Source organism: Gymnogyps californianus, chromosome 3, assembly GCF_018139145.2.
Source record: "Gymnogyps californianus isolate 813 chromosome 3, ASM1813914v2, whole genome shotgun sequence".
NCBI classification, from domain to species: domain Eukaryota; kingdom Metazoa; phylum Chordata; class Aves; order Accipitriformes; family Cathartidae; genus Gymnogyps; species Gymnogyps californianus.
In genome coordinates this window covers 26,990,595-27,062,683 of record NC_059473.1, presented here as the reverse complement: position 1 = coordinate 27,062,683, position 72,089 = coordinate 26,990,595, and the positions used below count along the sequence as shown (strand labels likewise).

The 72,089-nt window shown below is 45.1% G+C and overlaps 1 protein-coding gene across 1 annotated transcript; it reads right to left on the bottom strand.

Moving 5' to 3' along the window:
* Positions 1–30,657: 30,657 nt before the first annotated feature.
* PKDCC (protein kinase domain containing, cytoplasmic) lies at positions 30,658–68,062 on the bottom strand. The gene is given in 8 exon segments (XM_050894313.1): positions 30,658–31,151; positions 34,039–34,212; positions 43,818–43,925; positions 44,686–44,765; positions 48,461–48,732; positions 51,855–51,977; positions 67,365–67,630; positions 67,633–68,062. Coding segments are annotated over 8 exon segments (1,539 nt in total). The 3' UTR covers positions 30,658–31,065.
* Between the last annotated feature and the right edge of the window lie 4,027 nt (positions 68,063–72,089).

Below are 72,089 nucleotides of genomic sequence, written 5' to 3'. Positions count from 1 at the left end.
TTCGAAGAACTGTAATTGGCCTGATTCTTTTATTGGACACAGATATTGTAAATCAGGATTGCTGATTTACAGCAGCTTCAATGATATCCATGGAAACGGTTCAACATAAAATTTGTGGATGGAAGGACTACACCAATGCATGCAGCATGGGCAACAAACAGGAGGAGCTGGAAGCCATTGTGCAGCAGGAAAACTATGACATAGTTGCCATCAAGGAAACATGATGGGATGACTCACACAGCTGGAGTGCTGCAATGAATGGCTATAAACTCTTTAGAAGGGATAGGCAAGGAAGGAGACGTGGTGGGGTAGCCTTGTATGTTAGGGAGTGTTTTGATTGTCTAGAGCTTAATGATGGTGACAATAGGGTTGAGTGTTTATGGGTAAGAATCAGGAGGAAGGCCAACAAGGCAGATATCATGGTAGGAGTCTCTTATAGACCGCCCAACCAGGATGAAGAGGCAGACGAAATATTCTATAAGGAGCTGGGAGAAGTCTCACAATCACTAGCCCTTGTTCTTGTGAGGGACTTCAACTTACCAGATGTCTTCTGGAAATACAATACAGCAGAGAGGAAACAGTCTAGGAGGTTCCTGGAGTGTGTGGAAGATAACTTCCTGACACAGCTAGTGAGCGAGCCAACTAGGGAAGGCGCCCTGCTGGGCCTGTTGTTTGTGAACAGAGAAGGACTTGTGGGTGATGTGATGGTTGGAGGCTGTCTTGGGCATAGTGATCACGAAATGATAGAGTTTTCGATTCTTAGAGAAGGAGGGAGGTCAGCAGAACTGCTACCTTGGACTTCCAGAGGGCAGACTTTGGCCTGTTTAGAAGACTGGTTGACAGAGTACCTTGGGAGGCAGTCTTGAAGGGCAAAGCAGTCCAGGAAAGCTGGACGTTCCTCAAAAAGGAAATCTTGAAGGCACAGGAGCAGGCTGTCCCCATGTGCCAAAAGACAAGCAGGCGGGGAAGAAGACTGGCCTGGCTGAACAGAGAGCTTTGGCTGGAACTCAGGAAAAAAAGGAGAGTTTATGACCTTTCAAGGAAGGGGCAGGCAACTCAGGAGGACTACAAGGATGTTGTGAGGGAGAAAATTAGAAGGGCCAAAGCCCAGCTAGAACTTAATCTGGCTACTGCCATAAAAGACAATAAAAAATGTTTCTATAAATACATTAGCAACGAAAGGAGGGCTAAGGAGAATCTCCATCCTTTATTGGATGTGGGGGGAAACATAGTGACAAAGGATGAGGAAAAGGCTGGGGTACTTAATGCCTTCTTTGCCTCAGTCTTTAACAGTAAGATCAGTTGTTCTTCGGGTACCCAGCCCCCTGAGCTGGAAGACGGGGATGGGGAGCAGAATGAAACCCCCATAATCCAAGGGGAAATGGTTAGCGACCTGCTACACCACTTAGACATGCACAAGTCTATGGGGCCAGATGGGATCCCCCCAAGGGTACTGAGGGAGCTGGCGGAAGTGCTCACCAAGCTACTTTCAATCATTTGTCAGCAGTCCTGGCTAACTGGGGAGGTCCTGGTTGACTGGAAGTTAGCAAATGTGACGCTCATCTACAAGAAGGGCCGGAAGGAGGATCCGGGGAACTACAGGCCTGTCAGTCTGACCTCGGTGCTGGGGAAGATAATGGAGCAGATCATCTTGAGTGCCATCATGCAGCACGTACAGGACAACCAGGTGATCAGGCCCAGTCAGCATGGGTTTGTGAAAGACAGGTCCTGCTTGACTAACCTGATCTCCTTCTATGACAAGGTGACCCACTTAGTGGATAAGGGAAAGGCTGTGGATGTTGTCTACCTAGACTTTAGTAAAGCTTTTGACACCTTTTCCCACAGCATTCTTGTGGAGAAACTGGCTGCTTATGGCTTGGATGAGTGTACTCTTTGCTGGAGAAAAAACTGGCTAGATGGCCGAGCCCAAAGAGTTGCGGTAAATAGAGTTAAATCCAGTTGGCGGCTGGTCACAAGTGCTGTTCCTCAGGGCTCAGTATTGGGGCCAGTTCTGTTTAATATCTTTATCAATGATCTGGATGAGGGGATTGAGTGCACCCTCTGTAAGTTTGCAGATGATACCATGGGCGGGAGTGTTGATCTGCTTGAGGGTAGGAAGGCTCTACAGAGGGATCTGGACAGGCTGGATCGATGGGCTGAGGCCAGTTGTATGAAGTTCAACAAGGCTAAGTGCCAGGTCCTGCACTTGTGTCACAACAACCCCATGCAACACTACAGGCTTGGGCAAGAGTGGCTGGAAAGCTGCCCGGCGGAAAAGGACCTGGGGGTGTTGGTCGACAGCCGGCTGAGTATGAGCCAGCAGTGTGCCCAGGTGGCCAAGAAGGCCAATAGCATCCTGGCTTGTATCAGAAATAGTGTGGCCAGCAGGACTAGGGAAGTGATCATCCCCCTGTACTCGGCACTGGTGAGGCCACACCTTGAATACTGTGTTCAGTTTTGGGCCCCTCACTACAAGACAGACATTGAGGTGCTGGAGCGTGTCCAAAGAAGCACCACAAAGCTGGTGAAGGGTCTAGAGCGCAAGTCTTACGAGGACCGGCTGAGGGAACTGGGGTTGTTTAGCCTGGAGAAAAGGAGGCTCAGAGGAGACCTTATCACTCTCTACAACTACCTGAAAGGAAGTTGTGGCAAGGTGGGTGTTGGTCTCTTCCCCCAAGTAACAAGCGATAGGACAAGAGGAAACGGCCTCAAGTTGCACCAGGGGAGGTTTAGATTGGATATTAGGAAAAATTTCTTCAGCAAAAGGGTTGTCAAGCATTGGAACAGGCTGCCCAGGGAAGTGGTTGAGTCACTATCCCTGGGGGTATTTAAAAGACACGTAGATGTGGCACTTAGGGACATGGTTTAGCGGTGGACTTGGCAGCGCTAGGTTAATGGTTGGACTTGATGATCTTAAAGGTCTTTTCCAACCTAAACGATTCTATGATTCTGTGATTCTATGACTGGGTTGGGTCACCAGGTAGAGGGGGCTCTTCACCATTTTTCTCACCCAATAAGTTACACACATTGTCACCTGAGGAAGGAGAGGCTTCCCTGCTGTGCATCCCTCCTATTAAGAGCTCAGCTGGTAAAGCTGTTGAGCAATGAAAGAAGAGTCTGACCAAAACATTTTGTTGGCAAATGGGAAACATTTTGCTAATGAGCCTTCCAGTTCCTCGATGGGGTAAGACACACAATGATGAGTATGTCCCCTCTTGCTTGCTGATGACTGGTTTTTAGCCATTCAGATATAAAAAGGCATATTTTGAATTATCCTAATTTTCCTTCACTTTTTCTTTCATGTTTTCCATACCTTCCATTAGTTCTATAATTAGAATAATATTTAGTTAGCTAAAATGACACGGTTTAAGTGTGACTACTGTGTCTGGAGACAATGTGAGCAAACGTCAGCATAAAATTTATAGGTACAGAAACATAAATAATTCTTTAATGAGTCCTTTCAATCTTAACATAATCAGTGGGAAACTAAACCAGTTGGTCCCCCCGCCAACGATGGAAATATAAACTCACAGCTGGATTGGTTGATCGCTGAAAAACTTCATTTTGGATAAGAGCCATTTTTAAGCAAAGAGCTGTTTACTTAGCCAGGGAAGTTTGGCTGTAGTGAGTAGATATCAGAATTGTTTATTATTGGAACCCAGAAGCACATTAATTATGTGATTTGAGTGACTGGGTAGCATCAGCCCCACAGGTTTTGCACGTCAAATGCCCTCATCTCACATGGCGTAAACTGACCCCTGAAGTGCGCGTCTGTGCACTAGGGGTTAAAGGAGGACTCTCCTCCATCCCCACCCAGGGTCTGCCAGGGTGGCTGCACTGCAAATTTATGTTTTGGGGAGATCAGAGCGCTTTGATATACTGCACAAGGCAGCAGCATAGCTTCAGTTTCACTTACATGTTGTGATTTCCTATGAAAGATCATCTGTCATTGGGAGTTCTTGTAACACATTTGCAAATAAGGTCAAACAATTTGTTCAGAGGTGAACACGGTAAGTATAAACACATTGTAAATATTTGAGTATGAGTTTAATGGTGTTTGAGAGGCTCACACAAAAAACCTCACAAATAAAATCGCTATATTTAAAAACAAATTAGAAACTTGCACATTATTTTAGCCTTTGGTGGGCATTCATCATCATTACGGACACTTCTGTTTATTTGGGTTTGCATTGGGGAAAAGGGAACGTTTAGAAAGGCCCAGCGAGGGCGGTCAGCGTGGTATGGTGGTGCTGGCTGGGCCCTGCCATCCGGGCCCTGCAGCTCCAGCCAGCCTCTGCAATTAGCAGCTGCCTCTGCAGGCCCGTGCCCGCCGCCACGCGGAGGACCAACCATGCCCTCCCACACAAAAACCCATTAGGCTTGCCCAAAAAGTATTTTCGGAGAGCGATTATGGTGTACGGGAGCACCAGCTTGGGTTAGTGACGCTCTTGGAGGGGAACAGCCCAGCGATGGGCGGTGAAGGAACGGGCAGGCTCTGTGGTCAGCGCAGGCCTCACGGCGCTCCTTGGCTCTCTGGGTGGGGAATGAACGGTGTTTCTGTATGAAAAATAGTGCATGATCATCCATGCTGCATTTCATGGAGGCACTTCATGCTCTGGGGAAGAGAAAGTGAAGCTGACCCCACCAAAACTACCTTAGTACCGCTATTCTGAGGACTGGAGAAACCCCTGATTTACCTCAGACATATCGATCAAAGCACTAATGGGAATTTCTGGTAAATCCCACTCTGATGTGCCATCACCAGTTCTGCCACAATCTCTGTAGAGAAGGCTCCTTACAGAAACACTTATGGCCATATTCCAGCACACTCCTGCTGCGGAAATTTCTTTCACAAGGGCTTTCGGGTCCCCTTCATACCTCTGCATTTTGATATGGCTTTTGGAGACAAGAATTAAGATATTTCCAGAGTATCTCCCCCAAATTTACATCTCTGAGGAGTCTCCAAGCAAAGCTAGATTTGAAGAGTGTTAAACCTATTGATTTCTGATTCCAAAATGGTAAAAAAATGGCCTTGAAGTAAGTCTGAGAGTCATGATTTTCAGGTCTGCAATATCCATCCTCCAGTTGTTTGTACAGGGCCCAACCCTGCAAACAATTCCACACGTAAAGTGAGGAAAACCATACCTGAATGCAGACATTTCCAAGCTTATGTCTCCAGCTACTAAACTCTTTGAAACAGAGAACTGTGTGTACGTGGAACAGTATCTAAAGCATCTGGCACATTTGGGGGGCACTATAATAAATCATAATATTAATTGTGTATAAATATGCAAATTGCATTATATGAAAAATGTAAAAAACAGTGGATTAAAATATAAATATATAGGTGGGACTCCTAGCATCAAAAGCAACCTCTCTGTCCGGTGAAATACTATAAATGGTATAGGTAAAGAATTCCAGTTCATTAATCTTACTTTTGATCTTCTTGAGTGAATTTCACCCCAGGGTTTCATTTGGTCTCTCCTGAAGCCATACTATAAATCACATGATGTATAGCACACAAAGATAATTATTTTGCTAAGGTTTAGGCTAAATATTCCACTGCCATGTTGCCATTTTTAAGATTTCTTTTTTTTCCCTTCTGTGGCATTATAAATTGCAATGCTGGGATACACTTCATACCTGTTACAGGGTACTGTTAAAAAAAAAGGATTCTAGGTGCCAAAATAGCAGGGAGCACTGGCAGCTGCTTTGGGATCTCTGCATCAGTGAGCCTGCGTGTGGATAGCCCATTTCCTTCGTGGCTGGAGCTGGAGGATCGAGCGCCGCAGAGCCTTTCACGGCTCCTCGGGGAAGGGCGAGCTATTGCGTAGGGACTGACCTTCCTGTCAGCCTGTGAGACACCATAAACCAAAACTGGTGGAGGACTGGACTTAAACTGTTTCTTCTCAGCCAAGATCACACCCTTCTGGAGATTGCTTTGTCCCAGCACAGAAGTGTGAGTGGCTGCAATAATTCTGCCATGAATGAGAGCCTTTCTTTTGAGTCATATACTTTTGTTTCCAGTCTACGGTGTCTTGGCTTACTACTGTGCTGGGGATTATCCCTGCAAAAAGCCAGAGCCTGGAAAATGAGCCATTTTCAGCAGCTATGAAACTAGGTTTTTAAAAAGTGTTTCCCTCTCTCTATATATATAAAATTATATATAAAAAATTGGTTTCACAGTGAAACTAAGTAAATTATTGTAATAATAAAAATAATATAATAACATATTTTAGTACTATAATGTAATAGGAAAATGTAGTACCAATAATATTATCATTAATATTATCATTAGTAGTAGTAGCATAATACTCTTACAGTTAAAGCTTCATTTTTCTGGGTGCTGGTCAAACATAATGAATTAGCCTGTCTTTTTTCCAAGCAGCAAAAGCCCCAAACTTACAGGAAACTCCATGCAGACAAATCCCACATGAGCACAGAGGGGTCCTCAGCAGCTCGGGGAAATGACCCAGCAATGGCTGTAGCAGGACTGCGATCCAAGTAAGGGCCATAGGAGAACTGATGAGAAAGAAAAGGTGGGAACCATTACACATGTACGAGGAGACGTTTGTATCAACAGTCTGGATTCAGTTCTCCTCTCCTACCCTCAAAATCCCACCAAAACCACTGCAGGCAGCAGCAGAGTCATACGGGTACAATTCATGGCAGAATTTGGCACAGTGTGTTTCTCCATTCCACTGGGCTCGGGTCCCTCAAAAGTCTGATCGACTAATTCATAAATGCCTTGTGTAGTTATATTGTCCTGTATTAATGTAAGTGAGATAATATATTGTTACTACTTCATAAGATCTAATACAAAGTTAGTGAAAAAAAAATCCTTGGCACTGCAGAAGCTGTGAAAGTATACACACTTAAAAGAAAATACTGTAAGACAGAGCAGCTCTGAACTCTTTAATGTTTTTTAAAAATTCCTCCAGTCCTGGAGGGTCTCTGGAATTTCTTTCATACTGGAGCATTCCAAAACATTGCATGTCACGCACCGGAGATTAGGCTGAAATCATGTCCTTTGCTCATCTTTTTAATGCCTTACTTTTGAGACTCTTGTGGTTGTACTTTTTTCATCAGGCCCCCTAAAAGAGGATTGTCAATGGCACAAACAGTTCCTCTGACGACATCAAATGTTATGTTTCAGCCTTTCTTCATCAGAACCAGACACTTCAGGTTCTACATTAAAGCTTGAAACACTGTGCCCTGGCTTGTAGATATTAGCCCTCCCTCCTCCCCAGATGCCTTCTAGTAGCATCCTGAAGTGCATGTCAGGCTTGGGACTCTATTAATACTCATTTAACTCACTATTGGCTACAGAAATCCTTAAAAAGCCCCATTCTGCAAGAGTATGAAGTTTATACAGATGTATCAGACTGAGTGGGGCAACAGGGTTGAAGTGTGCCAGCAGAGAGAGCAGAGTTCACGTCCATGAAGAATTTGTTTTGCTTCCTTTCCCAGATTTGTTTCAAGGATATAGATACCTGGAGGGGTGACTCAGAAGAGATGAGTCAGGATATGCAATTTTAAAAAGGGAAAGAAGGGAAATCTTTATGGAAAAGCCAAATGGAAATAAGAAGGAAAGACGAACAGAGAAAGACCACAGGGCAGGGAGAGAGGCTGCAAGAAAGCCATGAGGAAACCTGAGGTTGGAAAGAGTGTGGAAGCAGGAAGAATGGCCACGCTGTAGTAGGCACAGGACAGTCAAACTAAACTTCTGGAGCTATTACTGCCCCAACTGTTTCCCCTGAAATGAGAGCCAGCTTAAACAATCTGGCCTGAAAAACTGCAGCAGGTCAGCAGCTGAGTCACAGACTGGTCTTTCTTGCTTCAGGAAGACGATTCATGACACAAAGGTGGAGTGATTGGTGTATCTTCATCCATCCAAATCCAATCTGATGCTGTAGAGTCAGCCCCAAATCTCATCTTACGGCTGCACTGAGGGACGATAAAAAAGATTCTGCCTTTTTCAGGATGAAAATGAATTTAGCGGAATTAGCTATCTCATGTGAAAAGAAACCCTGCTTGCCAGAGTCACATTATTTAAAGCTTTTGATTGACCTGAGAGACTTCCTAAACTTTCTTTCCTCTGCCTCCCACTCCCCACACTATAAGAGTCTATTTTATTTTTAGAGGTATCATGACAATAAATTTAAAACTCCTGGATCTCTCAGCTCACTCTTCCTAGTTGGCGCCTCATTTGAGTAATGGGTCATGAAGTTGACATTCCTCCAGTGATGTATTGCTTGCTAGAGTGGCACTGACCAGGAAAGGCAGGTCAAATAGTCTTTTAATTTAATCTTTTACAGCTAGAGATGAGAACACTATAAAAAATGCAAAAGAGGATATCCATGTGATACTCTCACTGGGGAGAGTATCCATGGGGGAGAGAGAGAGACAACATCAGGAGCCATGGAGAGCTATGTCTCAGGAAACATGGCTTATTTTGGGGACGAGCCAAAGACAAAATAACAAGTGAGAGGGAAATGACGGAGAGGTTCTGGGGAATTTTTCACTAGCTGACTACCTTCTGTTTAAAGGTTTGGCTCCAACTTCTTTTTAGGTAGCTTCCTCCAGAATACCCTTCACAGCAGAGGAAAACTGTTACTTCTGGGAAGTTAAAGCTGAGTACATTAAACTTGGTTTTCCGTCTGTGATTTTGATTAATAGTGTTTCTTAAAATATGTGTTGTTTCTGTTAGGCCATTACTCCTGATGGCACGATCCTGAAGTTTCTTAGATTGCTGCAATTTATTACACTGTTTCTTAAAGTTTAGTGTGTCCTCTTAACTTCATGAGGAACTGGAGTCCACACAAACAAGAACATAAAAAAAAAAAATAGTAGTGAACTGTTTAGCAAGCCATTACCACTTTGCATAGGATTATGAGGCTATGTTAACCATTAGAACAGCCAAATTCAGGGTGACATGATATGTTTTTATCAGTTTCCACTGCACTTGATGGAGTAAAGTTTGTCTGATGCAATTCTATTTGTTATACAATCTGAGTAGACGTTCCCCAAAACCAAAGAAGAGAAACTGCTCCTTTTCAAAGTTCTGAATCCCTTTTCCCATCATTGCTTTGCCATTTTATTGTTCCCCAGGCTGCATACAAGATATGTCCTTGTTTTTTAGCTCCTTCTAGCTTTTCAGTCTTTTTGTCTCTCTTTCACTGAAACACAAAGTTTTGTAAAACCATCATCAGGAAACCCATACACCAATGCTTGTCTTGAATGAGCAGAGACACATGTGCTTTTACTTGCTAAGGATACTGCTGTAGTTTCAGCAATCTGATTCCAGAAAGGAGATTAATAGTTCTGACAACTGTCATAGATGAAGGACCATGTTTCTGCTCAATCCATAATAGTACTTTTTGTTGTTGTTTCAGCCCCACATATTGTTTATGCTGATCCATCTCTTCATGCAGAAAACCAAATGTCTATATTTCATCTTTGCTGAAGTCACCCCATAGCATTTTAAACTGAGGAAGAAATTCTAACACCGCTATTCATTCATCACTGACACTGGAAAATTATGAGATATTATGAGAATGTCTCAAGAAAGAAAAATGTTTATATTTGACTTCTCGTTTCTTGACCCTCTGAGGTTATTTGCTTCATATTTTCAACTTTTATCCACATCCTGGAAGGCTAGCAAGTCACTCTGTTTAATGGAAGCTTAGATTCTCATGAACTTCCCTTATTGCAGCAGCTAGGGCACAGAAAAAAACAGGTATCACAAGACTTTGTGATAAAATTGAAAAACTTGGCAGCACTTTTGCCTCCTACTGATTAGCTCGTTACTCCATGAGTAATCTGATATAAACCAATGGAGTAAGTCACCAGTAGATAGTATTCACTGTGAGTAAAGCTGGCAGAAATATGTCCTGTTTGAAACAAAAGATGCTGAAGAAAGCTCCCAACCTGATAGTCTTGGTTATAGGATATACACTGTATAAAATGTATGCACATATATACACGCACATATATCTATATACACACACCCCCCTACACTGTTAAAAATACTGCACCAGGTTCCAAACTAAACAGAACTACTTGGGTTATGGTTCCAGTATGACCACACCTTGTTAAATAAAACACCGAGTGATTGTTTCTCTGTTAATCTTAAATCAAGTGAACTGCATCTGTATGAAAAGAAAGGAATTTGTTTATGGCTTGCCTCTTAAATGCCAAGCTGCCACAGAAGGAGCACAACTGTGTGGTCACAAGATGATACACAACATGAATTGACACACATATACCAGGTTGGCTAGAGGAAGCACTGCTTTCATCTTATAATTGCAAACCCCTGGTTTTTGGAGCATTTAGATTTCTTGGTTGTATAGATTCCTTGATGTATAATAAATACATGTGGCAGCCTCTCCTTTAGACAGGACACTTGAAAAACCTCTTTCTCTCTTCTACTTGATCACTGATTTTGACACTACTTGTAAGAACTTAATTGCCTTTTAAACTTCAGCTGCCTCTGTCGAATTTACTTGAAATCAGCTAATGCTGTAAAAAAGATTATTGTGGGGACACACAGTGTGACTGCAAACTGAGAAAAAAAAGGCATGTATTCAGCTAATAGAAGTAATTCTGGCGTATTTCTGTATTCTATCACAAATCCCCATGAGAAGCACTAGCTGGCATTTGTAAATGGCAGCTGCTGCCTACGAGCTAGCGCAATCAATCTTCATGCTACTGCAGCTATCCACATAAGAATAATCAGTGACTGTGAGTCAACAGGCTGAAGCATGTACCATTTATTCCTGTCCACTTAGAAGTATCAAAATAACAGCTCACCAAGGCAGAAAAGGCCGCAGTAGCTCCTTATTTTTATCTAATATGAATACAGTAGTTTAATACAGGGCATTTACAAAGTCTTACCTTACACATTCATCTCACTTTATTGGTTTGATATATTCAGAGACAAATGAAACCAACCCAATAGACAATAATACCTTAGTCATTCTGAACTTTGAGATCAACTGCACTCTGGAAAAATGGTGATTTATAAACTGATATTTGGTTCCAAACATATGATCTTATTTATCAGTAAAGATCGGAATATGAATTCCCCACAGCATTTATACTACTGACTATAGGACAAAGTTCTGCTAAATGATATTATGGAATTGCCATCACTGGTAACATATTTAAGGATAGGATTTTTACATGTATATAGATTTAGAGAAGATACCTTCTATTCGGGATAAAAAACAAAAATAAAGGAAAATAAAGAGATGGTAGAATCTTTACCAATCACAGGACTATAACATTTTGTCAGGAAAAATTGAGGAATTGTCCTAAAACTGAAAAGTTCCTATGTAGATTTGAAAAGCTGAATCAATCCAAACTTTTTTCTACTCAGGTACCACAGAGGACGCACATTCAATTTTGAATGTTACGTCAGTGTTCTGGCAGTTACATGTGCCAATGAATCACAAATTGACTAATATTAATACTAGATAAAGTAGTATTTCGTTTAATTTAAATGTCCTGAATGTACTGCATCTGAGTTCGATCAGATGTCTTGTTATGTTTATACAGTGGGGCAAAGAAGAAAGAAATGGATGGCTACTCTTCTCATTGACATTTATTATTTTGTGTTTGAAATCACATTTTAGTCTCACATAAGCCAGTCGTTTTCAGCTCACGGGCTGTGGATAGAGGGATTCATGGACTACTTTGTAAAAAGTCTGCAGAAGGTAACTGCGAAAAACAATGTCAATGGCTTTCATGAAAATAGGTTCCCATCTCTCATGCTGAAATGGACTGACCATGCAACTGGTAAGCATATTCTTCTTTCAAGCACGTAAGAAACCCACAAATTTGAATGTGGGCACTCCAAAGCTTAAATTTAAGAAAACGTGTTTTGCCTGATATTTTGTTAACCTTGTCTTTTGGATGTCAAATGCCCATAGTCGAAGTAATCATTCATGTGAATCTTCACATAATTTTGTCTGGTTTTGTCATTCTTCTCCAGATGCTTTCTATGCATAGCATATTCAAATTATATTGAGGCATCCAAAACTGAACTGTGGTGCAACTGGGAATGTATCATTCATAGTTTTCTATTAAATCATTATTACAGTGAAATATTACTTCTGTAAAGTATGTCTCTAATCCTTCTTTTTGCTAGTTTATTTTGGAAAGGCATATTCATTAAGCTGTAATACTCACAATGATTCATATCTGTTTCCTCAGGGAACTATGTTAGATCAAAGTCCATTACGATAATGAGAAGTTTATTATATTTTCTAACACATACTACTTTTCATTAGAGCTGCCAGAATGCTGATAGATGGATGGAAGAATGAATGCTTTGGACGAATACAAGTATTTCTAGCAGTGTCTAATGGTCCTCTTTAGTTGTTACTGATACAGCATGTTAACAAATTGCATTAAATCTCTTTTTCCAAAATAATTCAAATAATAAACAGCAGCCCAACATGTTTTCTCATTGCTGTTCTAATTTAAAATTGGCTATTTACTATGAATTCCAAGCATCCTATAGGTTGGCAACACGACTTGCTATTTATTTTATTTTAAAACCTCTCACAAAGGGTCCTGTCAGAAGCATTTTGAAATTCCATGTAAATTACGTTCGAAAGATACATTTCATCTCTTACTTTATGCACTTTTTCAAGGAATTCTTGAAAGATAGAGCAGCACAATTTGCCCTTACAGAAGCTGTGTCAGTTGGTGCTTATCGTATTATGCTTATCTTAATGTGTAATCTAGTCTTGAAGTAGATTCCATTTGAGGTCTTATCTTTCCCAACTAGAGCAGATTAAAGAGGAAAGTCTTTGTTCATTGAAGTGCTGTGACTTACTTGCTCTCAAATCCTTGGAATTCAGAGACAGAGCCCTGCAAGACCGCTGTCTAGCAAAAGGTTTTATGCACTTGCTTAACCCTGAGCACAAACAGTCTCACTGCAGCCAGCGGCCTTCTCTCCTGCTTAAAATTACGTGTGTGATTAAATACCTTCCAAGCTGTATTGAGCAAGTAAAAAACCTGCACCTCGGGTAAAGAAAAACAGCAGAATGCAACTGTTTCAGGCAATTAGCACTTTTTTGCCCCTTTCAATATAGTTTTCATAAATTGTATACAATGCTCAGATCATTCAGAAGCTTTCTCTTTTAAATACCCTATTTCATTGGTTCTAACTTCCTCAAACACAGTTTCTGTCATACCTAAGGAACTGCCAAATGTTTCCAAAAGAAGCACATGATGAGAACGTTTCTTGGTGAGAAAATGAAAAAAAAACATGTGCCTGACTTTTCCAAAGGCTGTTACGAGTTCTGTCTAAACTTCTGTTTTCCTCACATGTACAGCTTTGAAAAGAACCCTACACCTAACACCAAACTGACAGAATTCGCCTTTTTGACATTTTTCCAGTGGAAAATATGCCCCCTCTACTCTACCTTCTGCTATATCTCTTACTGTGAGGTTGTTTAGTTTCGCTGTGTTAGCGTCCAATGCAAGTCATTTTTTGCTGCGTGTAACTGGGTCTTTTAACTGTTGTAAACCCTTTGAAGTTTTCTCTTTCTGCAAAGAGGTCAACGCGGTCTTTCTTTTGCCCTTTCAAAAGGACCTTTCATTCATTCCTGTGTTTGGTCAAGTTGTTGTGGGTTCTGCTCTGGCCTGGCACCATGAGTCCCCCCTACACAAGCAATTGCTGCTTTCGTTGCTACTGCTGTTTGTACTCCTTATTGCTTCTTTCATTTATCTTCGTTGACACACCAAAGGAAAGAGGGGGCTGAAAGGGGAGAATTTGGCTGTAAGCTAAACTGATTGCATGTTATATTTCATGGAAGTCTGGCAGGAAGAGTTGAGTGATCTCAAGAGTTTCAGGAATATTTTCGTTCCTATTGTGCAAATCAATCAAAGCGCGGCTCAGCCCGGGCTGCCCGCCCCCCGGCAGCCCATAGCAGAGCTTGCTGCATTGGCAACAAAGGTTTGAATAGAACAAAAGTATCCCAAGTGGACACTGCATTCACTTGATGGGGTCACATATTACCCAACATTTAATAAAACTCACATGAATTTGAAAAGGATTCCCAGATAGATCAATGACTGGAAAAGCAGTAAATTTAGCCGGTAGAAGGGATGCCCTAAAATCAAGGTGATGCTGTTACATGTGGCAGTTGGTTACTCTTCTGTTTAGATATTAAATATCATGGGTGTCTTGGGACTATTGGAATGAATTCTTCCCAAATAAACATATCTGCCACTTTCCTGTGATGCTTCCACCCACCCTGGATCTGTCATGGAGGAATTCGTTTAGAGTGGGTGGCTTTTTCCCAAGCCTTCATCCGCAACACCAGCTGACCAGGCGGGTTTGGATCCTCCGCAACTTTACATTCTTCTCTGTGGCACAAGCATAAACCCGGCAGAGCTAGCAGCTTCAGAAATTGTGAGGCTCAAGCATCACCTAAACAATTGTCCCCCTAAGTGCTTGGGCAGAGATGTCTCCAGCAGATCACGCTCCCTCCCTTTGCACCAGAGCACTGTCTTAACCTTTTCTGAAAAACCGCTGCCCTGCCCTCCTCGTCCTGCCTTTTCCTTTTAAGCCCAGGAGATCCCCAGGCTCTCCTGAAAGTTATAGCCACTCTGCCAAGCTAGTCTTCCACCAGGCCCTGATAAAAAGGTGATCTTAGTAATCCTGATTGCTGCTAAAGTAACGAACTCTTAAATTCTGGCACAACGTGTGAGTTTTTCATTTCATGCCTGAAAACAGAGAGTGAGAAATAATGACTCTGCACTCATTCTTAGCAAATGCATGGCCTTAGACTATCTAAAGAACATAAGGCCGTATGATGTGTCACTGTTCAAAAATTCAAAAGGAATCCAAAGGAGTACTTTGTGCTTGTTCCTCCCACCTTATCTGGTTCACCACTAGCTTTGGCAATCACTGTCACAAGTGAGAGCTGAGGGAATGCTGAGTCTGGAGTCATCACTCAGCTAACAAGTTAGTGCTTCTGCAAGATACACGGCAACTTGCTGACTGCCAGCACCTTATTTTGGACACAAGTCAGCCTGGAAAGAGAGGACGGATGCAAGAGCTCACAAAAAACCATGGCTTTGGGCAGGCCTCCATTCAGCAAAAAACTTCATGTGCCCAGTTTGGGTTTGGAAGGGCAAAGCTTGTAATCCTATTTGCCAGAAGCTCCTGCATTTGGGGGTCATGTTAATCACCCCTCTCTGCAGCATGCCACATTATACCATTCATTTGGAGCGTTTGCTTTTTAGTAACTCATTTTCTCGGTACAAATATATGTCCAATTAACATATTTATGAGAGGAGGAATATGCAGGTACAATTTTAGATCAATATAAATATGGAATATGGGGAACATAAAGATCAGAAGAAAATCCCTGAAAAGGGACATATAGGGACATACTTTGAATATAAGAATTATTTTCATACTGCTTTCTTCTTTGTCTTTAAAGAGCAATCATTTATTTTTAGTAAAATATTCAGGATTAAGTTTTCCAGCTGGCTGCCCAAATTCTTTCCACCAATGCCATGTTTCTGCAGCCAGAAGAGCAATAGTGCACAAAATGTGCATAGGCTTGCCCTTTACCCGTTGTTATGCACAGTCACTCTGTAGAGTAATTTCATCCGGACGGTTCAGAAACCCAAATTTTGACTTTATTGGAAAAGCTGAGGTTTTCAGAGGAGTTTTGGGATTGACTCTTGCTAAATATAGGTGACAGTTATTGTCTGGCTGCAATAATCACTTCAAAAATCTCAGCCCGAAAAGCCCATGTGACAGCTACCACTTCAAGGATCTAGCAGAAAAATTGTATTCTTGCCGGGACTTTGCAGAGGCAGTCAGAAAACCGCAGTTAAGAAACATTTAAAAACAGAACAAAACTTTACCGTCTTGGAAGGTGAGTACTCTGATGCCCAGCCAGTATATTTCATAAACACTGAATGAAAACAAGATCTTTGAGCGGCATGCACTTTTCAAATATAAAGCCTGCCCACAGGGCAGCCCCCTGTTTGAAGCCACCCGATCCACCCCAGCTGTGAGCATTAACACTATAAAAGAAAACACTATTAGCTGGCACGCTTCTGCATTCCAGCAAGGATGCTAACTGTTGAATCCATGGATGCTAAGCTAAATGTTGTTACTAACCAAAAGTAAATAATCTGCCTAAAGTGCACAGCTGTTTTCAAGCTCTTGGATCTATAGGTAGAAGAATAGGTACATGGGATATACTTCTACTATTAACCTCAGAGTTAATTATTCAGTTCTCTGCTTGCACCATCAGTTATCAAACCAACTTTGTTGACTAGTACTGAATGAGCTGTTATGTACCAGAGTTCAAAACACAGGTATGCTGATAAGAAAAAATGTGTGCCTAAAACTCATCTGCTGTTGAAAAACTTCAGAGCATAAGGTAAATACTTCTTTCACTGTGTCTTAAAAGCAATTTACAAAAGAAATAATAAATAAATAATGAACAAATAATAATGAAAAAAAATATTGATATTGCCATCAATGCATTTTAAAATACTTAAGCGTGCTTCTCATTATCTTATGTGCTTTCCATTTGGCATTTACTGCTCCTGATTATCTTACATGCTTTCCATTTAGCATGTAACAAACCCTCTTGAGTCTGATTAAATGTAAGCTAAAATTAAATACTTCCTATTTCCACCAAATACTATTCTGATTTGCATTGTTTTGTTCCTTGGTTAGTTTGGTAAAGGAGGTTGGTGGATAGTTTTAAATCTGTTCTTACCACAAGCTGGCACACCCCACCAGGGGCAGGAGCAGGGTGAGGGAGCGCGGGAGGGGGGAACGGAGATGGAGGCAGGCGTGGGACGCACACCACATCCTGGAGTGCAAAACCCCGCTGGAAAAATTACCTTCATCCTCAGTCAGGGCTGCGGCAAGCCCGTAAGACCTTGTTTGATGAAATTTGCCTCTTTTCTCAATACATGCAAGACGATCACAACTCAGTCCACTTAATCAGATAGACACACTTTTAATTTTTGGCTGGCGTCACTGATAAGAGCGTTTGGGTTGTGCTGCTTAGAGGAGATTGACCAAAAGGTCTTGGACCGATTTGGCTCTGTTTCTGCACTGAATATGTGAACGAATACATCCGGAAGGAGTCATTTCATGTTTACGTTGAAATGTGTTTCCTCAAGTTTTCCAGTAATCCACTTTCTGCAAATATTTGAGTTGGTAAAGTCTGATCACACAAACATTATGGAAAGCAAACACCAAACAGCTGTGAGCCAAATAAATTAATTTAAAATCCGGGGAGGACATTTGCAGAATTCGATCGGTACCACTATCTATAGCTCCTGAGAAAAAGAGATCTCAGTTCCTCTTGCTGAATGCATGCTATTTGATGTAATTAACTAAGAAGTTGATGGATCAAGGATTTGAGCCCCAAGCCTGGGATATACTGTAAGGGGTGAGTAGTGAGGAATATTTCTGTCTGCTTAAGCTTGGGCTTAGCCTGCAGTGCAACTGTAGTCTCACAGGGCTTTTGTGTGTAGGCACTGTGCTGAATCTAGAACTGTGCAATTATAAAATATCATTATACAATCATTTAAATGTGGGTAATTTAAACTAGGCCTCCTGCATTTGGTGGTTCATACACTTTTCCCTTTCTTTTTTTTAACTTTATCAATTTGTTTATTTTCTATTCAAATTCTGGAATGTAATCAGCTGGAAAACCAGGCACGCGGAAAACAGTGTTGTGGGGCTTCCAGCCAGGTCCAGCACTGCCCCAGGAAACACTGGGGCACCTTGACTTTGCCTGGTATCAGGAGGCACTCAGCACCTAGCATGACTGGCCAACGTAAATGAATACTGGCAGGAGACTGATACACTGGGATTAAAGGTGATATATAATTAGTCCATATGACTTTTGTTGATAATAATTGCAGGTAACTGGCTGCATTCAGCTAATCCAAATGACCGTCACTGCGCTGAGGGCATATGTTATCTGCAAAGGTTTCATATTTCATTTCAAACAAGGAGTTATCCATTAATAAAACAGAAAGCGATTACATTAATGTGCTCTCTGCCAAGACTGCCTAGCAAAACACGTGCAGAGCTTTTTTGCCAGTGCTTCCCCGCTGAGCAGCACTGCCCCTGCGCCTCCCCTCTGCAGCACAGCCAGGCACGGGAGGGCTCCCAGGGAATGATAGAAACGCCCGAGTAATTCACTGCGGGGAAATGCAACAAGTAAATACTTGAACTGTGTTGTCCGGTGAAAAGGAAACAAGACCATCTTGCGGTGGGAGAAGGGGCATGAAAAGATGTTAATCGCATGAGCAGTAATCTCTTTGGCTGTTCAGTGTGCCACACTTGGGCTTTGTTTGCCTTGACTTATCGGGCTTACTTATCCCAATCTGTGTGATCGTGGAGGTGGTGGAGGGCCTCTTTAAGCGTGCACGAGATCAGCTACTGGAGGAGGGCAATGAAACGTTAAGGAGGAAAGGTGGTATCATAAAAAAAAGCAACCTTCAAGGCCACCTATCTAGACAAAAGGGCTCAGACAGGCAATAAAAGCAGAAAATCATTGAGACAGCAATGAATTATGAAGGCTATTAAAACCCACAACTGAATTTACAGAATCAACTTCCCCTGATGTATTATAAAAATGCTTTTCCCCAGGAACTGGAGATACCAAAATTTGTATTGCAGATTAATTACAGCTTTATTTAGCAGAACCGGGGAGGGGGAGTTCAGCTCGGTCAAAATAGCGTGGATATTAATAGTGTTAAACTTTCTGAATCTCAAATACTGCCAGGAAATCATTAACATTACATTTAACAATTTCAGGTACCTCTGGTTTTGAACTCCAATTTTATTATTTATGGAATCTTGATTGCAGAAAAAACATACCCAGCACTTGTATTTAGATTCTGTTTACAAAGGAGCTCTGTGTTCTCCCTGGAACTTGCATAAGAACAGAAAAGTAGATTATGTGGTTTCTTAATAGTTCTTCACAAAGAGTCTTCTGTTTCTGACAAATGGTTTATGCAAATGTATTCTCTGTACTGCTTCAAGCAGTACTCATGGAAAAATGACATTTTGCAATAGGGAACAATGAATATTCAATGCGTCATTTCTTAGGTGAGCTAATGGAGAGCTTGTATTCCATGGCCGCTGCCATTCTCTAATTTTGAAATTTTGACAGAGGGCAGGGAAGTATCAACCGGCAGTGGGAAATGAAAAGCACTCGCTTTCAGCCCTTCCAACAGTATTCCAAGAAAGGCAATTTGGGACTTTAAATTGCAGACTAGAAGAAAATTTTCAGTTTCTGCAATCTCAACTAAAGGGCTGTTTTACAAAGGGCAGTACGGATAAAAAAATCTAGCTGCATCCTTGAAGTCATAGCTACTGCTGGACTGTGGAAGGGCAAGAGGGTGAAGGTTTCACAAAAGCGTCCCACAGATATTAATCCCTGGTGTGAATGGCACAAAAAAGAGGCAATTTGGAATGTACAGGCTGTATCTTACAGGCCTTATTCATACAAGCAGGCACGCTGAAGTCAATGGCTTTGTTTGTATTGGGCTAGGACTCGCCTGAGAGCAAAGGCTGCATGAGGAGCCCTCCTTTTGCAGTCCAGTTCAGAAAGGATGGGTTGGCAGTGGGAATTTGACCTTTTCGTGAGAAAACCGACTTAAGCCATCTGTTCACGTACAACTGCTATATATAAATGAGAGTGTTAATTTGATAGAGAGCAAGAAACCAAAAGGAGTAAGAAAGGCAAGTTAAAGTAGCTATAATGTAAATGTTTTAAGCCTCCTTTGCTTCTCATGCACCTCACGTGACAGCAGTGAGCTTTTTGAGTTGAGTCCCATGAGTGAACATAACAGTTTAGGGCAAATAGGCAGGCTTCACTCTCTCCTCCTCTCTCTTCTGCACTCCTGCAGTTTTTCACAAACATTTTTCTGGTTTGGAGATAGGACGCGAGTTGTTCTCAAGAGTTGTTCTCAAGAGTAAGGGAATCTCAGCTTGTCCAATTCCTTAGCCATTTGTATCGTGTTCTTAGTAGTCTTCTACAGTTACCAGAAAGCTGGATAACTGTATCTTTGAAACTTAGACATTTGGAGATAAAGAATCGTTCATAAAATCTTCATGCAGATTGAAAAGAGGATCAGATCTCTTATGTTCACTTACAGCAAAGGTATTCAGTGTACAAAGCAGAGTAATTAATACCTTTGATCGCTGGTCTTTTCAGGTTTATTACATTAAGTGCAATTGGAGATTGGAAAACAATTTCATGCATATAAATGTCTTCTAGTAAGTACATTTGATTAACAGGTGACCTCAAAAGAGAGATTTTGGACATGCTTTAAAACTTGCATTCGAAACAGTGAAGTTAACAGCAATGTTGTAAAAAAAATAGACACATTAGATATTTAATTTCCACACAGTCACCTGACATTAATAGCCCCAATTCAGTGTTCAATTACCTCACCATAATTCCTGAATTAGTTCAACCTATAATCCATTTATTCAACACGGTAATTGTGGACCAGAACTCAGCAACTGAGATAGGAGATCCTGCACTACAGGATCAGGTAGCACTGAATCTGCCTCAGTTGTTTTTACAAACTATGTCCAGAAAAATCAGAAACGTATTGCTTAGTCCAGATCTATATAATAGTAATATATGTCAAAAAGATTGCAGTATTGCACTTTTTTTAGTTCCATCAGCAGAGGTGCTTTAAGAAACTTTCCTAAGTAACTGTTCAAGAGATGAGTAATAAAAAAATTCCAATCTACATGTAGCAATATCATCCACTGCTAGAGGCTTAAATTAATCTTCAAGGATGGTGAAAAGCCCTACCTTCTTTGTGGAAGCTGAGGTTTTGCTAAATATATGTTTTTAATGGCCTTGTGTGGACTGTATGTGCTAATATCAAGATTCTAAGCTGAGCACTGTTTCCAGCTTCCCTTGGACCACATTTCTGGCTGACGAACAAACAAATATTGAAAGTAATTCACAGAGGAAAAAAATTACTGAAAACACCAAAGACCTGTTCCATTTGTAGATTTAATTAAGATATCATGTCAATAGAAAAGCACTCAGTCACAGAATAACGATTTCCTGCTGCTGTGTATGCACCAAGCCAAAGCTGAGGAGTTTATTTTCAAAGTAGGAGATACTGGTCCTGCCACAGCTGCCAAGACAAGTGATATGACACTCTTGTAGATAATGACTGAAGTTAGTTTAATAATTTAACCTCATGGAAATCCTGAACTGCTGCTTGACAGAGAGGAGGAGAATGTCAGAAGAAAGGTCAGGTCTGTACTTACTCTTTCCCTCGGGGTCAGTTGCTGGCCACTGTCAAACACCGCAGCCGGGGTGACTGGCTTTTTGGTCAGACCCATCAGGGTCATTTTGGAGCAGATGAAAGTTGCCTGGGTGACAGACTCTCAGTGTCACCACAGCTTTGGATACCTAACTTCACGTGATCCTTTGAAAGCCAACAGGACCTTTCCAAATCTAATTGCTGCTTAGTGTGGGAGAAGATACTGGAATTTGTGTCATCTGCCCAGTTGGCTTACCTGGCACCATTCAGCAGAAGTCCAGCTTACCGCGAAACGTAATTCGTGTGGTGAAGCTGGGGCGTTCTCACAGTGTAAAACCATGGCCGAGAAGCTGCACTGTTCACTATGGGTCACAGCTGGGAAAGAGAAGGAAATTAGAGAGGATGGAGTAGGTGGAGCACTTCGACAGCTCCCCAGCAGGGCTATGGTCCTCTGAGACCTGTACAGAGCCTAAACAGGTAAGGAAAGCCTTTTGCAACATGTATCTAGGGCCAGAGTGAAAGAGAGATTTGGGATGCCAAATCCAGTCCCGATCACTCTTTCCCTCACTGGTGCATTCAGCTCAGGCTACGCACAGCAGAGGCTTTAGATCAGCTAACATATTTTTAGCAAGTAAAAGGCCAGCTAGGTTATTTTCAGCAAATAAAAATGAGTCGTTATTTTGATTGGCAATTTCCAGGGATTATTCCCTTCTGATGAATAAATAAATAGGTATGTATGCATCTTAAACAGTAAATGAAAGTCCTCAGTTTGCCCAAATTATTGCATGTCAAGTTGCAGCTAAAAAGACAGTATTCTCATCTCTCCATCAGGCTACTTCATTTGTTATAAATAAAACCTTGATGCAGACAAAGCCAGAAAACACTATGTCCCAATAACTTTCCCCAGACAGGCACAGATAGGTGCTATTATGTTTGCAAATCACGTTTCTGACACTGAGCCCAACGTGAAGAGAAAATGGCTTAAAACTTGACCAGAGTCAATACTGAGACTATAACAGAAATTGGAGTGTAAACTCAGGCTCCTATTATTGTAACCTCAAAGTTTCTCTCAAATTCCTTCTTGGAAGTCATGCTTGCCCTACTTAGAAAGATACTAAAATACTTCTTATATAACTGCTCAGGAAAAGCTGTACATGGGGAATAAACTACTGAGCTGGCATTAATTTCATTTTAGTCTAGTGTTCTGCAATATGACATACTTTACATCAGCTCCACGGCGTAAGGTTCTTCTATCTATCAACTTAAAGAGAAAAGTTTGACATTAAATTTATTTCTTGGATAATATACTGGATGCTTCTGAAGTCTACACTGAAGCATGAAGTGATAGTGTCTGTTGAAGCCATCAGTTCTTATTGACAAGTCTGGTTAAATTATCAGGTTGTATGTAATTTTATTTGAGTGTAGGAAAATGAAGGTTATAGCCAAGAGCTTGGTGGGGTTTTCTTTCCTGAGATGATGATTTATTCATTTTGGCTTCAATAGCTACGGTGTCAGGCGTATTTTACATTTTTCCAACTTTGACACTTCAAACATTTGATTTCCCTTTGCAACTTCCAACCTAAAACATGTTTCCCATTATAGATATTCAAGTGACTGCCTTGCACACACTGACTCATGAGGCTGGTTTTTATTTTCACAAAATATATAACCCTATTTGAATAAAATACAGATGGTGTCCAATACATTAAACACAGCAAATTTGCCATTCCCTCCTTCATCCCCTCTGTGTTCCGTTCCCCAGATTTTCTGTGGCTGTATGAAATCTTATCAGCCTCAACAGCTCCGAGAGGACATGGCAACAGAAATTTGATGCCATTCATATATGGTTTGCTACAATAAATAATGTGCAGGTTTTTTAATTATTAGTATTTTTCTGTAGGATTCTGCATTTGGAGCTCTGCTTTAAAGCAAGCTGCATGCCCCTTGGAAGGTACTGAACAGCCAGCTTCACATGGTCCTGTGGCAGAGTTTGAATTAAGGGCAATCAACATGGAATATGGCACCAAATAACTTTCCTTCCCAGGTGACAGCTGGAGCAGATTCAGCGGCCTCTTACATTGCCAGACAATTCAGAAGGGAAAAAAAGGCAATATACTAATAGTAGAGTAAAATAACTGAGTAAATTAGTAAAAACTTCTGAAATTAGTTGAAGAAAAATTGTTCTGGGTTTGCTATGAAAGCATAAGTATGCAACATAGTGTACACACGCATAAAGTTTACTTGGAATGCACAAGATCTAGGTTTTTGAATAAGATTCTGTCAGCATCACTAGATGGCATTGGAGGGTGCTTTATCTCATAATAGGAAAAAGGTAGCTTTTGTCAGCAGTCCATAGTAATTTTTATTAGGAACACTAGTAGTTAAGGAATTTATTCCAAGCAAGCTGAAGGCATGTTCTATGCAACTTTGGTGACGGAACTGCAACACGAAGCAAGAACCAAAGCTGGCTGAGCCGTCACTGCATTGCTGCAATTTCTTTCTGTCACAGACAAGGAGTCCACCATCTCTGAGCTAGAACTGGAAGACTGAAATTTGGGAAGAAATAAACTGCAAAGGGTACCGAAGAAACTGAGGACTGATATTACATGGGCTGGTGACTTCAGAAAGGTAAGAGTTAATCTGTTCCTGAGATTTAGGGTGGAATTTTTGGTACTGCATATTTGTTCTTCCCCCACAGCAAATTACACAAATATTATTATATAAATGGTATCTCTGTTTTTCTTACACCTTTTTTACTATATAGCTCTCATGTCCCTTTCCTATTACTTTTAGAATGAGATAAGTTTGTCATCCTGTGATATTTTTGTTTAGCATCAACATCCACTTTGGAATTACTGCTAACTTTAGTTGCCTACTCTTGTCCATTGAGTGATACTGCAAAGAAGCCATGCAGAATCAGTTGCACCACAGCTACAGTGGTTTCTGAATTGCAAGATTATTATTACACTTACAGAGTTCTCTCTATACTCTTCATACTCATTCATACTCTTTCGTAGTTGGTAAAAAGAAGCAAAGAGGAGTTTGTTTCCATATGAACACATGATTCTAGGAGCTTGGTCTTTAAGAAATGGACTGTATATCAGAATAATTATAGGTCATGGAACATATGTTGCAGTATAAGGCAGCAAAATGGTGATTTCTTTTCACATCTGCCACCTTGACCCACAATCTAAGTCATTAAACTTTTCAATTCTCCAGGTAGACTGTGCAGAGTCTGTTTGCAAATTCATTGCCTATTCAACAAAATGAGCATTATTTTTTGCCTCTGTAATATTCTCTCTGCTTAAGAGCTGTCTTTTATCAAAATTCTATAATGAATCAGAAAGTAGAGCCATATACAGATGAAAAACTGACATTTAATTGAAGTATTTCCATTCTTCAAACAGGCTTTAGGTTTGTTAGTCTTAGGGACTAAAGGACAGGATGGTAAAACATGTAGAGATACTAGCATTCATGCTGATCAACAGCTTGTGTCCAAGAATGAGGTAATACCTGCTAGTAAGTCATATAAGGTTTTTAATAGGTCATGAACTCACACAAAGCCAAGGTCTTGTATAAAACGTTAAGTACACCCGCTTCTAAAAGTGTCACTGTGCCCCTGGTCATCTATTTGTCTGAGTGGCTGCTCCGCATTCCTGCTAGTGTATTTATAGAAAGCTGCAATTCGTAAATACCAATTTGTACCATTATCTTCATACATGCCAGGTACTTGTAATATTGAAAACTGGAAATTGTTCTTAGGGCATACTTGAAGTCGGCAGAAGGATGATAAACAAGAATAGCATTATACCTGTTAAACAGTGAGTGTAAATGTGTAGAACTCTTATTCCTTTCCTGAGACTATTTATTAAATAGTATGTCTTCATTTTGCTGTGTCTTGCTAAAACTTGCATCTTAAAGTAAGTTAACTCTTCAATGTTGTCATTGTTTAATTCTCACAGGAACCTACACTTGTGCTCACACACACACGTGTGTGTATATATGGGAAAATCAGTGTGGTTTTCCTCACTTATACAGTCCAAACATTTAGGTCCAAGAGGCAGGTTTTATTAAGTTCCTACTCCATAGATACTTTAAAATCTAACAGTCTGATTCTGTTTTGTGTGAACATAAATCAAGGATTAACTGAATTACACTGGTAAAATCAAGCTAAGTAAGATCAGATTCTGGCTTTATCATTTCAAGTAGCCAAGTTTAGTCTTCCTTCTCAGCGTCACAGTCATTTGCTGAAAAACTGTGGTTAGCAGGGATTTTTTGTTTAAAAGCCACAATTTCTAATAAATGTCTTGTTTGCCCTCTGGCTTGACATCAAAGAGTTTCATAATGAGGGTGGCTCCTTCTGAATTATATTTCCCCCCAGTTTGCATGGGGAAGTGGGGCACCTATTCCACAAAGGCAATTGTTGACTGCATGCAACTACAAAGGGAAGAGATACAACATTTTGTTTCCTTCACATTTTTAAAATGCAGCTCTTAAAAGCATCCATGTCAACTTGAAAAAAAATCACTTGTACTTACTTGCAAGCAACTTACTTGCTAGAGTTAAAATGCCAAGGTCCATGTCTGTGCTGAAGGAAGGATACGGACCCTACGTGCCCTGGGAGCTCTTAGAGGCAGTCAGCCCGAGTCAGCCCGAAGTGTCTCGGTCCTGCTTAAAACTTAGCGAGAGAAAAAAAACTGTTTTCTTAAAAAAACAAGGATCAAATGATCACATCTCAAAAAACATTAAGCAGAGTATGATTGTAAAGTCTTTATATACTGCCTGGTTTTCACAAATCTTCTTCTTCTTCTCTGAGCCCCATTTTCTTCTTTCTGCAGCCGATTGATGAAAAATTCATTTGAGTCTTTTTAACTCCAATCTGTTTGACTTCTTTCAACACTGTTTCACATTTTGACCAAAAGGTTAGGGATGTGTTTTCCTGGAAAAACTTGTGAACAGTCTTGCCACTCCATTTTTCCTTTTTTTTTCCCCTGGTAGTAGGTTTTAGTTAGTCTTCACAGAATTTAGTGCTAAAGAATACAAGATAAGGCTCTCCCTACTGAAGTTTGAACATCCCTGTATTCATATATTTCTTCCTGACAGGCAACATAACATGATCTCTGGATGTTCACTATCATCTTCCATATGCTTTGAATTACAAGTCCTCTAAATCATTTGCTTAATCTAAATTATTATCAACAAGAGTGTCTTTTTTGCTCTAAATAGCAACAGTGCATGAAGGCGCAGGGCCTTATAAACATTAATAGGGTCAGCACCAGTAGAAGTGGAATAACGGTACATATTTTGCCTCTCCCCAATTCTCCTTGTAACGCATGCCTCCTGCATGTCCCCAGGTGTCTGTTACAGCGGGCCATGGGAGAGCAGCCCTGCAGGGCAGTCCCACGGGGAGCTGCTGGGGCTCTGCTCTCCATAACCGGAGCAGAGCAAGCCCACGTGTGGTAGCTATGTTTTTCAGGATGCTTGTCTGTGACTGACTGATCAGTCACTAAGTCTACTCCTTTGCTCACTTGGTATGAATACCAGGCTGCATTGACCTATTATGAGCTGTGGTACAAGTTGATAAGGTGAATTTCAGAGGCAGGGACAAGGTCTTCACTGTGCACCTACGGTGGTAAGGTCCTGCTCCACAACAGTGGTCCCCAGCAGTTACCACACCACATACAGTAACTGGCAATAGGAAGACCTGCCTTCACTCCAAGCTGCTGTCCTCCCTGCACCCCACTCTGCCATCCTTCTCACAAATCTTACGGGAAACTTGGTGGTCATAGCTGGCAGAAGTACTAAGCAAAATGCCTCAGTGAAGCAGGGAGAGGCAGGGCAAAGCACATTAGGAATAGTAGTACTTACACTAAACTCCTTTATCTCATGTTGGAAGAACATGTCTCCGAGATTCTTCACCGGTGTCTCACTGCCCATCCAACCCCCTTCACTCTCTATACAAACTTAACCGAGCTCCTCAGCTGGCAACAGGCCCCACTTGTTTTCAGGCTTTCTCTCAGGATGATGAATGCTCGTGGTGATATCACTAATTTCACCACAGATTTCTCTTAGATGTGATGCAAGCTGTAACAACCTGTTTCTGGAGTTGAATATATGAGACCTCAGCTCTCCACTTAAAAAGACGCATTGAAGTTGGGGAGAAAGCTTTGAAAAATGACCAGAGAGAAAACAGTAGGCTCAGACAAGATGATACAGAAAAATAGAAGGACACATTTTTATTTTGGTCTAAGCAAACACCAAAGCTCTCAGCATGTCTCCACTACAGCTCTCAGGATGTCAGGCCAGAGGTGATGCCGAGCAGTGCCCGCTTCGTTGCCTGGAGTCTGTTCCCAGTGGTAGGGCTAGTGTCACCCCTTCACCAAACCGTCACGGAGCCGGTGGGCAGCTTTTGGAGGTGCTCTGAGCCGCAGCCCGGCCACGGCAATGCGGCGCTGGACTGGACCGAACGCTCAGCACAGCCCCTCGCAGAGCTGCTGCACCACTGCTTCACGCAGCTCTCGCTTCTCCAGATGAACTCAACATCCTGTTTAGCACTTCGTTTTGTGCACAGCCAATTGGTTTTTCACTGAGGAAATAAGCTCTCCCTGTTCAGTGTGACACGTACATAAATATGTATACACATACACACACGTGCATGCGCGCACGCAGACATCAGTCGTTTAAAGCCCTGTGGGTGTCTTCTTTCATATTTCTACCTTGTGGCTTGAGGAAGCCAGGAAATGTAAAAAGCAGTCAAAATGTTAGGGGGAAAACCAGATAGAAATGCCTTTTCCACAGAAAACGTGGAGCAGCTCCCAGGCTGAATGGCCCAGACCTGCCAGCTCACTTTGTGCCTTGCTTCCTCCTCCTCCTCCTCCTCCTCCTCCTCTGTGGCTTCTCAGGGGTTTCCATGCCACAAGCGCCAGCCAGGCACTTTGCTGAATCAGACCCACTGCTGCCAAAGACACTTTCTCCCCATCAATTCAGACTTTTACCAGTGCTTATTACAGCTATGAAATTCACTTATTGTAGTATCACGCCTCACTTATTAAGATTTTAATCAGCATTTCCACTGGAAAGCCTTACTCTCAAAGAGTTATAAAACTGCCTGTATAAAGTTGATTACCGCTGAAATTTAGAATCCAGCTTCTTGGCTCACAGCTAAGTTTCTTTCTTGCTTACTTGATCTCTGTTTGCAAAAGCTGATATAAATTGTTTTGGCAAGTTTGTTTAATTCCAGGGATATTAGCCGATTATGACCCAGACGATGCGCAGTTACCCACAGATCTAGACGAAGTCCGATGCACACGACCCATGTGGCAGAAGGTTACACAGAGCGCACCATCATCGTACACCAACTCATTGGCGGTAACGGACTGGAAAGACGAAGAGGGACCAATGGTGGATGAACTGGCTGGCCAACTCTGGCAGTACGAAGAAAGTCTCTCTTCCTCCCTCGTCTTGGCTGTGGAGAAACTGCCAGACTTACTAGCCAAGAAATGGTCCCGAGAGTTCCAGCGATTTGAGGAAAAAAGACACAAGCCCTCAGCCTCTGGAGGTGACTTCTGTCAGGCGTGAGGGCAAAGTATCCCTTCAAGGAAGAATTGAGTCAGACAACGGGACACTTTCCGGTGTGCGGAAAGTGATGGAATGAAATTATCCTAAGTTACCTGACTACAATAGTAAAGAATTACCCCGGATATCTTTTTTTTTTTTCTTTTAAATGTTGATATTTTTTACCTAGGAATGCAACTAAAGAATTTAACCGTTCACATTGTTTTTAAACGCTGAGTATTTTTGGAATGGTGTACAGTGCTTAATGGGAAGGCAGTCACAGGAGGTTAAAGACTTTCAAAATACATACCAGCACCTCAGTGCCAACAACCCATATCACTTCAATGAACTGTGCAGTATGTGTTGGCATGATTTATGCAGCAATTTTAAAAGAATCTGTAGTGTTTGTTTATTACCACAGCATGATTGATGGGTTCCTAAGTGCACAGCGACACAATCAGCTGAGCTATTACGGCTGGGCGTTTGATAATTTGTGACTTACAGCCGTTACAGCATGTCATTTCAGTCAATTGCCAGAAGTCATTAGGGTATCAGTGACCTCAGAGAAACCACGGTGAGACGAGACCCGCTGCCGACGGTGTCACTGTCGGACCATCTCTCCTGCATGGTCACACTGCTGCCCGGCTTCCCTGGCTCTCCTACTCTCCTCCCCTGACCTCGTTGGTAAAGAAAATACACCACTTTTAGCCCGATGAGCAATTCCTTCAGGTTCTGCTCTCATCCTCGCCCCTTTCAAATGTTAAAAGACTGGTACCAGCGTGACCCAACCCACAGAGTAGGAAAGGCTGCTCAAGCGTTGTCTTCTAACAGTCACTCGCTTTGTGATGGGCAACCGCGTAGACAAAGCCACCACGTACCCTGGAAACACACCCTTCACTGGGAGCCAGTGGAACAACCTCAGTTCATTCCTGGAAAAAATATCCCAGGCTTAAGTTTACATACAATACATTATGTCTAAGTCTTCACTGGATTTAGGCATTTATTTGCAACACAGAAAAAATCGAGTATGAAAGAAATTGTATTTATCTTTTATTTTTTTTTTTTACAAAAATAAACAATTTGAGGAACAAAAGCACATTTTTTTTCCTGACTGTACAAACTACAAAACAGTATGACATTGGTCACTTTAGCATTACTTTATTGCTTTCACTGAAAGCAAATTCTCTAGACACACCATGCCTGTAAAACGCATTTTATATAGAATTAAGGCTAGCATTCATTTGACATTATTAAGGTCGTTTACTTCATTCACTCTAAGAATTAGCAAGCGGTGCCTTAGAAAACCAAGGATTTGATGATAAAAAATACGAGTAACTGCAAGATAGGCATTAAACTAGTACTGTTCCACCAGCTGGATTGCTTTGCCAGCCTGTCAAAGATGTGGCTTCCTGAACAATTCAAATTTGATTCAACAAAAGTCTTAAGCACAGGCTTAATTGTAAGCATATGCTTAGGCCTATCCCTATTCAGCAAAGCACTCGGCACTTGGGTAAGTCCCTACCCTTTCAGTGGGACTATTCATATGCTTATGTGATTTGCTAGACCTCCAAAATGGCTCTTTTAAATTAAAAATGAAACTTTATGATAACATTGGAAGCAAAAATGAAAATTAGCTACAGTCTTGCAATTCTAAACATAACCAATTCCTTCATTTTGAGAAATACGCCAGCATTGCATATTTGACAGCTTTAACACAAATGCTGATTGTCTTCAGTAACGTTTGCTATTCAGCTTACAAACTGATATGCTTCAGTTACTCTGTTGTGATTGTACGTGCCCAAATAAATATCAGCGCGGAGGATACAGACGTCCCATAGAAATGATCAACTTTCATCCCTGTACACACATGAACAGGTCAGAAACGTTATGCTAACCTTGGTTAGAAAAGCCAGAGCTGCCAGCTGATTTATAACCAAAATTATACCCTAACAGTGTATCATATCTTGTATTTTGCTTTATTTTTTAAAAAAAAATCACATTTTCAAAATGTTGTTTTATTGCACATTCATCCTGGTCATGCAGGTTATTTCTTTAAAGTTCTGTTTAGCACTCTATAGATTAGAATGAGTAATAGTGCAATTATCTCTCCGGCCACAGCCGCCTTCTACCTAACAGCTGCCTATATTTATACACAAACAGCTCTTGTCACTCACGGATCAGACTGAGCCACTTTAGGTGTCAGTCTGTCACCTTCACATATGTTATCTTGTCAGGATCAGGCATGATATGATTTGAGGCCATCTTGAAGAAGACAAGCTGCCGACCTGTGCCAAATAGGAAAGCAAGGGGGGAAGGGAGGGAAGGGGAAAAAAAAATTAGAAGTGATGAGCAAAAGGTTGCCTGCCTTAAAATATTGGCATTTCATATTCTTCTTCAACCTATGCATTCTTCAGGCAACCCCAGACTGAACTCTCTCTTAACTTCAACTGGTATAAACCTGAAATGCTTTCGTCTAAAACGACACCGAATCTCCCCTGGTTTCAGTATGTTTACTCTTATCTAGTTATGGTCGAGATATGGCTGTGCACAGCTAACACAGTAAATGAAGGAAAGGTCTGAAGATTTTAATACAAATTTCACATGATCTTTAAAAAAGTATTTAAAGACTCTCCCACTGATAAAAACAGGCTTGAGTCCAGGGCTTAGATGAAGGACATTCATTTGATTGTACAGGAGCAGAATCATCTTTGCATGCTTGAATCTTTGCAAAACTAATCAGTGCAATGTACGTTAAACACGACTTTCTCTGAAATAGCTCTTGCTGATCACTTTGTAGCTCTGGGTTTTAAACAAGCTGGAACAAGGGTTCTACTCCTCATACAAAAAGCACCAGCAGGTGATAACAGCCTGGGTAGTGCAAGGCACCTTGCCATATATACAACCGAGGCCAGTGGGGGCTGAATTTGGTGGGGTTTCACTCACCAGTATTTGTGGGAGCTGCAGCACAGTTCTTGTATCTCCCCATGCTTACTGACCTGGCATCTTATTCACATCCCTGCCTCTTGATGAGTATCTGCCGTCCCATGGACCCGCACTGTCATTGCCTTGCCTTGTAGCAGAGGCCACAGAGATACTTTCCACATCTGTTCAGCTTCTGCCTTCCCTCTCTCTAAACTTCAGAAAATCAAATGCTATTTACTCCCAGCCTGCCTCTCTAGGGGGCTCCCATAACACTATTTTCACATGGCAAACGGGATGCCTCAACTACTGAGCATACTTCCATGCTGTGGGTTTCAGGGACTCAAGTGCTCATGCATCAGGAACCACACCATAAAGGGAATGATAAATAAGACTAGAAATATTGCTACTATGTCTTATTTGCTTTTAATATTGTAACCTGAGACAGGAGTGGCTCTAAACTTCCTATGAATTTCCCTGTGCCTTAATAATTACTTTTTTAGTATATTAACTAACTTCAATAGTCTGACTATAGATAGTCTGACATGATGACCCAGTAGTCACCGGTTAGCCACAGGCAAGGTTAATATAAATTAGTTTTTTCTAGGTTCCATGGAAGTCTCTGTTCACACCACCCAGAAGCAGAAAAAATGCAGAAAGCCGTAGCAGTACACTGCCTAAAACACTCTGAAACGTATGAACTGTCTAAAGTTTCTACTCGTTTGTGATGCTTTCAGAGCTGGGGACCTGCTAGGCATGTATATAAGCCTGGCTGTGCTGTGTATTTATGTTGCTCAGCTAAGCACAACTAAAGCACCCAACTGCACACAGGGTAGACACGTGATTGCAGATGTACAGACAGAAAGCTGAGCCTCTGAGCCTAAATAACTTGCCACACTAAAGCCTGCAGCAGAGCAAGGACTTAAATCAGCTTTCCCAAGGTGTGGGTAGCATCAGCCACCCTTCCTCTCAAAGACAGGAGCAGGGGAGCTGACCTGGCCCTAGCAGAAAATGGCAATTGCAGGCAGGGAAACAGCCCTGTGCGTGTGGAGACGACACACAGCAGTCACAGGATGGGAAAGGCCACGTGTCCACAACCAGCCATCACAGAAGAAAAACTCAACTTCAGTGGGGGTTTTATCTCGGGGGAAGATTACAAAAGAACACGGATTTGGTCCACTGCACCTTATAGGCACAAACATGTCTTTTTTCTTTACCCTTCAAGGGGTGCAGCATGCTGAGGGGAACACTGCCAGCTGAGCTGGCCGGGGCTGCCCGCTGGGGCATGCAGCTCTCCTGGGCATGCAGCTCTCCTGGGCATGCAGGGAAGGGGCGCAGGGTTGGGAGCCGGCTGCAGCATTCAGCTCTTTGAACCCGTCAGCCACTCCAGAGCTGCAGCTACCGGAGATTTTTAGCAGAGACTTGTAACATTTTTGTTTCTCAGATTGCTCTGGAGTTGCTTGAAATAGGCACAAGCCTGGTGCAGAAGCAGCGAGCCAGGGCCAATTCTCCACTTGATGTCAATCAGCACCGACTGCCTGCCTTCAGGGGAACCACACTGGGACTGCCAGGCCCACAGACCTTTTGGAAAATGTATTTCTCTTTTCAACGAGTGTATTCTGTTAGACAAGAAAATGAGTTGTGGTAGCAAATGGCATTCTCCCCTGGAAGTTCTACTTCTACTTCTACCTGGTTTTAAACCCTCCCTTCTTGCTGTCCTTTAGCCAAAGCCCTACTGCTAGAAGCACAGTGTTCCCACCAGCGGCAGGGCATCTCTGACACCAGCTGGGAAGTCCCAGCTAGACACACGGGAGAACCTGTTTGGTTTTGTGTCAAACTGCAACAACCATGTGGATTGGAACGATTTATTTAAATCCAGATGTTGGACCGTGTCCTGCACATTTAGCTGCAGAAAGAGGTCACAGGCTTTTGTTGTTGTTTCTGCTGCTGTGTTTTAAAATAAAATTTCAGACCCTGTGGTTTGGAGACCTATGGTCCATGTGCTGTAGCCCTCTGGTGCCAGCTCCTCTGAGTCTGTCTGCAGGTTCCTGCTCACCCGACAGCTGGCAAAGAGAAGCCCCACCAAAACCAAAACTGCCTCAGCTGGAGCTTAAGAAACTATCCCACTTCTAGCTGCTGCTGGTGGCTCCCACAGCCCAGCCCAGCATGCTGCCCAAACTGTGTTAAAACACTTAAAGCAGCCAGAATACATGACTCAGCTGCTGCTTCTGCTCCGCAGCATCCGCAACCTACCTGTCCAAGTCGTCTCGTTAGTTAGGACGAAAGCTTTGCACTGGGAGTAGCTGTCACAGATCTCAATGGCTTCGTTGACGTCAAACACGGAGAGGAGGCAGCCCTTATGATGGTAAGACGGCCAGCATCTGTAGTTCTCATCAGGAATAAAAGCTTCAGGCACCCGTCTGTACTCTGTAAATAACCAGAGCAAAGCAATCGTTTTGAAAGCTCCAGCAAACTGCTTGTTTTTAACAGGCACGTTTTATTGTAACAGCTTAGGAGCAGGATATATGACGGAAAAGGTGACGGGCTAGACTGTACCAGCCCCAGTTTACTCCCAAACGTGTTTATAGCTCTGCACCTTACTTTCCTTTTCCTTTCCTCCTTTCTTCTTCTCACCTTTTTCTCCAGAAAGCGTCTGTAAATAAACAGTCTGTGCACAAAACCCTTTCCCCTTCCCCACTGCGTAGGCGAGGCTTTGGTTTTATTAGGAGTTTTACAGGAAGAATGTCCCATTGAATAAACAGCATCCACTTGAATGAACTGACTCACTGTCCTACTTCTTAACAGTGAGCGGGATTGTCGGGGTGAGACCCGACCAGGCGTTCCCAGCCCTCCCTCTCCCTCAGAAGAGCATGCTATTTTCCTCCGGCTCCTTTAGAGAAGGAAGAAAAGACAGGCTTTTAATTAAGCAAACTTTTTTTGCTTGCTCGGATTAGCACAAAAGGGGAGTCGCTTGATGGGCCTCCGAAGAGAAGGAAAAAAAAAAAAGTAGCGGGAGCATGTCAGAGTGGTCCTCGCCCAGCGCCTCCGCACTGCCCTGCCGATTACTCCTCTCCCTTGGCTGCCGTTCAGTCTCACTTGCCTTTATGAGCTGCCTCTTGTTCTCTGTTCACAGCTCCTCTCACTTTCCCAGCCGCTGACGGGGGCTTCTCTAATGAATGCATCAGCAAATTCAACTAATCATTTATAAACATTTCTGTTTAGCGTCCAGACGCACAAATTGATGGTTCCCTCCTGTCTCTCCCCGCCACATCCTATTCAAAAAAATAAATAACATTCTATATTTCTTCTAATTGTATCTATTATGGAAACCAGAGCTGCCTGCCCTGACTCACAGCCTATTCTTAAGTCACTTTGGTTCAGGCATTTTCTGCCTGACATTGCAGATTCAGCCTGCTAGTATTTCAGGCAGCATGTTGTACGAACACCACCAAGTCAAAGGCGAGTGTGTCTACTACTCTAAACTGCCAGTATTTCAACTGGGAAAAGAAGTACACATCCACAAGTGCTCGTTCACACCACACAGTCTGAAATAGTGGGAAACAAATACAGTAAATGCATTCTATTTTAAGCCTGGCTCATTAAAAGTATCATAAGAAACATTCCCAAACAAGAAGCAAAATCAGAGCTGATCATGTCCCACTTAAATCAAAGGCAAAAAAGTTTTCATTAATTCAGAAAATGCAGACTCACACAGACGAAGGAAAAAAAAACAAAATAAAAATGCAGTTTTACATTACAAATGGTTATGTCTCCATCAAAAATACATATGTATTCCTTCTGAAGAAAAGTCACAGCATAAATCAAACTGCTACTGGCTGGATAGGTAAAGTCCCTTTTTTTTTAAATTTCTGTTTCAACTGTACAGTGTAACAATAATTGAATGTAACTGAATAATACTCTCTTAGCTCTGTACCATAACTGCTGAGTATTCATTTGTACCTCACAGCCAAGGTCAGTAAAATGATATGTGCAAATGAAATGCAAAAAAATCAATTCACCGTTGTCGGCACCGTCTACAACTATCTGTATCAGTGCGCGTGCCATGTTGACTGGATATAAAATGTGACTATTCACAACTTTTCTTTGCACGGCTACAGAAGTGCCACCCAACACTGCACTGCGCCAGAGGATGTTCACAGAATGATGGCACTTGCTGCAGCAGCAGAAGATCAAGCATCTGCCTGATTCTCCACGTCAGCAGGGAGCATGCCCCGGCCCTTCCCGAGGGTGCTCTCGGAGCCTGCCAGGCTCTGTGCTGGGGCTGGGAGGGAGCTGCAGCATCCCTCGGCACGCTGTCAGAGCACTAAGCAGAGCAGCCCCACGTCACGTCATGTATTTTTCTCCATGCAAGGCAGGAGTCTGTCTGGAAGACCCTTATTTTGAATTATCGTTCAATTTTTAAACTCTTCTGTGCACAGATATGCCTCTTAATATGCCTGTAGCACTTTCTTTCTTCTCAACACTGTTCCCGGTACAGCTGTCAGGGGTTAGGCTCTCGGCTGACCTAAACAGATTTCAAAAGAGCAGCAGTGATTTACATGACCTGAGGCTCTGTCAGAGGTAGGAGATAAAGTTCTCCCTTTCCATTGACTTTTTCAAGGTGACTGAGCCTGGTAAATCATTTGGGCAGCCTGGACGCATTAATCGATGGAGTTGGGCCAGCAATAACTGCGATGGTGATGCCGAGGTCCTGGCTTGTGGGTGCAAGAGAAGATGGAAACCTACACGCCAGTACTTAGGGTGGTCTCACCATGCAGCAGAGCCCTGTGGCTGTCCCTACTCCCAGGAGCATCCCAATGGGAAGGCGGCCATGAGGAGCAGAGAGCAGGACACGCGATGGCCCCGCACCCTGACTCACACTCCCAAACCAGCCAGGCGCTCCCGTCGCCCCAGGAAGCCAACACGGGATCTCCTCTTAAACTACTACAGGCAGAACTGGTCAGAAACTTATTGCAACACCAACCAAGCGCTGGTCTGAGGAAACCACATTTCTCTCCAAAACTCACTTCAACTCGAGCAGAGCAAGGTAGCCGCCTTCCCCGTTTGCATGGCGAAGGCAAATATCCCTGGAATCTCTTGTTTACACAGCGACAAATTAGGGAGCTGACCCCTTAGCCCTTATTTGTACGAGTTGTGAAGAAATGCACTCCTCATGAACTAGAAGGACGCTCCTGAAGGATGCCCCTCCATCGAGATGTGACCCGGCAATGACATTAGCCCCAGCTCGCAGGAGAGCTGGGCTTCCCCTACCCCTTTAAATGATCATCTTGGTCACTACAGTGCAGTTACTTGCTCAATTAAGCAATACTCCACTGGTTTAAAGACAGCTCCAGCTCAGGTTTTTGTCCTGCCAAGCCCTGAAACTTGCTTAAATGGAGTCCGTGGAATTTGAAGGCTCACAGTAGTAAATCACATCATAAAAAGGTCAAAGTTCTGGTTGATTTCCAGACTAATGGTGTTTAAAACCAATAAATACTTGCCTAATACTATAAATGCAGCCATAAATTTACACTTTTGCGTACATACGCGTAGCTTGACACAGAGTACATAAAGTCTATCAAGGTAATGGCAAGAAATAGATCGGAGAAATGCAAGACGCTCCTACTGGTATCACAACAGAAAAAGAATCCTTTTCTCCATCTACTGGTTTTGTGAGGACTGAAGCAAATAAATGCAATGCAGTAAGCCTGATCTTGATGTCACTTACAACAGATTTACTCCAGCTTAACATACGGGAGCTGATTCCCTGCTCACAGTTACACAAATAAATCCTACTAGGAAACATTCTTCCTGCCCTGTAAACATTTTGAAACTTCAAAATATCTTGCTATGCTGAATCTGGGCAATCCTCAAAAGTTTTGTTTTGGGATATTTTTAATAGTTTTAAAATATTTTTCACAAGTTTTCTCTGGTCAATTAAAACACGCTGTTTCGATCAGGCCAAAATCTTCTTAGAAGTTTCTTGCAGCACTAGCCAGCCCCCACAACGGCCGCAGTGATATTCAAACCGAGCACCTTCTCGTAACAGGTAAGACAGGCATCTTTAAAAGCAATCTGCAGCATCACTGATCAGTGCAACAGCTATAAAAGAAAGCCAATGCTTTAAAACCTTATTCTAAATTTTTTCCATCAAAAATCACCTGCGTTGTCCCAAAGCTGACTACAAACTATAAACATACTCATTTTCACTGTACTAGACTGAATCATATAAATAACTCCACAAGTATATAATAAACTATGTGAAACCGCCTGTGGTTTCCCCCTTTTAGCTTGTTTGAATCACCCTAAATCTGACTTTAATCAGTCCTAATGACCGTTTATTTCAGCCACAGCAGCCAGATTGCATTTTTACTACCAACTACAGCTACTCGTTGGAAATTTGCCCAGTTCTCTTTTCTAGTTATCACCTGCCAATACACCATGGGTCAATGACACAGACACAGTAATGTTCATCCTTGAGAGAGATATCATGTTGCTTCTTCTCCTCCCTCCTCTTTTCCTCCACTCTCAAGAGGAACACTGGCAGTCGACTCTGGATTTGCTTTTAATTGCTTTGCTTACAAGTAAGCAGAAAGAACCTGATCTTGCCAATCTCGGCAAAAAGTGGTACTGAGCAGCGTTTGCTCTACAAACTGTCCCCCCCGACTCCCAGGGAGCTTATGGAGAACAGAATCAGATCCTAAACAGACAATAATACACTTATGTTTTTAGTATGCTTCATTTTATGCTGAAATTTTCCTCATGCAATACCTCACATTTAAACATGCTTCTGACAACGAGCCTCGCAAAGCCGTATGCGCAGTTGCACTACAGAAAGCTATTTTTTGGTATGTCTGAGAAAATGACATGCTAGGCGTATCCCGTGTGTCTCTGCTTTCAATCATTTCTGACGAATCCCAACTGTTTGGAAGGACAGACAGGCCTGGCAGGACATGGGTTTGCCATCAGACCGGGAGATAGCCCTGCTTCTCTGGTGAGTATTTCGTCCTTTGGCTGTTTCCCGCACGCAGGCTGGAAGCAAAGTAAGGCTTGCCTCTTTTTATATGCTTCTATTGTGCTTACAGTAGAGCCATATTTAAATCGGTATGCAGGCTGTCACCGAAACACAAATAAATAAGGAGAAGAACGACATGTTCCCTTACATTTTATTCGCGTTAACATGACGGGACATGAGTGTTTTTCCTGCCTCGTGCCCCATGTCCCAGGGCCACTCACCGGGCTGCGGAGCTGCTCTGCACCCACGGCCACCTCTGCGGTGCACACCGATTTACTGAAGGCAATTAGCCCCAACTAGTGCCACAGATGCTTGTAAGCTGCATCTGGCCCACTCACTCATAAAAACAATTATGCTGATGATGGACGAGCCAAAAGGTGTATCGGGTCACGTGTGTGGGGTATTTAAGCTTAAAGACAGATGCCTACAGGATTTGTAAAAGACACTCGATGACTTCTTTAGCATTACTCAAGGGAGCTGAGGACCTAACCCATCAGCAGAAGGCATTTTGCTGTATGCTGCCCAGCTGGACCTGGAGAAGTTTAGCGACAGCAGAACACATTGCTCAGTGAACAGGGCATATGGTTTGCACGCCAGTGGAGATACATGTGAGCAACAACCAACTGGTCACTATACAGCTGTACAGCCCCACCGTATTTCCAGGGCCACAGGGGTGCAAAGCAACCTGCTCCTGTACTCCTCTGCGTGCTGGGATTGCCCGGCTGCTGATGCGAAAGCCCTCTGTGCAAGGCAGGCATAGAGGGAGACTTTCTGCCCGTGCTTGCAGCCCTGCGCACCTTTCCCCCTCAGCTGGCCACAAAGCAGCCTTGACGTGCCTGGGAAAGAAACACCAAACGCCCAAGTGCCAGATAAAGCGGGAATCTGGGCTGCCGGGACTGGGCTGCAGTGTGTTCCCAGCTGAGCCTTCAAGCGCCTTCAGCAGCATACTTCTAGCCTTAGCATTGTGGCCTGCCATAGGATATACAAACTGCCTCAATCAATATTCCAGCAACCTTGCAAAGCTTCTCTCTCGCGTATACACATGTGCACAAACACACCCTCCCACCCATCCCACCCACCCCCATTTCAGTAATTCTTGGGTGGATTTACAATTTCCTAAGCAGGTTGCTATAGTGACCCTGCAGAATATTTTTTTCAAAACACTGTTGTACTGTAAATGTTTACATACAGCATAATCCTGCCAAATTGTTTTAAGACAAATGGAAACACAAAGTGTCTTTGCTTTATGTCCAGCCTTCCAGCTTTTTTAGCATTGAGAATGTACTTTCAACTAACAACAGCAGCTAATTATGCTTTTCTGTGGGCTTGCACACCCTCAGGCCTAATAATGGGTCATCTATTAGCTTTAATGAATAACAAAGCTATCCGATTTACTAGTGTTAGCTGATTTCACGCATTTCTGAGTAAATTCTGAGTTAACTGAAGGGCTGGGGCTTAGCTCAAGGGCCAGACACCCAGTTGGTACAAATCAGTGTCACTTGATTGAAGTAATAAAAATGTTGATACTAGGGCAGGACTTTACTGATGAACATCAGTAGATTTTTTTATAGTCTTCTTAATCTGGATAATTAATGGCACGATTTAATCATTTTTAGATAACATATGTCAGAAGAAATACGTGGTTCCTGTTTTAATTCACATTCTTCTGGATTCCAGCAAGAGAGACGAACAGTCAATGGAATATAAAAGTATTTGTTCATGGTGTTGTTTTAAACACTGTAATGTTCCTATATCAACATTAACAGTAGTGTGATTTATGATTACAGAACACAACATAGCTATCGAATGTCTCCCGTGCCTCTACTCTGTTTCTAAGATACTAAAGCAAAGTCCAGAGCATAATATAATTTACAACACTATAAAATCTTTTACAGCTGAAGCACAGTGAAAGCTTAATATCCAAGACCTTCTGTAATATGACTATGTCATCTTATTAAACTTTATTTATGGGAACACTAGGGTTGACAAGAACTTTCTTCATGTCACTTCCCTACTGATTATCAATATCACCTTTCTCACTTCATGGTGTTCATAGGAGGAGGTCTTCCTTTCAAAAACATAGGTTCAGATAGATAACAGACTGTTTCCTCAAAGTTTATGTTTTAGTTACGGCCTTAGATCACTTGCCCAAGATCATGATCTCTTCTTTCCTAGTACGAATTTACAATGCTCTATCCAAGACAACGGATAATTCAAAGCATTTAGACCTAAGACATATTCTGAAGACCATTACCTGAACCTTCTGTGGTTTCTTTTCCCAAAAAAGAAAACAAAACAAAATCTTGCAATTCTTGGATCTGAATTGTCCTCTAGCTCTGCTTTTAGGATTTCAAAATAGATCACACACCAGAAAGGCCCTATTTTGTCACAACCCTTTAGATGCCAGAGGAGACTGGCGTTAATTCTTGTCATTTCTACTGTTTGAGAGAGCAAAAATCCTGGGAGCCAAGTCACTTTGTGAGATTTCCATCATCTGGAGGAATATCAACGTGAACTTGTGCCTGCCCGATCTTGGCACACCAGCGTACAAATGCAAAGCTCTGACTAACTCCGATTTGGCCTGAGAACCAAACCACCATCTCTAGTTTTATCTTAACCTAGTACTGGGTTGGAAAACACTCTCCTTGAACTTACATTATGCTGTAGAGCAAGACAGAAAAGGTTCAAAAAAATCCCACAATCTTAAAAATATTTTTTTTTTTTGCTTTCAGAGAGTAACACAGTGTCCTCCTAGACCCCAAACAGGGCCAAAGCAGGATCTCAGCTGACAGCTTGGGAAAGTATCACAGTTGTCCCTTTTCACCCCTGTCTCGCCCTCTACTACCCACCAAGTGTTACACAAAATATTCAATCTGCTCAGCTGTTCAGCCCTGGCTTCAGTGGTCAGGACGCCAGCTCAGCTGGGAACGTCCTGCCAGTGGAAGAGGTTGATCACTTGGACACCAGTCCCTTCCAGCACTACTGTCACCCTCTCCTGCAACTTCACTGAACCACAGGAGAATTTCTCATTCCATAATCTCTGGGTAATTTCTAATGCCATTCTCTGGATCGAGAATATTAAAAAATAATTCTAGCATGGTATTACCAGTCAAATACCACTTGAGGAAGGAATATGTTCGGAATAAAATTGATATGAATGGGTAGGTAGGTGTATTTTCACCCTCACAATATGACTTCTTCATACTTTTCTGGCAAGGAAAGGGAGCCTTAAAATAGAAATAAATTACAACCCCTTTTCTGTTTGGTTAAAGTAGCCTTAGAACAAACAAGAAACAGGCCTGCACATCTTAAAGGCATGGCAGCTAAGTCTGAAAATACCTCTCATCTACGTGTAATTTCCACTAAGATATCTGATTCCTCAGACTTGCCATTGGTTGAGAACATTTTCCTATCAAGGAATTCAATATTACACTCACAGTCTTCAATGTAGACTGGCCAAATATGTTACACAAAGTATCTACGGATTTTCAACATCTTTGCTCACGCTGTAGAGTGCCTAAGTCCATGAGCAGTGTCCTACAAATAAAAAGGGCTCCTTGCACAGAAGGGCATTACTAACCGTGAACACGGGTAGTGGATTCTGCGTCATATTATCCAGGACTCTACAGAATTAAACTAACACAAAAATGTGTAATTATTACAGTAGCCAAATATACACGGAGCTCTGCTCCATATTAGTAGAAACCTGCACTGTTACATTTACTACCGCTGTCCTAAGCTTCTCTCCCTGAGATTCTTTATAAACATGACAGCCCTCTAAAATTCAAAACTTCATCTTGTCCTGATATGGCAGTTAAATCTGGAATCAACCAGCATCACAGAAAAACTTCGGCCCTCCTGGCACTTCTTCAACAAAGGACGTGTTTGTACTATTGATTGTACTGCTGAAAATAATTTTGCTGTGTTGACAGGCATCACTCAGCACAGATTGTGATGAAAAGCTGAAAATTAGAAAGTTAAATGAACACCTGCAACAATTTTCCTGCCAATTTTACAACAAAATAAATATTGAATTATTCTGATAAGTGGGTCAAATTCATCCCTGGTGTCATGGCCCTTTGAGGTTAACAGCACTACGACAGAAATGAATTTAGCTCCTGTGTCTCTTTCACAGAGCAAATGCTTCACTGAACTTTCAAACCCCCTGTGCCAACATTCATCTTCATTTAGAACCCATCTTTCCCTCTTTACTGAGCTTTTGCAGCAAAGCCATAATTTTCCTATCAACTTGCAGTCAATTATGTTGACAGTTTGACATGAATATTGTACGTACACAAAAATAATTTGCAAAACAGCTTTTTCAATTGTTAGACTTAACAGTCATTTCCATCATACATAATCTTCTTTGACGTGTGTAATTCCACAAGCTATCCTTCCGGGAAGAATATGCATCCCTCTGTATCATAGCTGCTTGAATAGCATTTTACATACCTGTGGTGCTGCAGAGATTTTACGAAAAAGATACTGTTATGCAGCTTCGTTTTCATCCTGTCCTTTTTTTTTCTTTTTTATTCTATTGCTAGCAGACAGCTGAGGGACACCATATTTTTCCCTTGCAAAGCAAGCAAAAATTTTATTCTTCCCATCTACCAGTGCTTACGTAGCAAGAAATTCCTGTAAGTCCCAGGAAATCCACGGAGGGTTACGGCATCTTGATGAAATTCCCCCCAACTCATGTTTGGGGAGGTTCTGATACTCCAACAGCAGAGAAGTGTGTGGATGTGATGAAAAACATCTTCCGCAAATCTGCTATGGAGAGCAATGCTCCGTTGGATTTCCTTATCCCTAGTACAGCCTGCTCATGCCTATGGATGTGCAGCTACTTCATTTAGTGAGAAGGGCTTCAGAAGGCTCCCAGGAAGCAAAAAGCAGAAAACAGATCATCACGTGCATGATTTCAAGGGCCATTGAGCCCTGTTTTCTGCACATTTGCCCTTTCAAACCTCAAAATAAAGACAAAGTCTCTGATTTTAAGTTTCGAGAAAGACCAATTTACCAGCTTTCGGCATCCGGGTCGTGTTCTGCAGGTACTCTCCACTCTTATACAGATTCAAAACTCTCTCTAGCTGAGCAGCCGTCTCATCTATTCCCCAGTGAAGTTCTCCTTTAAAAGCACAGAAAAAGAATGCGTTAGATGAGGAGCAACCTGCACAGGACAAAATGAGGTTGCATTCGACTAAAGCCCTAAGCATCAGAGCCCAGCGGTGCCCTGCTCTACGGCGGCATTGTGATGTGGACATGAAGTCCATGAGTTACTACTCATGGGTAGTAGTACATTGGGTACTACAAATTGGGTTTCACACCTGACATGAGCCAGGCATGTCAAAGGCTGGCTTGTCCACCTGGGAACCCCAGGCCTGCAGGCAGAAAACACTGCGGTGAGCTCCCCATGAGGGATGAACTTAAGCCAATATAGGGAACTCCAAAGGCTTTGCTTGTTAATTAGCTATAGCCCAGCATCATTAAAGTCCCCATTGAATACACACAGTACAAGGTATAAAACCCCTAGAACAATGCACCGAAAACCCTCAAATCAGATTTACAGGCACATGCAACTACTCTTGTCCTAAACGCACTACCTTGGTAATTAATAAAGATCTATGGTAATGTCACTCGCCTCTGGCTTCTGAGGTATAAAAGCACCGCTGCTACCATCGGCAATGGGGAAGTATCCTGTTTTTATCATTCAAATTCCCCTTGCCAGAGACAGGGGTTCCTCCAGATCCCACAAGGAATTGCGTTCTGATGCAGTTCATTCCAATGAACTACTGCAGTGAACATAAAAGCAGCATCCCCCACATCTCAAATGTGATCGTCACACTAAAAAAGGAAATACTTGGCATTACCGTGTTTATTGTGATTACCTGTTGCATTGACTATCTTATCCAGTAATGGTCTCAGTGAGGATGGAGCACTGTGTGGCAGAAGATACGTAAAAAAAAACCTGCAATGAAAAAGTAACCCATATTGAAAAATTTAAAAAAAGAGTTTACAAATGTCTGGTAACTACTGAACAACATAAGGAATAAAATTCCTATTGCTTATAAGCCACTGACCTATTCAGGAAATATAATCATATTCTATAGTCAAATAAATACATAGCTGAGACTATTCACAGAGCTGTCTGGCATACCTAGACCACGCTGTTATACACAAGGCTGCCTTGTAGCTATGTGTAAATGTTCCATTAATACAGAAATTTGCTGTGAAGCCCCATGGATTGTGACTATTTGCAAAGCTGTCTGTACTTTAATAAACTAAAAGGATGCCATCAACCCCAGAAGTCTTGGGTTTTTTTCCAAACCTTGAAAGTGCATAAATCTAATTTCTGCTCATTTCAAATAATTGACTATTATTTTCTTTTCTACAGTTTTCTTGGACTTTCAAATGAATTGCCAGGAGAAAGCTGCCTTCTATTGTTTTAATGCCACTGCAATTCAGAATGTCTTCTCTGTTCTCATCATTTATCTAAATTCAAGATGCATTCATGTAGATATTCATTAATGGATGTATATTCTCCATTTTAACATTTTTAATTACAAAAGAAAAAACAATATGCCTTTACCATCACTTGAAGTACACTTAATTTTCACATCGTTCCTTTAAATTTCTATTACTCTGCCAATATTACTACCTATTGCAAACTCAGTGTCATAGCAACCTAAGATGGAGATGGACAGTTCAGGATCTGACAATATAAACAGAACTATCAGACATAAATATTAGGTAATGAGCGGAACAGGAACACAATTGGGAAACTGCCCTGCTTTACATCTAACCTGCAAAGCAAAGTAAATGCTTTTTCATATACAGACACCACATTGTCAAACAGAAACCTCCAGGGACTCATGTTCAGGAGGGAGACTAGCAGACGCCTCACATAAGCACAAATTAAAAAATTAAGTTACTGATAGCAAAAATTGATCATAGACACAGGTATTATTGAGCTGACATATTTGACTTACACAATGAATATTTCCTTGAGATTGTAACTCCCTTTTTCATCCCTTACAAAAATAGTACTTATGATTTTCCCAAGCAGGATTATCCCCAGGTAGGTATTCTTAGCGATGAGTATGAAACAGCCAATATAAATACATACAGAAATCTAAAGAGCAGTATAACGTTTGTAATGAATAATCTGTCTGGTAAATTTTACTTCACATTTTTTGCTTAGAGATTATCCATAAAGCAGAGTCCGACTGATTGTTAATAGTTCTTTGCAAAAATTCAGTAGCTGTCATTTACTTTGCTAAACGCTGGATGGATGCGAGTCACAGAAGTTATTGTTTTTGCGTGGCTATAGAAATATACGACTTGTTCTAATGCAAACACCCACATGTGAAATTCTGACACGTACAGACACTGGTGCCTGCACAACTTAATTGCAGGAACATTTGTTATTCATCGATTCCAGGGCCAGTGGCATCCTTTGTGATCTGCATAACACAGACTGTCAGATCCTTTTACATTTGTTCCTACAGCCTGTTTTCTCTTTCTTTTTTCTTTTTGAGAACTATCTGATCTTAATTTAAGAATTGTCAATGATGGAGAATTCGTCTCGGCCATTGGTTAATAGTTCAAAATATTAATTATCCTTACTTTTAAAATGGTCCCATGCTTTGAAAATTGTTCCTCCAAACATTTGGAGGAAAACCCATAGAGACACATTTGTGACAGAAGGTAACCATCTGAAAGTCAAGATGGGCCAGTTCTTGCATAGGAGAGTTTTTTCCAAAATGTTTTCTCTCCTTTAATTATTTACCTCATAAAGAAACCAGTTAGATAGCCTAATTATGCTTTCAAGGCTAGGGCATGCTATATTTTAAAATTACAAGGGGTTTATGCATTGTTTGACATATTGCTGCTTTTGACTTCTACCTAACAGCACCAGCAACCCTTTACTGAGGGCAATCTCTAACCCTACAGCAACAGAACGCATCCATGAAAATACGAAATTTAGTAGCCTACCCCTAATGAAGTGAGGATTTAGCCTTCCAAGGCAAGTGCACAGAGTTTGTTGCTAAAGCCCTAGCATGGGTGGTCGCAGCCTACTATAGCATGAATCCGCTGTTGAACAAAAACTCACTGTCTCTATCGAATTAAGCAAAAGCAGGGGCTGAAAGCACCGGGGCACTGTGCGTGTGCTACACACTGGTGCACGGTTCAAAGGCGATATTAAGAACTGTAAGAGAAAAAGACTGCTTCCTTCAGCAAGCCCAGCAACCTGCCGCAAGCCCACCACACCGCAGGCATATCCCCGCTTACGGCCGAGATGGAGGGGTGCCTATTAAAGGTTTCTTAGCCAGACTAGTAAAACGGTCTTAACCAAAAGCTAGCAAGCTAAGCAAGATCTTTAAGTCAAGCAAATGGAAATGGAAAATTTTGCAGGACACACTAAAAACTGCGCTGCACAACTGCAGATGGCTGTCATGTGGTGCAGCCCATTTCACTGTGGTCAGCTAATGCAACACACATGCTGGTGAGCGCCCTGGGACCAAAGCAGAAGACTCTCTTTGGAGCAGCCTCTCCTCGCTGTGGTCTGGCAGGCAGTGAATGGCATGATACTTGAAAGGGAAGTCTAAGAAATGAGCACACCATTATGGCATTGCTTTGAGATCCTCCATCCTCCTATCTGGATCGGACAAGGCAGCCGCCTGCCCCAGCAGCGTCCGTCAGCCGGAGCGGCGGCAGCGGCACTGAACATCGGCTACCGGCTCCCCGGAAAGCAGCGACACAGCTCCCCCAGCATCCCCCACAGCCCTCTGAGGGGAGCGACGGCCAACGGGGGAGAGTCGAGACCACAAACACAAAGCCGTCGCCCAGAAGGACTCCACTGTAAATTCAGAGAAACCGTTAAAAGCAAATTTGGAAGATGGACGCATCGGCTAAACGCTTTCTTCAGCGTGGCCGACTGGCCTGGCGTGACCCGTCACCTATACGTCCCCCGTCGCAGGCACGGCACTGCCGCGGAGTGGGAGCAGCACCGGGAGCAAGTCCCCCCGTGCCCGCCCACGCAGAGACGGGGGTTGCAGGCAGAGTGGAGGGGGGCAAAAGGGAGCACCCCTTGCTTTCAAAGGTTTGGGATTATGCCCCCGATCGTCAGCAACCGAGGGTCTCGGTGGCCCCGTGGCTGCACTGGGGCCTGTTATAACCCTACCATGGCAGGCTCTGGTGAGGCGGGGAGCATCGAGCCGGAGTGCAGGGCGAGAGCTGAGCATCTTTCTGCATCTGAAGCCAGCCCTTTGCTCAGCCGGTGGTGAAAAACACGTGATGACCCCTCTTAACTCACACTGAAGAAGAGCTGCCTGAATCATGTCACCACAGAGCTAACGGGCCCCCATCTCCACAGGCACCTCTTTTTCACTCCTCTGAAAATCTCTACTTGTGTGAAGAATTCAGTGGGATTAAGCCAATGTAAAATTAGACTAGAGAGGTGAATCACACTCAAAGTATGCAAAACATTTCCAAAGTTATAAACGCTATGTATTTTCACAAATGAAACAATTATTCATGGCTTCACTTACTCTTGGGTAACGGTTCTGAGACAATACATACTTGTTGATGTGAATAACTATAAAGGATGCTGGACACTTTTTGCCCACTTTCAATTCTCTTTTACCTTATCTGATCACGTACCTGTAGGCGTTGTAGAGATTCCTCTTTTCGTTCATACTCTGACACCGTCCCTCAACCGAACAGGGCAGGGTGAAGTTCCTCGCGGGGAATTCCATGAAGCAGTCGCTGTTACTGGTGCAAGAGCTCTCCTCGATGCTGGCATCGTCCAGATCCGTCACCTTCAGCTCCCCATCCACGATAACAAACTGCCGAGGGCGAAAATCCAGTAATGTCACGGAGCCAAGCGGAGAGTGAGCCAAATAATGCAGAAGCCGAACTAAGCTGAGACATATCTGAAATGCAAAAACGTAGGTACTTTGCGTTATTTTCTCAGTACAAAGCATATAAATGAAACCACTTCAGCTGAAGATATATTCATAAATATATGACTTAATGTAAGTGTTATAACATTCTCAAAACTGAATCTTGCAACTAAGGTATTTTTCATAGGATTAACACAGTTGATTGTAAAACCCTTAGAGACCTGAAACAAAAATAAGCTTCTTTACCAGTGCTTTCCCACACTGTTCTTGAAGCAGGGCTCATTGTTGCTATTCTTACTTTTAATAGAAATAAAAGCATTAACTTTTAATAACACATTACACATAGGCCTTGACCACGCAGCCTGATTCTGCTCTTTTACAAATTCCAGGTCTGGAAGCTTTGGCCAGACCGCTCTGCACCCACGCCTGAAGCTCCAACTGCAGACAGTGTCTGTATTGCCTCCATACTGATCCTGCCTTTTGACTGCTTTTATAATTTTTTTTCCACTGGTTCCTCTTATGTTTGCCTTTTTCCAGGGGAGAAGGAAGCAAATTTCCAGAAAGAGGAGCTCCACAGCTCCTCCATAACCCTTCGTTGTGCCTCAGGGTAAGCATCTAGGTCCACCTACCTTGGTGGGTCTACCTTGGTGGATCCTCATGTGCCACTTTGAGGCTGGGGTGGGAGCTCTGTGCTGATGCTGCACCTTTCAGTTGCAGGTTAGAAACTTGAGTAACTATTACTAGACAGCAAACTCGATGAATGTTGAACTCAGCCCCCTTACCAAAGTACTGTTTTCAATTCATGCATTGCTTTAGAGTCCACTATGTAACATATTAATGTAAATGTAGCATTAATATGAACACAGTTAAATACTGGAATTTTTATTCTGTGTATTAAATTAATAACAGGTCTTATTCAGTCTAGCAAGCTTTTTATTGTTTATATATAATCTTTGTTTTCTGTTAAAATACACTGTTAAGGCCACGTGCATTGAAGTAGTCAAATCCAAATTCAATCTCAGGGCATAAATGGTATACTCAGGGGAGCACCTAAATGTGTCCTTCATAAGAAAGCTGAGCACGTCTGAAGTTATCCCTCGCAGATCCTTTGCCTGTGGGACATTAGGACTACCTTACACTTCTATAACCATTTCCCTGCTTGACCAGACTAGAACATTTTTATGCTACTTACAGGATACCACAGTTCACACGGAGATGCCTGTAGGTGTAGATGAAAACAGGCCTGGTTATGGGACACCAGACTTTACCACCCTTTCCTTCCTCTGGAAGGACACCGGATTTGTGTATGTGCCATCCTGCAATACACTGTATATAAAAGGCACATCCAGCCCAAACTAACCTATAATACACACATCTTCAATTGCCAATGAACCCAGAATTTAGCTTGAATAAAAACACACGTTGTCATCTGAAATTATTGCCTTTTTTCACACGCCAACAAGCCCCTGCTCCTGCACTGGGAACCTCTGTGACCAACCCCAACGGGCTGCTACCCTGTGTACCTGCTGCCAGGCTGGGACTGCAAATGCCCCTGTACGACAAGCTTTAAGCACACAGATGAAGGCTTTGCTCAGTATCACACACCTCTGCTGAACGCAGAGGTGCTGATCTGGGGAGCAAGCTTACTGCCAAGTCCTTCAACACAAGGAAATTATTATTTGTAGGAATAAAGTCAAATATTTATGCAGCTGTTTTCAGGACTGGATGACAAACAAGTCTCACATATCAAGAAGACATCATTTTACTTCCTCCTTCTTGTCTGCATTAGTTGCATCCTAGACAAGCTAATGAGCATGACATTATCTAAGACTTCATTACAGCGGTCACAGGAATGTTTTATCTGTAATTTCACCTCTGTGAATCAGCTCAGCACCCTCATCTCATTCTCCTTCATCTCCCTTTGCAATTGCTCACTCAGAAATATCCATGCTGGAAGGAAACTTCCCTGTTTGTTACCCATAATCTAACATATCTCTTGGTCATTGACTTTGTACGTAGTTGCCGTCACAGTCTGTTATTTGTACTCCCTGGATGACACGAGCCGAAGACAGGTCTTGTATTTCAGGAGCCGTCACAAGTACCTCTACTGCTCGTTGAGACCGTACTTCTTTCAGGAAAAGGGAGCTGAAGCTTAGCACAGGGAACACAGTTGCTCCATCTATATTAGTAAAATAAACTCTGCCAGGGAACATTCCTGGGCACAGAAACTTAATCCCACAGGCACACTTGCTAGCACGGTCTCTGGCCGGGTCCATCCGGGACCAAGGCTGTTCTCCCGCACAGTCCCCAGATGCGATCCAGAAGGCAGCATGGCCCAGGGACCATTTCCGACGGGCATTCTGCGCGCAGCCACCCGGCCTTCAGAGAGTGCAAGAATTCAATAGTACAGACGTGGGCTGCACCTTGCTGGTTTGTCTCCAAGATCAGTCAGGCGCACTTTTAATTTTCTGGTACAGATGTAGCCAGGCAACCCGAAGTGTTTTAGATGAAGACGCTCCCTTGCAACGTCTTAGGGAGTTGACCTCAGCTGACGACACATCCCAATATACACGGAGTGAGACAGCACTGCCTTGATCAAAGTATTGCTGCAGTCTAGCTTCATTTTGTACAAATTAAGTGTGACCTTCATGCTCCTGGTAAATTGCCAATGTGGTGGACAACCGGGGTTTGAGTTTTGTGTACATTTATTTCACTCTTCCCCCAGTAAAAGACAAACAGAGCAGGAAGCAGTAGAAAACAATTATAAAACCAACCTATGATAAGGATCAGGAGAGAAATGTAACATCCTTCTATTGTTTAAAACCCAGTTGCAGAGCACAATGCTCAATGCCAAAAATCCTGGGCCTCGAGCTTTAACAAGTAAGAAATGTTCCAAGATATCATGTAAAAAGCATATAACCGGCTACAATTAGATAACATCGACAGACAAAATAGCACAATATCTTAAATACTGCAGAAAGGGAGCGCTAAATGTTGTTTCTAAACAAAGATGTAATCATATGCAACGCAAACGTTTAATAAATGTGAATTGCACTGCATAGTCCATAACTCCTGCTTCATGCAGGAGTTTGTATTTGTATTTTTTTATTCATCGCTCTCTTAGAAGTCCTTTTAAAACAGTTGTTACTCACTCGAAATCTGTCTTCCCAGGAAGTCTGTAAAAGCTGAATCATCTCTAAAGGCGAGCCTAGTTCAGTGATGGTTGTCAGTGTGTCTGGGATGTCATGGCTATCTTGGTAGCAATAGCCATAGAGCTGAAAAAAATCACAACCAGGCAATATCAGTGCAATGTATCTCGGCATGCTTTTACGTTTCTCTGCGGATGAGGTGCAAAGTAAGCATTTCTTACAAGGCTCTGAGCTCTACACATTGTATTGCCTTGAAGTCGCTCCCCAACAGCTTTTGTGTCCTTTCATTTGAGGAACACTCCCTTGAAACTCCCAAATTAGCTAGCAGCATCTCCTGTGGGCATCATAGAGCACAAGGCCAGTGAAGTGTCCCCTGCATACCCCTCTGTATAGGATCTTATCTCAATGAATGTTGTATTGGGTTTGCGTGGCAAGTTTTTGGTAGCGGGGGGACTACAGGGGTGGCTTCTGTGAGAAGCTGCTAGAAGCTTTCCCTATGTCCGATAGAGCCAATGCCAGCCAGCTCCAAGACGGACCCGCCGCTGGCCAAGGCCGAGCCCATCAGCGATGGTGGTAGCTCCTCTGGGATAACATATTTAAGAAGGGGGGGAAAAAAAACCTGAGCAATTGCAGCCGGGAGAGAGGATGAGAATATGTGAGAGAAACAACTCCGCAGGCACCGAGGTCAGTGAAGAACGAGGGGGAGGAGGTGCTCCAGGTGCCGGAGCAGAGATTCCCCTGCAGCCCGTGGTGAAGACCATGGTGAGGCAGGCTGTCCCCCTGCAGCCCATGGAGGTTAATGGTGGAGCAGATATCCACCTGCAGCCATGGAGGACCCCACAGCAGAGCAGGTGGATGCCCAAAGGAGGCTGTGACCCTGTGGGAAGCCGCGCTGGAGCAGGCTCCTGGCAGGACCTGTGGACCCGTGGAGAGAGGAGCCCACGCTGGAGCAGGTTTGCTGGCAGGACTTGTGACCCCATGGGGGACCCACGCTGGAGCAGTCTGTTCCTGAAGGACTGCACCCCGTGGAAGGGACCCACGCTGGAGCAGTTTGTGGAGGACTGCAGCCCGTGGGAAGGACTCACGTTGGAGAAGTTCATGGAGGACAGTCTCCTGTGGGAGGGACCCCACGCTGGAGCAGGGGAAGAGTGTGAGGAGTCCCCCCCCCGAGGAGGAAGGAGCAGCAGAAACAATGGGTGATGAACTGACCGCAACCCCCATTCCCCGTCCCCCTGTGCTGCTGGTAGGGAGGAGGTAGAGAAAATTGGGAGTAAAGTTAAGCCTGGGAAGAAGGGAGGCATGGAGGGAAGGTGTTTTTAAGACTTGGTTTTATTTCTCATTATCCTACTCTGCTTTGATTGGTAATAAATTAATTTCCTCAAGTCGAGTCTGTTTTGCCTGTGACAGTAATTGGTGACTGATCTCTACCTGTCCTTATCTCGACCCACAAGCCTTTCGTTATATTTTCTCTCCCCTGTCCAGCTGAGGAGGGGGAGTGACAGAGTGGCTTTGGTGGGCACCTGGCGTCCAGCCAGGGTCAAGCCACCACAAATGTCTAAGAGAAAAAAAAAAAAATTTAAAATATCCATGAATGCAGAAACAGAATTTTATCTGAGGAAAATTAGTTTAGCCTATGCAATACCTGGCTAAATAAGACTGATTTTCTGCTTAAAAGACATCACAAAATAGCTTTTAATGACATTTCCCATAGGACTACTGTTTGTGCATTGAGTGGCAATGTGTATTTCAATGATGCAGTAGCTTGAAAAGTGCTTGAAAAGTGCTTGAAAAGCAATTGAAATGCCCAAACTTATCTCAGCCAGAAATTACCTCTTGCTATACTTGACGGACGTTTGTGTGCAGTATTGTTCAAGAAGGGCAAATACTCCAAATTATCTGCCAGTAGCTTCTTCAATGTAAAAGCATTTAAATGGCAATTTCAGCTATGCTCCAGCTCCTTCTTGTACTTGCTTTCCAAGGACATTTGAATGATTAATCTTCACTTGCACAAATAATTGCACAAGAAGAATATTTAAAGACTGTGGAGGAGAGATGTCTTGCTTTATATGGAGTGGGACAATGTCTGACAGGGCTGGGGGACAGGCTTTTACGAACTCCCTGCCAAGCCCTGGCAGAGAGGCAGTTAAATGAGCCTGATAAGGATCTGACTGCAACTTTCCAGCCAGAACAGCATGCACATGAAATAAAATTAAATGTTATCTCTGCCCCCAGTCAAATAAACGATACTGTAAAAGGGTCTGTGTGAATATGCAGCATTAAAAAATGCCCTGCTGCTATTCCTCTACTGCCTTGCCCTGACTAATTTGACTTTTCAAACCTCTTCTAGTTTTAAAAAGCTCAGGGAAGATGATGGTGGTCTCCTCTGAGCTGAGGGGACTTGGATATGGCCCTGCAGAAAAAGCCAGACTCATGCAGACCAGAACGGGGACCAACCCTAATTCACCAGGAAAGCAGAGAGCCAGACTAGCGAGTGCCATTGCTGGAGGGAGCAGGGTGAGGCTGAACACAACTGCGGCGAGCAGATTCGAGTATCAAGCACATTCTTACGGCTTGTGACCCTCCCAGACAGAAAAGCAAAGACTGGGCTAAAGTCAGCAAATACGGGATTTGTTATGAACCGTTCTGCTAGCTCTGACTGTAGCTGTCTACATTTAAAGGAAAAAAGGGTGCCAAAAAATGTAGAAGAAGTAAACATTTTTCTTTTTGGTGTAAAAATGGCACTGTATTTCAAAACAGCTGCTTAAACACGGACATTAACCTAAACAAAAAAAGAGCTAGAAGATTTTATTTTAAAACATGCCGAAAAGATTTTCGCATCGATGCACAACAGAGAATTTGTGATAGATGCCGATATGAACATTTGAAATAGGAAAAGGGACCTTTCTCTTTACTGCCACAACCATGACAAAGATTGCAACAGCAACCATTTCTTAATCTAGAGCCATTCAGACCAGACTTGGGTTTGTTCCTTATCATCTGTGACACCATTTTTGTGCAGCTTATTGACAGGAGTTAAATCTTCGTGTGCTGCAAACTATCTTAGAGGATCACATCAGCACAATTCTGTTTAAGCCTTCTGAACTAACACGAAATTAAATTAAAATATTTAATACAATATATATCTTTTCTCAGAGACGAGCTGGATTACACAGTTCTTACTAGGTATTTCACATCTCTCTTGTGTGGGGGCAGACTAAGAAGGCAGGATGAAGCTCGGTAGGTTTGAAACCCCTCACTTCTGCGTGTCAAAATCTAACATCTGTTTCTGTATCATCTGTGGAGTTCAGCTCTTGTCTTTAGCACAGTAATACTATCCATTGGGGAAAAAGCCATAAGGGAAATTAGAAAGCAATCCAGACTGGGAAATGACAGTATCGCAGTAACTGCTGGTTCACAGTAACACTGAATACAAAAAAGATATCAGTCTTCATTAGACATCCTCAACGTTTGTGAAAACCATTCCAGGAATAGAAATATGGAAGACAAACAACAATTATACATTCATTTGGTTATAAAAACATAATACATACATATCTGTACGCACAAAACATTGAGAAATTAGTCTTATTATCTATTTACGAATAGATATGCATAGGAACACATAAGTAGAAATGAATTACAGTACCAATCTGTGTCTATTTTAGCTCAATCCATGAATGCCAATAGTAATAATAATGATTTAGATTTGTTCTCAGAGAGCTGGAACTTTGCTCGTAAGTAATTCTTTCATTTTAGTATCCTATTTGTACCTTGGCAAAAGTCTTCACTGCCGAGTATCTGAGTATTTGGTGTATATTTTACTATATTAATACCCGTTTAATCACTTCAGTCATTGTGGAAGCTTAAATGACCTGATCCAGTTTGGGTTTCATGTTAAATTGCTCTTTATTCTCACAAGAAATTTTTCTTGCACGAGTACTGCTGAACTTAATCAATCTTACAAGCTGAAAAACACAGTACTGAGCAAGTTAGTGTAGGTCTAACTCACAAAATATATAATCTAACCTGAGCTCTTTATTGCTTTTACTTAAGTGAAACCTCTCCAGATGCAGTGTTATTACATAATTATATAGAGTTATAAAAGCACAGAAGTCTGAGATATAAAGGATTTATTGGGCCACATTTATACTTTTCTAAACGAACTCCTGAAACTAAATGCAAAAATGCACATGTAATTACATGGCCATATTTGTATGTGCAATTACCATGATTACAAACTGGGCAAGTCCCAACAACCAGTTAAGCATCTAAAATGGTTACATTCATCCCCTCCTGATGAACCACCACCCAGCATACAGATGTTACAAAATACAGAATATATATAGATGCAAAATATTCCAAGACAGTAATTCTTAGGCCTTTCGCTTAAGAAGCCGACTTACTAAGACACAGAAACAACTACAGAGGTACTACCCAAAATACTTTTTTTCCCTTCGTTTTGTTTTTGTCCAATCCATTTTAAGGTCTGAAATGAGACAAAATGGTTTGTATTCCCAGACAGTGAAGTAAGAAACAGATAGCTGGATGCATACAATAACAAGAAAAATAACCACACGGGGAAACTGAATATAGCTGGAAGCAAAGGATGAGCCAAAATATCTCCTCTATCTGAAATTCTATTAGGTTGGACATCATTCTCAGCGTCGCAAAGCTACACTTTAGATATATTCAAGAGTGATGGTTTTCATACGCCTTTTCAGCATGGTTCCAATTAAATGAATGGAAAGAAATACAGTCCCACATCTTTTTGCTATCTCGAGTCACTGCATTTAAATGCCACCCCAATATATTTTTGTGTAGAATCTAATAGCAAACAGTCACAATACTGGGATGCCTTTCCGTCTGTTTAGAAAAACATACGCCAGATATGAAATGTTGACTTGTTCTCACGTCGTGTGCCGTAATTCATTTTGAGTAGCCCTGTTTACTGAATTCTTCCCTCACTGTTTGGATTTTCTCAGTCATAAAGGCTCGGTCCTGCATTAGTCTTTACGCACCCAAAACTCCTGCTGACTGCAACAGTTTTTAGGCACGCTGGGCATACAGGGTCAGCCCCTCCAAAAGTTATATTGCTTTGTAGGAGCCCGTGTCCCTACAGCCGGTCAGTTCACCTCCCTTTACAACTCCCTTTTACTACAAATTATGGGGACAGAGGTGCCCCTTTCAGGGGAGCTGGGCCGGGGGGGAGGGCGAAAGCAGAGGTCAGCCCCTACACAAAAGCTGACAAGCTTACTGAATAAAAACACAAAATAAAGGAGCTTATTAAGCTGTCATCAGCAGGGTAAGTCTGTGCGAACAACGAGCCTTCCTGCATTAGCGTAGGCACCCTAGCTGGATTTTCAGAAAAATAAATGTCAAGCCAGAACCTCCGCCAAAGTGTTACATTTCATTTATAGAGGTTGCTCAGTCGGGAATGGTAGGACCGGCCACCTTCCCCAGCCGGGGCTCCGGCCACCTTCCCCAACCCAGGCTCCACCGGCTTGGCTCTGCCCCGCTGCCGGGCTGCAGCAGAATAGCTGCCCTGGCTACCGGAGGGCAAAACTCCCCTGTACGGATCATGCGATTTCCCTAAAAATTACAACACATTGTGACTCTTTTTCTTTGCCTTGCTAGTTTTTAGCCCTTAATGTTCACAATCTTTAGATTTTCTCTACAACCACAAAAGCTGGAAATTTCCCCCTTTTTTCTTTAATGAACATGAGATTTCCATGACTCCAGGAACGGGAACTTCAAGAACACTATTACCAGCTGTAACATCAGTGACAGGCTCAACTGCATTACACCATAAGTAATTTCTAGAAACCGAATTCTCGTCTCTTTTAATATGGACTTGCCAAAACTTACTACAGTAAGGCCTAACTGCTGCCCACAACAGAAAAGTGCAATTTAAAAAAATCCCACTTTTATGAAGAGCAACAGTAGTCAACACTCGCCACAGCCTTTCTTTTCAAAAATACATGGACACAGGGTTACCTACTCAAAACTGGTTGCATCAAGATTGTATTTTGTACTGACTTGGTGCCCAGGAGAAATAAAAAGCTCCCACTGACATTGGTAGCCATTTGATAAGCCACTTAAACGTTTGAGCTGCTACATGTCAAAACCAGAACAGTACATTTTAGAAGCTCTTGCTACTTTATTGCTATCAAAGTGAATGTAATATTTTTTATGCAACCAGTCCTTGGATGCACCTTTCATTCTGGGAGCACTGGGACAGTCCCTGCAAGAGCAGGAACTCCCAGCACTGCCTGATACAGCTATGATTTACCAATACATGATTTGAGACGTTTATGTCACTCTAAGATCTATTCATCCCTCGGGTTTTAAATATTTCCCTTCATTGCTGATGGTATATACATATATAAATACACACACATATACACACAAGTACGTAGATATGTATATATTTGTGTATATATGGCATATATATGCATATGTGTGTTTCTATATGTAATATATACAAATTATATTTGCATCTATATTTTAATATGTTTTATATATATTTTAAAATATATATTAAAATATTTTAATATATTGCCACACCTACTCAGCCCCAAAGCATCTGCAAACCTGTAACATGCATCTCCCTGGAAAAAGGATGAGTTCCCTGAAAGGCCTAAACTTAACACAGATCGATCCAATGGCAACCTTCCTGCCAAAGGATATATACAGACAGCGCATGAGAAGTGAGTTAATTTTCCTCACTGAAATCTAGCAATCAAGCCCTGCCAAGTGCTGAGCTTCACTGGAAAAAGACTTTCATACAGGGCATCCCCAGCACCACGCAGAACCTTTTAAGAGCGGGACCAAAAGTGTACGCTGACAGCTGTGAGGCAGGATTTCCTTTGCTGCTGGATACTGGAACCGAGAGCAAGCAGTGGGTAATTCATATATTAAACTCTAAATTCACAGCTCTGCCTAGGCTTTTATTTATAAATGTATTATTACGATTAGCACTAAACTCCAGAAGAGCTAGAAGGTACAAGAATCTCATACCTGCCACTGTTCCTAAACATGAAAGTTCATTAATAGAAAAATTGGAATGTATTATTTAGAAACACACACACATATGTATATCTAACCATATCTGTCGGTATATACGCAGGGGTCCACAGATATCTCCATATATTTTATATGTATGTATGTGTATACATATCCATATATACCTGCTGTTCTGACACGTTGGCTATAATCTTACGATTTAGTGACGTTATCTCCCTTTTACTCTCCCTGCTTTCCTTACACTCTGAAGTGGAAAATTCTTCTACTAAAAACATTTACAGCACTTTGAATTTGCATTGCACTGCACAAGCTCAAGGCCCAACCCTGCAAATATTTAGTCACACAAGTAGCCTACTCTTGGAAAGCCTTCCAGTGCAGACAAATAGATCACTCATACAACCATGATTTCAATGGAAACAGGCTGATATCACTGGAGGCGCAGTTCATTATCTTGTAAATAGCCAGACCAGAAGCTCCCCTGACCTACATCCACAGCCACTGCATTCAGTTCCACTGCACCTCAAGTTTAACCCTTCGTTATGACACGATTTTGCATTACAAAACTATGAAATAACCTCTGTGCATCACATGTTCGGAAAAGCTTGACTTGGATTCATTAGACCTGTCTGTATAATTCTTCTTTCTTAGGTATCGTCTGAGTTATATCACTGTGTACTTTATCACAGTGAGCTTTAAAATAAGCTTGGAGTCTATCTGCAGCTACATAGTCCAAGAAAAAAGTAACACTTTCCAAACTATGTTGTTCTAAATTTGGCCTAAAACAATATAAAACATCCATGTTTGGTGTCTACTACCTAAACTGAGTGGTTCAGCTGAGTGTGACAAAAAATAACAACTCCTTTAAAATTAGTCTAGAGTCAATATTAGTATTAGCACAGTGCCTGTGAGAACTAGTTCTTGTCAAGTTTTTCACAGCCATCAGAGAAATGAAAAATTGCAATGGGAGTTAGATGCTACAAGGCATCTACCTGAACCGCTCAAGCATGGCCCCAGCTCACGCCTGAGTCCACCAATGCTCTCTGTGTCTGTGTGGCAAGCAGAGGGCCAGACGAGCAGAGCTCTGCCAGCCCTGGCGTGCCCTTCCAGGGGTCATCTCCTGCCTCCTTGGCCAACCACCACAGCCCTACCTGCCCTTCCCGAAACACTGCTGCAACCAGAAGATAGAGCATGTATGAAAGGGCCACAACGATCCATTGCAAGGATAGAATAGAATAGAATTTCAGTTGGAAGGGATCTACAACAATCATCTAGTCCAACTTCCTGACCACTTCAGGGCTGACCAAAAGTTAAAGCATGTTATTAAGGCCATTGTCCAACTGCCTCTTAAACACTGGGGCTTGGGGCATTGACCACCTCTCTAGGAAGCCTGTTGCAGTGTTTGACCACCCTCTCGGTAAAGAAATGCTTCCTAATGTCAAGCCTGAACCTCCCCTGGCGCAGCTTTGAACCATTCCCACATGTCCTATCACTGAATACGAGGGAGAAGAGGTTTACCTAGCTACCCCACACTTGGCAGGGGCTGGGGAGTGAAAGGAGAAGCTCTAAAAACCACGTGCCTTCCCTTGCAATTCTGCCCCGGTCATAACTAATTTCCAGGCCAGGATATTGATGGGGTGGAGTGGCCTTGTTCACTCATTGTCACTCCTATGACAAAAGGCAAGGAGCAAGGGAGAACTTGATCGTACCCACAGCATCCCGTGGTGACCAGTGATCTCCCCAAGCCGCTGCACAGAAGGAGCAGTGCTGGGCTCCCCTGAAGGAAACTGGATGAGGTTGAGGTTGCAAGTCATCAGCTCCCATAAAGGAGGCAGAAATTCAAACCAGAGTCTTCTGGAATTATTTACATGGCACATAAAACTGAGAAGCAATCATAGAAATCATTCAACAAATGATTGGGATTAGTTTTATGAATGCTGCTTTCAAAAGGATGGACGATGCAGCCCTTTTAACTTATGTGATGGCACGTGCCTTATGGAAAGCTGTGCCTGCCAACAGCTTTACAAGTTGAACAGCCTCTGCCATCCCATGCAATTCAATGGGAAAAAACATTATTTGGCGACTTCAGCATCAAGATGTACAGCTTGCCTTCCAGTGACACGAACAGTTAGAGTTGGTTTGCAATTGTATCAGCTCTGCGCTTCCAGCAGCTCTAGAGTTCTTGTTAACAGATCCTTTCTTCACTCTTAAAAGTGCAGGATAACATCTGGGCCTTTTGGGAAGCAGTCTCGCATTAAAGAAGCACTTTGTGTAATTCTTCTTTCCTCGCCAAACCGCATCCGTCTGCTTCCTCTGCCCTTCTCCACTCCACCCCGAGCTCCTTGGGGCTGTGGGGACATCTGGTAGCAGCAGCGAGCTGTCTCCACCGAGCCATCAGTAGGTGGCACTGCCTGCTTTTTTCTCTCCACCCACATAAATGTCCAGTGCTGACACCCTGTATCGACCACCACTAACAATTCTGAAGGATGCCCAAGTGACTTAGACACCTCATCTCCTGCCAGGTGCGTCTACAGGAACATCAAGCAGTGGAGTGATCGGGACAAAGGCGCAGCTCCATCTCTGCTCGCCGGGCAGTGGCAGCTTTTCCAGAGGAAGGAGGTGGCCAGCAAGTGGTGCAAACCTCTCCTGCCACCTCAACAGGATTTGGTAGGCTCATCTGCCCGGGACCTGAAGTCCCTCTGATCCTAACGCCAGTTAAACAGATGGTGTCAGCCTGGTCTTGCACCGTGTGTGGTGGCCTCATTCATCTGTAGCCAACCTGTCCCAAAAGCAGCTCAAATGAGCTACTTCAGAAAAGCATTAGAAAAAATTCCCTGTCTGAAACAACCCTCCTACTTGCAGCAATCCCCTACCAATGACTGCACGTGGAGCGCATGGTCAGACCCCAACCAGCCGCAGCCTGGAAGGTTAATTCTCATTAGCTGCTTAGTTTTGAAAGGTATGCTCCCAAGAGCTGCGAACCTCTGCTGCCTCATCCAAAATTCAGAATGACAAATTCTCCATGTAGTCACCCACCGGCTGGTATCAGCAATCGCAGCACTCTCCTCAGGCCGGCAGTCCCCAAAATTGCCGTGGTCAAACGCCAGCCAACTGCAGATCAAGGCTTGGTGCTGGGAATCCTGCACCATTGCCACCACAAAGGGGATTCAATGCCCACCCGCTGGCGACAGGGAAGAGGTCCCTGAGTAGCTGTTTCCACCATGGCTTGATCTCCCCTTCCCCCCTCCTTTCTGTGAAAACAACAGTGGATTCATGCAAGAAGGATGGGGAAGGACCAACCTTCAAGAGTCCACACACTCCCTATGTAAATGTATTTACACTGGAAATTAATTGAATATTGACTTTCTTCAGACTTGGAAAGACTGTCTACTTCCACTTGGAATAAGCAAACTGTATACAAAGCTTTACTATTTTAACTCTCACATTAAAACTAAAACTGCCCTATCCTGCTGGCTACGCATATGTATAGGGAAACCATCAGGGTAAAATGTCTGTTAATTATCACATGTAAAGAAAAGAAAATCCTATTTAAAAAGAGGTATTTAAAAATATCATGACTGGCTAGCACATCTTAAGTCTACTGAACTTGTCAACAGCAAGTGATGTATTATTTTCAGTACTATTTTATTCAATGAATTTTCTGAGTAATAAATATTCTCACTGTAATCATGACCATTTAAAACAAATCAATAAAAAAATATACTAGTGCTAACTGAGCCAATTCATACAGAAACCGCTTTGACATCACAACTTGGATGGTGACTTTTTTAGTGTGGATGCCATCCCAGTATCTCATCTGCGTGTTTTAACTTTACACTAAAGCTAAATAAGCCAAATGAAACGGCCTTGTCTGGTCAGTCAGCAAACCACTGGTTCTGTTAGCAGCTGGTGTCTTCCAGTGGCTTCAGACAAAGCCAACCCTTTTCCTTGAGCTTTTGTGTTTGTTTTTAAGAAAAGCGGTAGCTCCTTCTTAAATGAATCATTGTGAACTCACACTAGAAGTGCCGATAAATAGCTGTCACAGAAATAAGCTTGCACTTTTCCAAACGTCTGCAGTTTCAAACCTTCCCTCCCTTCTCTTCAGCTTCAGCAATGCAAAGGAAGACAGAATTCCTCCAAAGAACTGCTTATGCCCATGAATGGCAACACCCTTAATTCTGATACTCCAGGGCTATAATTACATTATTACAGTAAATCAAACATTGCCTTTGTGTCTTTACAATCGCGCTCATTGTTTGAAATTAGCTGCAAATGGTTTGATTTTCTTCTCTTCCTCAAATAGGGGCAGGGAGGAATTAAAGCACACTAAATCATCTTCCCCACTAAAATGCACGGAAAGCCAGGATTCAGACAGCAGCATTTGAACTTTGCAAGAAAAGAAACCGCAGCACGGAGGGAAAGGAAGAGATCAAGCACCGCATTTGACAGAGAGCGACTGCAAAGCAATTAGCGGGCCACTAAATCCTCTGCTACAATAAATCAGTGACCCAGTTCCCCCTCTTCCCCAGTGCCCTTCATTATAAAATCAACTTTAATGAACTACCCCTCTCTTCCCCACTCCAAAGCAAATATATTTCCACTGCAGTCTGCACCTGCCCTTCCCAGCGGCTGCCGTGCCAGGGAGCCTTGGGCAGCCCCGGCGGGCTGCAGCGGGCCGGGGGCTGCCCCAGACTGCGGGGGCAAGGGGGGGCGATGGCCCAGCGCTGGCACTTCGGCGGGCATACAAGTGATGGGCAGAGCACGGAAATGAAAACAGGAAGGCAAGCTGCCTTCGCCTCAGCGTTGGCTAATGCGAAACCACTCTCCCTCTTGCCGGTTTTCCACGTTTCTTTTGATAGACTTGATTCGCCACATCTGCCAGAGCTGACACATCTGGCTCCTTCCCCAGGCAGAGGGCACGGTGGATATGTCAATGTCAACATGTTGTCTGAAGGCAGTGGTACTTTCTGGAAAGAGCTCTTTTCCCCTCTATCATATATTGTACAATAATCAAGTCTTTTAAATGGACGGCTAAAAAAAAAAAAAAAAAAAAAAGCTGATTTTGACAAGAGACAGGCCAGAATGGGAACTGCTGAGACAGTAAAGAACAAGCCTGTTATCTTACAAACTACACTTCAGGCTGTCAGCTGCCAGAGATTTACAGGAAAACCCCCTTTCCTAGGACTGAACCTACACGAAACTTCATTTCCAGCAAAAGAAACTCATGAACGCATTCACCCCGAATAGCCCCTGACCGGGGCCGGGGATACTCCGGAACGGCCGGGCGCGGAGGAGGACAAGGCAGCCCGGGGGGGGGGGGGCGGCTGCCGCCGCCGCCGCGCCGCTCCCCTGCCCACGGCGGCCCGGCGGCGTGCGTGGATGGGGTCGCCGGGTGCCGGGGCCGCTTCCCCCCGCGGCGTGGGGAGGCGGAGGAAGACCTCCCGCTTGCCTCAAGCAGCCCCGGTTCGTCTCCGGCCCCGGGCGGGGGGCTGCGGGGATCCCGCCGGCTGCAGGCGGGGTGGCGGCCGGGCGGCGCTCGCAGGTGGCGGCGGGGGCGGAGGGAAAAGCATCGCCCGCCTCCGTGCCCCAAACCCTCCCGCCTCCCCCCTTCCCGCCCCGAGCCGGGGCCGCTGCAGGCTGCCCGCCAGCCCTGCCCACCCTCAGCACGGCAGGGTGGCAGGAGGGTGGTATGTCCTTCGAGCTATTTATAGCAGCCGGCTCGTATTTGGGTACGCCGGGAGCCGCCGGGGGGGGGGGGGGGGGGGAGGGGGGGGGACGGATGGTAAGGAGTAAAGGCAGAAAAGCTCCCGGCCTTTGCTGGCCCAGCAGATGCTGTGTCGTGCCTTTGGCATCTGTGGGCAGTACGGGTCCTACTGCTCCAATGAAAGCTGAAGCGCCTGTCAAAAGCCAGGAGAGGGGAGGAGATGTTGGCTTTTGAGCTGATTTCCTCTGCCTCGGCAGCAAACCCTGGACAGTGATTTCTAAGCCCTGGGCCGGCTTCCGCTGAGAACAAGCTAAAAATCAGTCTCGAGGTCGGTAGATCCTGTCCCCTTTGAGACAGAGACATAATCAATACATTTCACGTTGCTCGCTGGTGCCCATTTTCTGCACCGGTTTTACGACTCCAGCATGACACCAGAGACCTATTCCTGGCCCATACAGCTGCCCCGACTGTGCCCAGATAAAGCCTGTCAGGTCGACTTTTATAGTCTCCTTTCAAGGTAATGTCTTATCAGACGTTTAGCCCTCACTCACGGCGCAGTCACCTCGCCCCGTGCGTCTCTAGAATGAAATACGTTAAACAAAAAGGTGGGTGATGCGCGGGGGCTCAGGGCGCTTCTGATCTCAGCCAGGCAGCTCTGCCAGGGGCTGACGGAGCCGGAGAGCAGACAAAAGAAAACGCGATGACAAAATCGGAACGAAACTGAAAACACGTTTCTGAGCTAAGTGTAATCTGTTTTTAAATTGGGTGGCATGTAAATATGAAGCCCTAATTAACACGCGGGATTTTTGCCCATGAGAGCATTTTCCCAGCACGGAGGCTGGGCGTGTTTCTCCCCCCGGCGCTTGTGGAAGCGCCTGCTCATCCTCCAGCTGCTCCAGCCCCGGCCCTCCTCGCCAAGGGACACCCCACATCTCGCCTTCGCTTCCCCCTCCAGAGCCCACCTGACATCACCAAACGGAGGAGTGAATTACTGCGGCTCTCTCCAAGCTTTGCTGCAGAGGGAGCGATGCTCCAGGCAGCTTCAGCAGCGCGGCCAGCCCGCTGCCGGGGGTCCCCCCCGCCCGCACACGCGGAAACACCGCGGCGGCTGCTCGGGACCCTTCACAGACAACGCAGCCCCCTTCCGTTTTGTGAGGAGGATTAATCCAAATTCATGCCAAATTAATCTTTCCAGAGCAGAAAACTACACACGAGTAACACGGGGAAGAAACACTAGTGCCTACCAAAAACACCCGCAACTTTAAAAACACACGCTTCAAGCTCACCCTGGCCAACCTGCTTCCACTGATCAAGAAAAACAATCTTGGGGGGGAAAAAAAATCCCCTCAGCGTTTACAACTGCAGGGTGTATTTCCTGCTGTCAACTCAATCAGTAACGATGGCTGCACGCAAGCACGCGTTTCCCAAAAAGAATTCATCACAGCAACAGAGGAGCAACTAACATCCTTACTAGGAGCACAGCTTTTTGTAGTCTGCTAGATGTTGTTCCCCTTATGTATTAAGTTAGATCTGGCACCGCAGAGGAAAGAATATGGAAAGAAGGAAGGAAGGAAGGAAGAAGGTTGGTTAATATCTTTTTTCTTGTCGTGGATAAATCATGACTACCCTTTCTTTGAACGGTGTATGAAACTCGAGAGCTTTGATCGTTGGGATCTGAAGTTCTCGTGGGGGAGCTGGTACTCCTGCTGCTGCTGCTGAAGAAGAAACACAAAACTCCTATACTCGATTCAGTTCAAAAAGCACCTACTGTGAGACCGTCTGGTCTAACGTTCATTTTTTATTCTACTGCAACGCTCGTGCTATGCGAAACGCAACAGGAATTTCCATACCAGCATTTACATCCAAATGGACCCGTTGAGATTCATGCCGATGTGTAACAGTCCTACTATGCAGCCCTTCTGGCAAGTGCCGCGGTGTCGGCGCACTGACTAACAAGACTAACACTCGGCCTGTCCCAGCTGGTTACTCCGTGGGCTGATCCGTGTGCCAGGGCTGCGTGTATCCAGCCCGGCGCCGTCTAAGAGGCTGCGCCGGCCGAGAGGCACCGCGGAGCCCTGCCAGGGGTGCCCCCTCTGCCTCCTTCTCTCCAGGGGTGCCCGGAGCAAGCGGCGCTTGCATTCGAGACGGCCTTTATTTCCCACATCTGGGGAGTGCTTTTCAATCTCCGAGCCCTTCCCCAAGCCCTCCCCCTCGCCCCCTTCCCCACCTCAGCATCAGTTTTGTTTACGAGGAGGAGCGATCAGAAAGCAAGCCGCAAGGCCGGCGGTGGCGGGAGGATGCCGGTGAGGTTAGCCCTTGCACCAGGCGGCAGGGGGAATGCGCCGCATCCCGCACCTTTCCCCGGCCCTGGCCCCCGGGCCCGCCGCGCCCCGCCGGGGCGAATCACTTGTCGGCGGGGGGTGAGCACCGCTGCCGGTGCGCGGCTGCCGCGGAAAGAGCCCATCGACGCGCCTCCTGCCTTCCCCGCGCACCCGCGGTGGGGAGGGGAGGGGAGGTGAGGAGCCGCCGTGCCCACAGGGACATCTGTCTCAGCAGCCGCCGGCCCCCACCGCGCCTCTCGACGGGGCTGCGGCTCCCCACGGAGGGGGGGGGGGGGTCGGTAAACTCTCGGGGGCTCCGCAGCACGGCCCCGGCCCGCTCCCCGCTCGGGCCGGCGGCGGTAGCACCGACAGGTTGCCCGCGGCGGGGGGCCAAGAAAACGGCGGAGAACCAGCGCAACCCACCCGCCTCGGCGGGGCTCCGCGGCCGCCCGCGCAGGACCCGCGTACCTGCAGGACGTTGGCGTGGCGCAGCCGCTGCAGCAGGATCATCTCCTTGACGATCTTGTAGGCGGCCAGGCGGTAGCAGTCCCCCAGGGCGGAGAACTGCCGCACGCAGTGGGCGATGTCGTGCCCGCCGAAATCCACCGCCTTCAGCGCCACGGCCAGCGTGCGGTTGAGGACCGCCTTGTAGACCGCCTTGGTGTACCCCGAGCCCAAGTACTGCACGCCGCTGACATTGCGGATGTCGCGGCAGCCCAGCAGCGGCGGCTCCAGCGAGAGCTCGGCCGAGGCGCCGGCCCGCGGCCCCGCCGCCGCCGCCGCCGCCCCTCGGCCCGCGGCCCCGGCGGCCGCGGCTGCTCCGCCGAGGTGCGCGGCGGCGCCAGGTCCATCAGGCGCCGCTCCCGCGGCCGCAGCGGCCGCCGCCCCGCCGCCGCCGCCGCCCGGTGCTGCCGGTAGCGCAGCACCTCCTCGTAGCGCTCGCGGATCTGCCGCGCCAGGGCGGCCCGGCCGCCGCCGCCGCCGCCGCCGCCGCCGCCCTCCTCCTCCGGCGGGTAGAGGGGGGCGCCGGGCGGGGAGGGGGGCGCCCCGTCGCGGGGCGGCGGCGGCGGGTGCTCGGAGCCGGGGATGAAGAGGACGTTGAGCAGGGTGCCCAGGAGGAAGGCGAGGCAGCAGCCGGCCGCCACCGCCGTCTTCCTGCGCCTCATCGCCACTTCGCTGCCGGCTTGTCCAGCCTTTCGGGCTTCTCTCCTCTCGCCCCTTCCCGGGGAACCAGCTCCGAGGCGCCTTTTTTTTTTTTTTTCCTCCCCCTTCTCCCCCCCCCCCCCTTTTTTTTTTCCTCCGGGCTGTGCCGGCGGCAGAGCGGACCCGGGCGCTCAGCCGGAGCTCAGCCCCTTACGGCGCGCCCGCATGACACTTGCCTCCCTGCTTTTAAGCCTCTGAAGCACTTATTACTAGCGGGACGCGGAGGAGGGCGGGGGGGGGGATCCCCGGCTCGCTACCCCCGCCGACGCGCACTGATTGACAGCCTGGCCCTTCCCGCGGCCCGGCCGAGCAGCAGGGGGGCCTGGGAAACGTAGTCCCCCGCGGAAGCCCCGCCGGCCGCCGGCGAGCCCGGGAGCCGGGACTACATCTCCCAGGCTCGGCCGAGCCCCCCGGCGGGGAAGGCGCGGGGCGGGGCGGGGAGGGGCGGGGCCGGCGGACGGACACACCCCACCCCACCCCCGACGGGAGCTGCGGCCGCGGCCGCGGCGCTGGGGGTGCCGCCGGCGGGGACTGCCGGGCAGGGCGGGCCCCGGGCGCTGCCGCCGGGCGAGGCGGGAGCTGCGCGGCTGTGGTCCTTCCCACGCGTGTCCGCGCGGCGCGGTGAAAGCCGCGCCAGCAGCGATTTGTGCGGGATGCCCTTGTCCCCGTACCTGGCAGCCGCGGGGGGGGGGGGGGGGAGGGGGGCACACAACGGGACGGGACACGGACGGGAAACACAAGCACCCACGTACCCCCAGAGCCACACGAAGGAGGGGGGTCCCGATGCCTTTCCCCCACCTCTTTCCTCGCTCCAAAATACAGCGAAACGAGGCGGCTGCAGGCAAGAGCTGCGCGTTCGTGATCCGGGGTGAAAACGGCATCGTCGGGGTCTCGGTCGCGCCACAACGCGGGCGCGGAGGAGGGCTGGGCTGGGCTGGGCAGGGGAGCGGAGAGAGGGGCTCGGGGTGCGTGTCACCCACACGAGGCTACAGCCACAAATCACGGTCCCGGCATGGGGTAGCCTCTGCCCTGTTGGAAATGTGAATTGCAGGGGTGAGTGCTAATGACATGGTTATCCATCAAGCCCACATTACGATGCTGTTAGCAACTAATTAACAAATACAATCAGCCCGCGAAACTTCCACAAAGGAAAGACCATCAACCAGAGAAAAGCCGTAAAGAGTCAGGCGAGGCAAAGTTCACCACAATGGAAGCGGGAAATCATTTCCAATAAGGGAAAGGGACGAGCCATTTAGGTAATACACATCGGACACACAAAAAGAAAAAAAAAGAGGAGGAAGAAAAAAAAAAAGGAAGAAATCGGCGACGGCTTCCAGGAGCCAGCGTGCTGTGATCGCCAGCGTTTCCTCCAGCGCCGACAGAAAGCAGAGCTCGGGGAGGCTCAGCCCCCGGCCGCCCGCTGCCGGCGCCCGGACCCGCGAGGAAGCGCTCGGGGACCGGAGGCAGCGGCGAGACCGGGAGGAGGCGGGCGGAGGCAGCCTCTGGAGGGGATGTGGGGGATCGACCGCCTCTCCCAGCAGCCTCGCCTTTCTGTCGCTGCCTCCCGAGAGCCGTCCCCAGCCACCGGCGGCACGGCACGGCACGGCACGGCCCACCCGCGGCCCCGCACACGGGGCGGGCAGAGGTGCGGGAAGCTGCCCGCCCGCGGCACGCCGGACCGGGCGCCCCTTCCCCGCGGGACTCCCGGAGCCCGGCACTAACCACCACATAAAAATAAGTGGGGGGGGGGGCGTAATCACGAATTAAAATAAAAATAACACGGGGGGGGGGGTGGGTGTCTGTACCCGGCGGGCAGCAGGCTCCCGGGCGCGGCGTGCCCCACAGGCCCGCTGCGCGCTGCCCCGCGGCCGCTGCGCGCCGCCCCGCCGTACTCGCTCCGCCCGCCGGGGCGGTGACACCTGCCCTCCCCGCGGCGACCGGAGACCACGGAGAGGGGGGGGGAAGCATGCTGCGGGTGTTGCAGAGCCGGGCTTTTATGCTTGCTGTATCCCATAGGGTTTTTTCTTTTGGGGGGGGGGGGGATGGGGGGGTGGTTTGGGTTTTTTTCCCCCTAATCGTTTCTGTTCTTATCTAGCGGGAGCAGCGGGTTTTTTTACCTTTCAGCCATGCCAGGGCAGCTTCGTTGCAGATTTCCCGAGCCAGACCCTGTTCCTGCTGCCGTCAGTGGGATTTCACGGGTGTAGAGGAGGACGGGTTGCAGGCCGGGATAAATTCTTGCAAAGCAAGCGGGTTCATAACGATATGAAATGCGTTTCCAAAGATGTTGGGACACCTGCAGCCCTCCCTGTTTTGAGTGGGATCCCCCCACTCCCGCAGGCGGCGGGAGGCTCGGATCGCCTTCCCGCGGTAGGCTTGGGAGATCTGAATGTACCGGACCTCCCCCGGTGCGGACCCCTTCCTCCCCACCCCAGGCAAGGGCAGAGGGCTCCCGAGGAGACACCGTGCAATATTATCCAGCCAGTCGTCTTAAATCGCACGCTGCAGGTCAAGTCACCCTGGAGGGGTTCGCCAGTGCGCGTTTCCCGAGCCAACCGCAGCCGCCGCGCAGCAGGCGCGCAGCCGCCGCGCAGCCTGCCGTCCTGCGCGTCCTCCGGGGAAATCACGGCGATTTGCCCGTGAGCACTTAAAACGTGCACGGTCGGCTGGATTTATGGCTTGGTTGATGCTAGCCAACACTTTCTATTACTGCACAGATAGAGTCAGAATAAAGTCGGAGCGGTTGCGCAAGCCGAGGAAGGAGGAGGCCCTGGAAACGTTACCAGCAAGCGGTGTGATCTCAGCGCAGTATTTCTTACAGGCCAAACCGGGGGCGACGCGAGGCCAACAACCTCTTGGAGGGGGGAGCCGGCTCCTCCGAGGGGACGTGGCCGCCACGAAAGCGGGGGGTGCCCCGGGGGGGTGCAGGCAGCCCCGGGGGAGCGGCTCAGGGCCCCCGGCGGGGCCAGCGCGGAGAGAGAGGGAAGCTTGCATTGCCGGGTACCTCGCATGGCACCTGCACCCCTGGATGCGTTGGGGGGGTGGCTGTGTTGGGGAGGCGGGAGTACATCTCCCCGAGGTGGAGGCAGTGCCCGCTCTTCTGGTAGGACGGGAAGGAGAGGGTCTGCAGCGAAATGGGGGGGGTCGGGCTTTGCTTGTCACCGTGAGGAGGCAGTGATTTGAGGAGAGCAGGCCGGGGGGCAGAGCTGCCCTTCTTCTGCCTTCCCCTTTGCCTCTCCCCAGAAACGCGCCGCTTCGGGCTGGGCAGCGCCTGGCGCCGCGGAGGCTGCGCGCCTGCGGAGGTTGCGCGCCCGCCGCCGGCCCACCGTGTTTGCGCAGTTTACGGGAACACAACCGGACTGCAAAACAGATGCTCCGCAACCCATTAAAGCGGGCCACCTGTTTTTCACATCATGCCCCATCTCAAAGCCGGTTTTCTTCATTATGTCCCTCCCGACAGATACCATGAAATACATCACTCATTTAGATACGGGAGCCGACCTCTGGAGGACGACTTGCGCGGAGCACTTTGATGTTGGGAGACAGATTTCAAAAGACAGAAAGCCCCTTCCATGTTTCTAATTACCCTGCGCCCGGGGTCTGCCACTGATTAGGGCGGCGGTGCCGGGGCGAGGCGGGCGGGCGGCCCGCGGGAGCGCAGCCGGGCGGCCCGGCCCGGCCCGGCCCGGCCCGGCCCGGCTGGGCGAGGAGGGGCTGCCAGCCGCCTTAAACGCGCTGCCAGAAAAACCAACACGGGTGCATAAACAGAGCTACCGACTAAAGTCAACAGCGAGCTGCGGCGAACAGCAATCAGCCCGTGTCGGCGTGAAAACGGAGCAAAAGCCTTTTCTGCACCCCCACCCGCACCCCCGGCCTCTCCGCCGCTGAAGGAGATTTAGGAGTAGACGGTATCTGCTCCCGCAGCCAAGGCTCTTTTGCAAGACGGTGCGCTGAAAGCATTACAGACCTTGCTAACACGTCTGCTCACATGCG